At 37.5% G+C, this 65,979-nt stretch overlaps 5 protein-coding genes and 1 pseudogene across 5 annotated transcripts; all 6 read left to right on the top strand.

Annotated features, from left to right (window-relative positions):
- The first annotated feature begins 5,391 nt into the window (after positions 1–5,391).
- Positions 5,392–6,345, top strand: Or52e8b (olfactory receptor family 52 subfamily E member 8B). Its single transcript, NM_001000182.1, is given in 1 exon segment — positions 5,392–6,345. A coding segment is annotated over 1 exon segment (954 nt).
- A 10,075-nt stretch (positions 6,346–16,420) lies between these two features.
- Or52e15c (olfactory receptor family 52 subfamily E member 15C) lies at positions 16,421–17,362 on the top strand. The gene is given in 1 exon segment (NM_001000181.1): positions 16,421–17,362. A coding segment is annotated over 1 exon segment (942 nt).
- On the top strand, positions 21,844–22,268 carry Or52e55-ps1 (olfactory receptor family 52 subfamily E member 55, pseudogene 1; annotated as a pseudogene).
- Or52e15b (olfactory receptor family 52 subfamily E member 15B) lies at positions 26,770–27,708 on the top strand. The gene is given in 1 exon segment (NM_001001030.1): positions 26,770–27,708. A coding segment is annotated over 1 exon segment (939 nt).
- Positions 27,709–50,800: 23,092 nt separating this feature from the next.
- On the top strand, positions 50,801–51,751 carry Or52e8 (olfactory receptor family 52 subfamily E member 8). The gene is given in 1 exon segment (NM_001000180.1): positions 50,801–51,751. A coding segment is annotated over 1 exon segment (951 nt).
- Positions 51,752–62,033: 10,282 nt separating this feature from the next.
- On the top strand, positions 62,034–62,972 carry Or52e15 (olfactory receptor family 52 subfamily E member 15). Its single transcript, NM_001000949.1, is given in 1 exon segment — positions 62,034–62,972. A coding segment is annotated over 1 exon segment (939 nt).
- Positions 62,973–65,979: the final 3,007 nt, after the last annotated feature.

Genomic DNA, 65,979 nt, shown 5'->3' with positions numbered 1-65,979 from the left:
TATAAATTGATGACCTCAAGTTGCGTACACTTTCCAGGAAATACTGTGACTGTATTCTCATGGCCAAATAACACTCCAGTATTCAGAGGATTATGGGCACTTAGTCAACATAGCTTCAGTATTGTGAATAATGTTGTCTTTTGTCCAATGTATGATTGTATTAGTTGACTAGATTAGTAAGATGTGCCTTAGACATATGGTCAGTGTGCTCCTTTTACCATATCATTTTTTACAGCAAATACTCCAGCAGAGCATGGGAATGATGTATGCTGTGGTCCATCATAGCTGAGATGCCCACATTTATTTTATGTTTGTGTTGTTGTAGTAAAGATGCTGTTTGTGAGCATCTTTCTGGCCCTCTCTAAGTTGGCCTACTTGGATCCTTATCTTGGGATTTTTAATAGTACCCATTTTTGTGTTAATGAACTTGCTGAGGATTGTCCAGATATAATTTGTATGTGTGTCAGAGCTTGAGTTAGGGTGGCTGTGAGATGCCATGTAGGTACTTGGAAGCAAACACAAGTACGCTCTAAGAGCTGCAACTGCCCAGCAATCCATCCATCTTAAACAAAGATTATTGGCACTGGTTTTGGCAGTGAGATTTTTGTAATTGTCTCTCCAGAAGCACAGGCAAGAAAGCAAAAAAGAGACAAAAGGCTTTGTGAGAAGAGTAATCTGGGGTACTACCACATAAATCATAAAGGTTAATATCTAAAAATGGTAAGAGAATGCTAAGATATAAGATGAAAATTATGTAAAGGACATTTGGGTATTTCTCAAAGGCAGATATTTTTTATACCAACAAGTATAAAAAATTCCTTTTTTAAATTTTCTATTAGTTCTTTGAGATGTTCAAAAATGCATTTTGATCACATTCACCTCTCCTGACTCCTCCACATCCATCCCCTTCCTTAACCCAAACTCAAGAGCAGTTGATGATAACTACATATTCATGGGCCTATGGCCTTCCATTGGAGCATTGCCAACTCTCCAAGAGCATATTCTGTCACATGTGGGGACATAGATGGACTGAAAGAAGCTATCTTTAGTAGAATGAGCCAAGCACAGACACTCATTAAAAGGATTCAACTATGTGCTTAAAAACTATGTAATTCCTATCTGGAAACAATATAATGCTAATTACAAGAGGCCAGCATGTGAGCAAGGTTTGTGAAATGAAGACAAAGATGTAAAGCTTTGGTCACAGGGAATGGAGATGTTTTGGAGATCATTTGAATAGAGCGATGATTATAAAGAGTGATGCGTTTAACCTGTAGAGAGTAGATCTTACTACTCTCATATTGACAAATCTAAGGTAATTGACTTGTTAAGTACCTTGACTATAATTATTTACTTAAAATATACATAGACATCAAAATATGGTATAATATAAATACATAGAATCATTGGCATTATAATTTATTAAGCCTGACCAAAAAATTTTAGAGCCATCAATCTTTACTATCATTTGCAATATTTGATTATGTTTATTTCTTCCATCATTTTTAAAGGATTTCTCTGGCAAAGAGTTCAATTTTGTTATCTTTCAGAGCCTCCCCTTAATTTGCTATATTGGGCAATCATGTTTGTGTTATAATTCACTAATTTCTACTTTCCTTTACTATGACTTCGCTTTTAATTTGTTGTACTTATTTTTGCTTGTTTACAATCATCTTACATGGCACTTTTACTCACTACAGCTTTTCTTTACATCTGTGTTTATGTCAGGCACACACATAAAGGCATATGTGTATGTTTATGTGTTTCTTGAAACAACTGTTGGTGCATCAGAGCGTTTTCAGAGAACAAACACTTCTTCACTGTCTAGTATGCAGATGTCTGTCATTGGTGCAATATATTGAGATAAGTCAGAAACACAAATTTGGAAAAATAATTAGTCTATCAATAAGCAAAACAAACCATAGAAGGAATAAAAGGGGCTCTGTGAAGGGCAGAAACTGAGGGTGAACGGGAAGATAGCAGCAAGAATCCCAGAAATGTTCTAGGAGTTTAAAAGTTCTGAAATCCTAAGTCAAGCACATTGTATCAGTGCAATAGAGTTACTGATTATTAAAAAGAAGCAGAGAGCAGCAATACGCCTTTGCCTTTGTATACAGTGTGTGCCAAGAGTGACTGAGAGAAAGAACTCTCCTGAGGCCACACACTGTGCTCTATGAAAGTTCCCATGATATTGTGGGTACATTCTTCAGGGAATTGGGTCCAGAGAAACATATAGATTTCTTCCACTCAGCAATCAAATAGTTTGCCACAGGATTATCCTGAATAACATTTCACAGGGATTTAGAAAACAAGGTAAGTCATATTGTGTTTAGACTAAGAAAAAATATTAAGGGAGATGGAGAAAAGGCACCTGCCCAGACAAAATGAGGAAATGGAGGGATTGTGAATGTGTAAGTACCAGATCTAGAAAAAAAATACATACTCATGCAACCTCCAAGGCTATTCCTTTTCTGCATATGCTCTTTGCTATGATCCTATAAATTTTCACATGTAAAACTAAAAGAAACAACTGAAGATGGCTTTGCACCACTGTCTGATTTTTATTTAGCTGTTTTTTTCTGAGCCTGTGTAACCCATCCTTGCAATCTGAACTGCAAGAAGAGACAGATTGCAATTCTCTGTTTTCAAGAGGCATCAAGGGGATCCAAACATGTTTTTGAATTAGTGAATTTATGTCTAAGTGCATCCTGGATAATGGCTGTTTAGAATAGACAGTTATGAAATAGGACCAAGAATACAGAGAGAAAACTGTGAGAGGGCACAGATTCTATAGTACACAGTTGGACATGGGGTCGCAGAATTAGGTGCAGAAAAGTAAGCTCATGTGCTTCTCTGTGCTTCTGACTGGACATTGTTCTGTGAGAACATGATGTTCTCCTGAGAGATCCACAGGCAAAAGTTTCTGTGGTTGGTAGCCTCAATGTTGTTATTAGTTTCTGTTCTATGAAGCACCTGTCATTGCCCTGGACATCAGTCACATAAAATTCATCAGCCTACTGAGTCTTCCTGAGGTCAGTGAAAGAGCAATAGATTGCTTTTTCTTATTGATTAGTGGGTGTGCTTCCATTTTCCCCACTTTGATCTTACTTTTTCTCTAACCCTCTTTATCTGGAGTGCTTTTGGGTGGGGAATACCTCAGAGTAGATAGCTTATTTGGCAGAGCTTACCTTCTAAGTATGAAGAACTGAATTTGATCCTCTCCAGCCAACTTAAATAGCTGGGTGTTTTCTAGGCACACAGCTGTAATAGCAGGGCTGGGGAGGTGGAGAAAGGCAGATCCTGGGGATTTTGTTGGCCAACCAGCTGAGTTTACGAGGTGAGCTCTAGTTTAATTAGAAAATTTGTACTAAAATAAAAAATAAATAAAAGGTAAAATATAGTAAGTGGTTTAGGTGGTACCCATGAAAGCCATCTGAGGCTTCTATATGCATATGCACACACTTTCATGCCTACCTTCATGTACATTTGTATATATTTGTGTATCCATTGGCAATCATTCCCTCCCCCAAAATTCCAGTCTCCTTCTTGCATTTTGTCTTAAGCTCTTCTGTGTGACACTGCATTCTGTGCATAACCTATCATACTATTTTCAGAACAAGTTTAAAATGCCCCATTTGGAGTTTTACTTTTCTTGCCATAAAAATGTATGTCTGGAGGAAGTGTATAGTCAGTATTATCTAAATTTGTCTTCAGATTGTCCTGTTGACACCAGTACTTGTAGAATCCTTGTAAACACGTGGTGGAATGAATTGTCAAAATGTTTCCCCAACTATAATACTGTTCATGCTCTCAGCAAATGAAAAATAGAACTGTAACTGTATATGGCATAGGTTCATGTAATAAATTTAAGAATTTTAGTTTTACTTTCCTTAAAATCAGTATCATAGGAGAAACACACATGTCCACATATACATACACCCATGTACATACTAGTGTTCCTCAAGCAACTTCTAAAATTATCAAATTATTTTTCATATTTGCAGTGTTTTATAACACTTAAATGGATACATCTAGGAATATATGGGCAACATCATATGTTTAAAGTAAGAGACACTGGTATTCTCAAAGATTTTTGTAAGCCCAAAGATAGAACTTTATTTCTTAATTTATTTAAAACTTTTTATATAATATATTTGATCACATTTTTTTCCTTTTTTCCATTCCTCCATGATTTCCCATACCCACCCACATAAAAAGATTCCAAGTCATGTTACATTCATAAACATATCTGGTAGACACCTTGAATTCATTCAAGAGTTAAGCCTTGTTAAATGCAAATATATTCTTTGTGTACAATTATACATAATGGTCAATTATCTCCATATTATTACTACAACAGTTGTTTGTAAATAAGTACAGCAATGAGCTTTATGCTTGTTTTCTTCAGAAATTTAATTTACTACTTGTTCAGAATTTACTATAATAGCAACATTTATTGTAGATGGTACTGAGATAGATTCAGAGAAGGAACTAAACAGAAATAGCTTGAGTATTTATCGTCCATGAACATGAGTTGAAGTATACTGGGAAATTGTATAGCTCTCTCTTCCAATAGCTGGTTCACAGCTGGGGAGATTTGCTTTACAGGATGCATTATTTATTTATTGATGAAATGAAAGTTTGGTCTATATTAAGGCAGTCTTTTGATTCATGTCTGTATCATAGTTAAAAAATGAGCAAAATGATCTTTCTCAAGTAATTTTTCCCTTTCATTGTCTTTACTTTCCAAACCTGGTGAGACTTTTTAGTAGAGTTATAACTCACATGAATGATTTATTTCCCACCATAAAACTAAGAACACCTACAGCTTTATCTCTTCATTTAAATATGAAAATATAGAGAATTTCTACATGACACAACTTTTTTTTTATGAAACAGAAAGGGAAGGTAAGTTTATCCTGATCTCAGAACCAGACTAACTCTGTACATAACACCACGCACAAACAACATTGCATATAGAATATTTGGGGGTATCAGCTTCCCAAATAGGGAAAGGTGCAGGTCAAGGTTCCTGAGTAATTCTTATGCATAGTAAGCAAAAGCATATGTAACACTACCTTGCATACCAACCCTGGAATCTATCCTCTCCATGTATTTCTGGCCACTCTGCAGTCTGCATTTCTTCTTGCCTCTTCGTCGTTCTTACATGTGTTCAGTGCAGTAATGGTGGCGCTATAGCTGATGCCATGTGGAATTCAGAAACGTAAACATAAAATGAAGAGAGTGTTTTACTTATTCTACAAATATGAACAGCAGATTTAAAGGTTATATTTATGTTAACAGTAATGAAGATTAAAGGCTAAGTAGACAAATAAATAAGCATACTATTGATACATTAAAACCTATTTGTATTAAGCACAGCATCTGTCTATGACAGAGAAAATGTCACTGTCTAATGACACACAAGCCCACCCTTCTTCATTCCTCCTGCTGGGCATCCCAGGGTTAGAAGATGCACACATCTGGATTGGATTTCCCTTTTGTTTTCTCTATCTCATTGCAATCCTGGGGAATGCTGCTATTTTATTTGTGATCCAAACTGAACACAGTCTTCATGAGCCCATGTACTACTTCCTCGCCATGTTGGATTCAATTGACCTGGGTCTGACCACAGCCACCATCCCAAAAATGCTGGGCATCTTCTGGTTCGATCTCAGGGAAATATCTTTCGGAGGTTGCCTTTCTCAGATGTTCTTCATCCACTTCTTCACAGTCATGGAAAGCATTACATTGTTGGTCATGGGCTTTGACCGCTACATTGCCATTTGCAAGCCCCTTCAATATACTGTCATCCTCACCACCAAAGTCATTGGGGTCATCGCAGGTATAGCTGTGCTGCGGAGCCTATACATGGTTGTTCCACTGGTGTTTCTCCTCCTGAGACTACCCTACTGTGGGCATCACATCATCCCTCACACTTATTGTGAGCACATGGGCATTGCCCGTCTAGCATGTGCCAGCATCAGAGTCAATATCATGTTTGGACTTAGCAACATTGCTCTCTTGCTCCTGGATGTGGTTCTCATTATTCTCTCCTATGTCAGGATCCTCTATGCAGTGTTTTGCCTGCCTTCCCGGGAGGCCAGACTCAAGGCTCTCAATACCTGTGGCTCTCATATCGGGGTTATCTTAACCTTTTTTACTCCAGCATTTTTCTCCTTCTTGACACATCGTTTTGGCCACAATGTGCCCCAGTATATCCACATTTTCTTGGCCAATCTCTATGTGGTTTTTCCACCAGCCCTTAATCCTCTGATTTATGGGGTAAGGACCAAACAAATTCGAGAGAGAGTAATGAGGTTGTTTTTTCAGAAAGGTAACTAGCCAGAAGCAATTCGGAGAGTTTGTTCCAGAATTTTCTCATATGTTAATGAAAGTAAGTTAATTTGTACCTTGTCCAAAGAAAACTGGAAAAGAGAAAAACTTACTATGACCAAAAATGTCATTTAACTGTGAATCAAACACCTTATTTTTCAAGGTAGTATTGGGAATATTGGAATCCTTTTGACAATCTATTTCAGTAAGCATTTCATTAACATTGCTGGATATTGCAGATGATCCTGTATGGAGGACAATTTCCTCTTTTGCAGAGAATATATTGATGTTAGGGAAAGTTACATGATCTATCTGAATTTCATTGTTAGCAGAAAATACTAATTTAGGCCAAAGAAGATTAGCCCATTTCCTCTTCCTGTACTCTTTTAGAATTTAATACAATGCAGAATATCCCTGCTTACTGCAAAAGCGTTATGGATAGATAAGGGTCTTATAAGATTATGGTAGTTGTGATAATGACATTAACAAATTATTGCAATATAGATGATGTCGCCTTACCTTAAAAACACATACACTCAGAGATATTGATAAGAATACTCATTTACTTATTGCATTTACTAGGAACCTAGTTAACTATTAACGTGATTTTTCTCATGCACATACAGAAGCAATTAGAGAAAGGACGTTAGAAATTGATGTAATGGAGATGACGATATAATTTTGATACAGCATTGAATGCAGAAGCACAAATAAATATTTAGTTCTATTTGTTGAATGAGTAGTATATATGATACGTTTGATACAAATGATATACATGGTAATAACAAATATATTATGTATTATACTTACATGTATACATATACTACATGTAAATCTTTGTATTTAAACAGTTTCCACGCTCCATGTATAAGTTTTTTGAACAGTAGAATGATAGACAATGTGCTGTGTAATCATGTTCATAGGAAATAAAAGGCAAGTATAAAGTGGTATATATAAATATTTCTGAAGATTGAGAATGTCTCAGTATGGATAAGGGAAGGACACATAAAGTCACACCCCAAGCTGTACCTACTGCAAATGACTGCTCCTAGAGGTGAAAGGGTAAGTTTCTTTAGGGATGTGGTCCCCGATATACTACCCATGCTCCAGTAGATGGCCCTACATGCATGCACATTTAGGCAGCATGACATGAACACAGTGGAACACTTAGAAAGATGGGGGAGGGCAGGAGGGAGGAGAAGAGGGTAGGAGAGAGGAAGAGGAAGATGGAGAGACAGGGAGAGGAAAACATGAAGTTTGGAGCAAAAGGTGGTGGGAGGATAAGGGAAGAATTGGGCACGATGGAGTTTGACCAAACCACATTATATGCACTTATAAAATTCTCAAAAGATAAACATAAAATTGTATAAAAATACCAGAAAGGAAAAAATTTAAAAATGACTTCCGTATTTTTGTACTTCTCACACACAAATATTTAAAAAGGTACTATTTAGAAATGAAAATAAGGATTTTAAATTATTTTGGAGAAAGATGATTTTAGGAAAAAGGCATTGTAAAATGCATTGTTATAATCAAGGCAGAATTACTCAGCAGATGTGTTCTTGACCTCACAATAGTTGTGTATATGGACACGGTAACTGCACAAAGTCTAGGACCATTCACATCCTGCCTGCAGAACTAGCATGAGGTTCCACCTTCCTCTGAGAACTTACAGACAGATAAAGGGAGCAGCTAGTAGGGACATTTCGTAGAACCTGATTCCTCCTTTAGTATCAACAAGCATTTAAAGATCACTAGGGGAGGGAGATATATTTTCTACATGATGTAACTACTAGTTCAGGTTCTGGTGAGTTATCCCCCACCCTAGACTTGTGACAAACTCTAATAAAATGTTGTTGGTCACAAAAGAAAATAAAAAGAAAGAACGAAAACCATGAAAACACCAAGAAGAAAAGCTGAGAAGGGCCTCAGTGTGAGTGCAAAGGAAAAAGGAAGGGCACTAGAAGGGGAAGATGATCAGAATTCACTATATGCATAGATGAAAGAATCACGATGAAATCTAGTATTATTCATAATTAACAATGCTGATAAGAGTACAGAACTGTAGAAGTCCTCCCCCCCAGAAAAAGATTCCACAGAGTCACAATTAACATTGTGGGAAAAGTTAAGCAACACTTATAGACAACACTTTGAACTTACTTCTTGTCCTCTCCCAATTTATTTCTTTTCTTATTTTCTTCTTATTTTTATTTAAAAATGATTGGTGCTCATGTATATATGTATGTATATATTGTGTGGGCACTCCAGCAAGTGTGTGTATACATGGGGTGGTATTGTGTGGCATGGAATGTGTATGGAGGTAAGAAGTCAGTTTGTAGAATTTGGTTCTTTATTTTCACCATGTGCATCCCATAGGGTCAGACTCAGTTTTGACAGACTTGGTGACATGAATACCTAGATAAATACATTTAAAAAGGAAAATAACATTAAAGAAACAATAAGTCAGAGAGTAATGGAGGAAGATTAATGACATCAATCCCTGGTCTCTACTTGTATGCTCATTCATGTACACACATACACATGCATGCATATACACACAATTTAACACAATCCTAGATGCAATTACTGTGCTAGATGTGAAATGCACTGCATGAAATTGACAGCAGATTGAAAATTGAGGAACAAAATATTAGTGAACCTGAGTAGAAGCCATTTAAAATGAAACTGAGAGAGAAAGAGGCAGGAAGAACAAAATAAACAGAAAAATGGAAAAGCTGAAATACAACCTTGATGGACCAATGTCTATACAATTAAAGTTACTGCAGAAGGGCATGAAGGAACAAAATAAATACTCAAATAAATAATGCTTTGAAATTTATGAATTCATTGAAAGCTGATAGATCAAAGAAGGTCAATGAATGTCCAGCACAAAAGTCATAAATGAAAGTACACCAAAAAACATGGCGACTAATAGCTTAAATGCAGAGACATGTTAAGCCAATTAATCACACTAATAACAAATTTTGAATCAAACACTGCAGTGATTTGAATATGCTTGTTCCAGGGTTGGCACAATTAGGAGGTTTGGGCTTATTAAAATAAGTGTGAACTTGTTGAAGCAAGTGTGTTACTGTGGGGGTGGATTTTGAAACCCTTTTCCTAACCATGTGAGAGCCAGTCTTCTCCTAGCAGCCTGGATGATAATGGCTTGAGCCTCTGGACCAGTAAGCCAGCACCAATGAAATGTTGGCCTTATTTTAAAAAAGCAGTTAGTGCTCAAACAGAGATTATATACAATAAAAGATTGCAGAGTGAATATTTGGTATATGTGTACATTGCCAAGTCGATTACTCATCAAATTTTATACTGTTCCATGATTTCCACAATGCATTCTTCTCCTAAATAAAAGCTATGTTGTCTGATCATATAATCACAATTTATTTCTTTCTATCTGTGGGTACACAGTTTTATGATTTTTGCTTAGTGAGGCTAAGAGTCTTACCCTCTAAAGGTAAGTGGGATCATAATACAGCACATTTTAAAACACCAAAAGCTGTATCATTATTTGTCATCTAAGCATAATCTAGCCACTTTTGACTGATACCATACACATAAACTCATAGCTGCTCCTGAATCCCCACCTTCTGTTCTTTCTCGTTCTTCTATATGTAGATATATACATCCTCTTGTGTGTGTGTGTGTGTGTGTGTGTGTGTGTGCTCATGCACACGCAAACTATATTACATCTGTAAAGAGGAAACCAAATATTTTGGACATCATTATTGTTTTGTCTTTGTTTATGTTAAATTATGGAAGTGCCTATTGTTTTTATTTTACTTTCTCACTGTGAGATGCCATTGTAGGTCCAATAGCTGACAGCTACTGAAATTGCCTTTTTTCCCTCTATGCAAATCAGGCAAGGGTGCAAGGGAGATAGTTCAGTTTGTGGAGTACTTGCTTTGCAAGCTTGAAGACTTGAGTTAGAGGACCATAGCCCATATAAAAAAGCAGGGATGGTGGTACTCGCTAATCCCACTTTTGTGGGGCTATCAACAGACAGGGTCCTAGAAACCCTTGGTTACTTGGTGAGATCTAGTCTAGTGATAGACTCTGTTTTTTTTTCTTTTTCAAAAAAGGCTAACACACATCATCACACACATACAAATACACACTATGAAAGAAAGCCAGACTCCATGACTGCATATATCTCCAGTTAAGCAATGTATATTATTTCCGTGATGATCTTAAATAGTGAATTTGTATCTGAATTTGTATTTTTGTTGTAAATCTTCTAACTCCCTTCTAAATGCAATTGAAGTTGAATTCTTAGATATTTTACTGATTCTAATAAAAGGCTATCAACTTTAGAGTGGAGGGAGCATGGGGAGGGTTTGAGAAAGGTTAAGTGGGAAAAGGAAAATGAGGAGGGAGTGATGTAATTCTATTTCAATAAAAACATTTTTTAAAGAAAGTTTACTGGTTCTCTGAATTTCTGAAGTGTGAGAGCTATTTTTGAATATTTATGAGTTATTAGTATAATCTAAACAAATCAGACTTGAAGAATACAAACATGAAACATGTCTGAACACACAATCTGAATAAATGGGATGGCTTTCCAGATCCTGAGTAAGCCAAAGTCCTTAGGGCTTCACTTCATCATGACCAAGAAAATGCTTTGCTTTAAAAATGGCCCAACCATGAGAGAATATAATAGCCCTAGATAACAAGATAGGGAATTCACATTGGCTGAGATATTCTTGTGGGATGAGTGGAAACAGAGTAATTAGAAATTAAGAAGTTAAAAGCTATAGAATTATGCAGGTTGGAGAACTGAAGGGAGAAATTCTGAAGTCTCAAGGGGTCCCTTGCAGGTAGACGTTTTATGCCCATATGTCTGTGTGAGAATTACACATTGTCTTTGTGATCTGATACCACAAAGGCCCAGGGGAACAACAGTTCTTGGTCATGGAGGAAGACTGCAAACTCCAGTATAAACTTGAGCCTCAGTTTGATAACCTTGGAGTAGTTATGACTGAAGATTCTGTCACTAGCACTTCTGTCTGAAGTTGGTGAATTTGGTATCAACTTGCCTGTGTATAAATTTGGTCAAAGAGTTGAAAAGTCTTGAAGTAAGATCTATTAATTTAATCCCTTCATTATTTGTATGTAATTCAAATGTTAATTTGGAGAAGATAAAATGTTTATGTGCTTATTTCTAGCTGGGGAAATTTCAGAAGATTTTTCTCAGTTTATTGTTTTGTTTATTTGATTATTTTATAATAAATACAAATGTTTATGAACAATGAAACACCTTAAAAAATCTAGCTAAGCATACTGTTGCTTTGCTGCAGTGCTGTTGCATTTTTCCTTCAACCTCTGTCTTGTTTCATGTGTTTTCTTTCTTTGTCTCTCCTCCTCCCTCTTTGTTACTGCTCCTTTTTCTTAGCTGTTTCTCTTTTAGAACAGTTTTACTAAAACTTATTATGATACTGATGATTTGAACATTATTTAACACCAGAAGTGGTATTCTCAATTTTTCCAAATTATAACTTTTCTTTAACACTTTGTAACTCTTATTGTAGAACAAAAGTAATTCAATCCCGATACCACACACTTGTAGGTAAAGTCTGAAGAGCATTCACTGTATTTGCCATTCTGATTTGTGTCAACATATGTGTTTTGGTCCTTGTATTACATTCTTTCAAATTATTTTGCTATTTCAGCATAGTAGCCAGATAGTGTTAGCACATACTTTTAATCCCAGCACATGGGAGGCAGAGGCAGCCTGTTCTACAGAGGAAGTTTCAAAAGGGCCAAGGCTATTAAATAGAGAGATCTGGTCTTGAAAAATAACCAACCAATCAAATAAACAAACAAAAATAAAACAAAAACAAAATAGTAATAAATATAACAAGTAAATGAAAAGTACAACAATTTAAAGATACAAGTTTTTTAAGGCATAGTAACTTTTCTTCTCATAAATATAGCAATTGACATGACATTAATCCTTTAGTGGTCTAAAGTCTATTCCAGCTATAACAGATAATGAAAGATGAACTTTATAAATTGTTGTTTTTCAAGTGTTTGGTTCCTTGTACTACTAGGTAAGATCTGTACCACTAAGCTACAATACAATCTTTACACTGTAAATTACAGCTGTAATTCTATTGATTTTTTGCATCAGTTGGGTTGAAAAATCTTCCCTGAATTGATATAAATAGCTTTGAGTATCAAGATATCAGATGTTCCTTGAACTCAGTGGCTGCTCCAATTTAGATCTGGTCATTTATTTTGATGGAGGATCAAGTCTGGTCATAGAGAAAATATTTTTTCCAACACTGGAGAATATCTGTTAAACATGTCACAAAGTTTTTTTCCTCTTTGTTGTTTTATTACTCATATGTCTGAAGTCTATATTTAGAAGCTCATGTATCATGCATATGTAATGTATTTACATGATTTTTTCCCACTGTCTCTTCCTTCCAACCCCTATAGAGACCCTGAGATCGCCCTCAGTTCACAGTACTTTTCTTTAGTTACTGTTGTTACATATGTACACTAAACATTATTACATAAAAATAAACCAATATAAGCTGTTGAGTCCACTTAGTGCTGCCATTATGCACATGTTTTAACATAGTCCCATGTTTTAGTCATTAATTTTAAGTATGAATGAAGATCTCCCAGGAAGATGTTCTTAACAGGTGACATAGCAGATGAAGTTATCTGCAGCAATTTTTCCTATTTCTTTTCTGTGTTTGTTTCTCTCCTAACAGATGCCTCCTGATTTTTCTAGAAAGCATGATTCTCTACTAGTAGATTTTGCAAACCTCATACCTTGTTTCTTTTCGTATACAATCTTGTTGGTTTTGACACTGTAATGTGGAGGAAAGAATTATGTATATTAAAAACAAGTCAACATAGTAAAGAACTAATTGTCTCAGATTTTAGTAATTTCACCAGGTCACCTTTTCATTGGTTTTTGAATGGCCTTTCATGTTGGCACAGCTTGTACAATAATACAACACACCTGAGTTTTTATAAGGATAAACTGTGCATAAAATACATGTTATTTTTGACTTTCTAATTCTGATTGTTATGGTCGGCTGCTCCCTAAACTCTATCTAGTTTAATTTCAACAATCTCTCTGGGTTATATCATGCTTGTTGACAGTGCCATTGTCATGAAGACTTCTGGTAAGACTCATCACTTCATATCCCTGCCTGGTCTTCTCATGAGAATTCATTTATTTTCTTTTTTCTACATTCCCAGACACCAGATCGATAAAGTGATTCTGTTCTTATCCTTATAACATACAGAATTTTAATCAAGAATTAAAATTAAGAATTTAATATATATTCAATCTTTAACCAACAAATATATTTTGGGTTGCAGCTATCCTCTAGATATAATAATGGAAATAGTGATCAATAAATTCATACTTTTTCATTTCTGCATGATGCATAATTAGATGGAGATTCTGGACTGATTGAATAGTCACAGAGAACATTCTGTAGCAGAATCATGAAGTTCTGTGGAGAACATTAGAAACAAACACTCTGGGGTCAGAAAAGGCCTTCATGAGAATGAGACACATAGGTCAGGTAAAGGACTGACAGGAACCTCATGCTGATTCCTCTTTCTGTTCCTCAAACCTATATCAGATCCCTCAAACATTTCAGTATTTAGAGATTTTCTTTTTCTATTTTCTCTCACCAAGCATGCTTCTTATTCTTCTCAATTTTGATTTTGATTTCCTATGCTCTCAAGTTTTTAAATACTGTATAACATCCTGATACCCTTGGCTCATACAAATGTGTTCTGTTTCAATTGTTAATACTACTTTTGCTAATTCAAGGGTCTACTGTTCATAGATTATTTTCAGGAAGCCGCTTACCCTTGTTCCTTCTTATTTAAAAATGTGTCATCATGATAAAAGTTCTGGGTTGTAGGATTGGAGGGAATATATCTCAGGTGAATCTAAACTGACTGCAATTGTGAGAGACATCAGAAGTAACATAAAGCATTTCAGAAATAATTTGGGGAAAAGTTGGTGGTGCTGATTAAAATAAGAAATGCAGCCCAAGAAACAAATGAACAATGAAAGCACTTATACTATAGCACAAGTCCAGGGGAAAAACCTTTGAGAAGAACCCTGGTACCATCAAGATGTCATAAAACAGCTTCACGTTAAGGGTAGAGATATTCCTTTGGCTGTAAATGTGAGGGAATTTCATTAATTCAGGAACTACACTATTTCTCACCTTCGTTTTGAGTAGCAAATGATACAATCTTAAACTTCAAATCATTTCATGGAGTCATTATTTTAGCAGTTTTTAAATTCTAATGGTAATTAATATGACAGCAGTAACTATATCATCCACTGTTTCCCACATGGGAACCAAGGTTGATGTGATTTGGATTATTTTAAAAAGAAGTGAGCACTCAGTATTGACTGGAGGAATAGAAGATATAAATGAAAGACTAAAGGTAAGCGCTTTAAGGATGAGACAGTCTCTCGAAAAGTAATAATTTCATTTCCAAGTTCAATTATGTTGCACTAGAAATGGAGAAACCATGGCCTCATAAGGTATGATTCTTTTTCCAAAGATCAAAACAAATATATTCACCCACTGGTTTCAAAACAATCAAAACAAAACAAAATGAAACAAACAAACAAACAAAAAACCCAAGAGAGTTAAAAGAGTTCTACAAATACTAAGAATTTTATACATGGATATAAAATTTATTTTATTCTTCTGTAGTCAGTGTTGACAGATAACCCAATCTATGGAAATAAAAATTAGAATATTACAATATTCATTTAGTGTTAGGTTCTTTTACAAGGGTTATCACTTGGCCAGCCATGAGGTTTTGGCCAATTTATTAACACCACACATGAGTCTTGTTTTATGGAGTGAGCATTATTACAATTATTAGTTGTTATTATTACTATTATTATTACAATTATTTTATATCTTTCATGTGGTGTGTGTGTGTGTGTGTGTGTGTGTGTGTATGTGTGTTTGCATGTCCATAGGAAATCAGTACCTATGGAGACTAGAGGTTTGGAAACATCCCCCTGAAGCTAAAGTAATAGGTGATAGTAAACTGACATATATGACTGGTGGGAAACTAACTTGGGTCCTCTGGAAGAACACTATGCACTCTTAATCATTGAGCCATCTCTCCATGTTCTGGAGGAGGCTTTAAATCCAATGGAAGATATGTGGTCTCTTCCTTACCATTCATGTTACTATTATACTAATGGGCTCATTTTGCCAGGCTGATTGTTACTGGAAGTCATAGATGGTTGATTATTTTTTCTCTTGTAGTGTACATAGCATCTCCCAGTATTATGACAATTATCCTGGAGGGATGAAGCTTCCAGGTCAGTATTGGCTTGATTTCTCCCTGTTATATAACTCAAATGTATGATGTCTTTAGTAATAATATCTTATGTTCTGTGGATAACCAAAAACAATGGAAATAGTTTGTAAGCAACAACTCAAGAACAGATAACCCATACATAGCTCTGGGCCTTCAGTTGGTAGCCTATGTTGTTTGGTTAGCATTGTCCCCTGATTATAGTTATTTACAAGCAAGTTGAGCATCAGGAAAGATTTCCAATGGTTATAAGTGGAATTAGGCCATGGCATAATTTTCACTCATACTTCAAGCTATATGAGTGACATTTGAAGGATATATTTCAAAGCTAAAATAGTATCTTTGGTCTGAAATTGTAATCATTTATCAGTACAAATTATACTTCCCCACAATATATTATTATATATTTCAAAATGTTCTAGCCAATATAGCGGTTGGTATGACCTTGCTAGGTTCATCTCTCAACTAGACTTGGTTTATATGAAGAAAAACTTCATTTATGTTATCTTGAAGAGAGTCTAAATATTCATTCATTTAAAAGAAATATCCACCTTCATAATCCTTTTAAACTGAAAAGAAAAAGAGAGAAAATATTCAAGAAAACACATTTCTATACTCCATGAGAAGAAACACTAATGACATCCTTTCTGTTCTTATTTACTAGTGCTGACAAAGTATTGTCATGTCCTATGTAGACTCCTTCAAATGAGTCTGTCCATCAGAGGCTCCTGACAGCATGTCACCAGGCAACAGCTCATGGATTCACCCTTCATCCTTCCTGCTCTTGGGAATCCCAGGACTGGAAGAGTCACAGTTCTGGCTTGGTTTTCCATTTGGAACAGTCTATCTTACTGCTGTCCTAGGGAATGTCATCCTTCTCTTTGTGGTCCATCTCGAGCACAGTCTTCATCAGCCCATGTTCTACTTATTGGCCATGCTGGCTCTGACTGACTTGGGCCTGTCCACGGCAACTGTTCCCAGAGCACTTGGCATATTCTGGTTTGGCTTCCATAAGATTGCCTTTAGGGACTGTATAGCTCAAATGTTTTTCATCCATCTGTTCACAGGCATTGAAACATTCATGCTTGTAGCTATGGCCTTTGATCGCTACATTGCCATCTGTAACCCTCTCCGATACAACACTATCCTCACCAACAGAGTGATCTGTATTATTGCTGGCATTGGACTATTCAAAAATTTCATTTTGGTTTTTCCTCTTATATTTCTTATTCTAAGGCTTTCATTCTGTGAACACAATGTCATACCACACACATATTGTGAGCACATGGGCATTGCCCGCCTGGCATGTGTCAGCATCAGAGTTAACATATGATTTGGATTATTACTCATATCTATGATACTTCTGGATGTTATTTTGATTGCTCTGTCCTATGTGAAAATTCTTCATGCTGTATTCAAACTTCCATCCTGGGAAGCCAGGCTCAAAGCTCTTAATACCTGTGGTTCCCATGTGTGTGTGATCTTGGCTTTCTTCACTCCAGCCATTTTCTCCTTCTTGACTCATCGATTTGGACACAATATTCCACGGTATATCCATATCCTCCTTGCTAACTTATATGTAATTATCCCCCCGGCTCTTAACCCTATCATTTATGGGGTGAGAACCAAGCAGATTCGAGATCGTGCAGTCATGACATTGTTTTGTAAGGAAGTTTAACTGTAAGCCTCTGATTTTTAGTGTTGCAGTCTTTTCCTTCATATATAGAACTTATGTGTAAATAAACTTAAATAGAAAAATTGCTTTACAGAATACTAGCTAAACACACAATGTTTCTTTATTCATGGGCATCCAAACAAGAAGGAATTCTCCCAGATGACAAAAGAGCACAATGAAGAAATAAGGATACAGTACTAAAGTTCAGAGAAATACAAAGAAGAAAGAAAACTGCTAGGTTAACCATCAGGAAGCCTCTCATGCACAGAATGGATTTAATCTTTATATTGAACCACCAAAATTCTACAAAGATATCTTCTTTCAATTAAGCCAGGGCAAAAAGTTTACCAAAATCCTTTAATTTCACTTGCCACACAGCAAACACCGTGTCTTCCAGAATCTCTCTCTCTCTCTCTCTCTCTCTCTCTCTCTCTCTCTCTCTCTCTCTCTCTCTCTCTCTCTCTGTATGTGTATTCCAATTAGATGAGAACCTATAGATAGACAAGAGTTTAGAGCCCCTTCCAAGCATGAAGAAATTCTTCTAGATGACAAGTATTTCTCTTTCACATGCATTCTAGAAGTGTACAGAAATTAGAGGATGTGTGATGGGTCCACTACATCATACTTTTTATTGGATATTTAATGTCTTTTCATTTCAAATGTTATCTCATTTCGTGGTTTCTCCTCTGGAACCTCCCTCTCCCACCCTGCTTCCCCGGTTTCTATGAGGGTATGCCCCCTCCCACCATCCACTCTCACCTCACAGTCCTGACCATCCCCTACACTGGAAAAAAAAATCTAACCTTCACAGGACCTAGGGCTTCTCCTCTCATTGATGCCAGACAATGCCATCCTCTGCTACATATGCGGCTGGAGCCAAGGGTCTCTCCATGTATACTCTTTGGTTGGTGGTTCAGTCCCAGGGAGCTCTGGGGGATCTGGTTGGTTGATATTGTTGTTCTTCCTATGGGGTTGTAATCCCTTTCAACTCCTTCAGTCCTTTCTCTAACTCCTCCACTGGGGTCCCGCTACTCAGTTTGATGGTTGTTGTAAGCCTTCAACTTTGTATTTTTCAGGCTCTGGGAGAGCTTCCCAGGAGACAGTTATAACAGACTTCTGTTAGCAAACACTTCTTGGCATCCAAAATAGTGTCTGGGTTTGCGTCTGTATATGGGATGGATTCCCAGGTAGGTCAGTCTCTGGATGGCCTTTCCTTCAGTCTCTGCTCCACACTGTGTTTGCGTATTTCCTTTTAGATTGGAGCCATTCTGGGTTAAAAACTTGAAGATGAGTGTGTGGTCCCATCCCCCAACTAGTGACCTTGCCTAACCTCTGGATATTGTCTCTATAGGTTCTCATTCCCTTTGTTGAACATTTCAGCTAATCTCTCCTCTGTTGTGTCCTGGGAACCTCTTGTTTTCCTGGCATCTGGGGCTTGCTGGTGGCTACTCCCAGTTTCCCACCACCCATTGCTACACCCCTCTGTTCAAATTCTCGACCCTCTTTATATTATCCATGTCTCCTTCTATACCTGATCTTGCGCACCCATTCCCCCTCCACTCCTTTCTTCTTCCCAAGTCCCTCCAGCCCTCTACCTTCAGTGAGTATTTTGTTCCCTCTTCTAAGAAGAACTGAAACATCCACATTTTAGTCTTTCTTGCTCTTGAGCTTCACATGGTCTGTGAATTGTATCTTGGGTATTTCGAGTTTTGGGGCTAATATCCACTTATCAGTGAGTGTATACCATGTGTGCTCTTTTGTGACTGGGTTACCTCACTGAGGATGATATTTTCTAGTTCCATTCATTTGCCTAAGAATTTCATGAAGTCATTGTTTTTGATAGCTGAGTAATACTCCATTATGTAGATGTACCATCTTTTCTGTATTCATTCCTCTGTTGAAGGACATCTGGTTTTTTTCTAGCTTCTAGCTATTGAAAATAAGGCTGCTATTAAATAGTGGAGCATGTGTCCTTGTTATATGTTGGTGCATCTTTTGGTTATATGCCAAGGAGTGGAATAGCTGTCTCCTCAGGTAGAACTATGTCCAATTTTCTGAGGAACCTCTAGACTGATTTCCAGAGTGGTTTTTACAAGCTTGCAGTCAAACCAGTAATGAATGTAGGAGTGTTCCTCTTTTTCCACATACACCCCAGCATCTGCTGTCAACTGAGTTCTTTTTTTTCTTTTATTAAATTTTTTTTAACTTACATCCACCTCTGTATTTGTTACACTCTAGCAGAGCCTCTCAGGTGACAGCTATATCAGGCTCCTGTCAGCATGCACTTCTTGGCATCTACAATATTTTCTGGGTTTGGTGTCTGTATATGGGATGGATTCCCCTGGTGGGGCAGTCTCTGGATGGCCTTTTCTTCAGTCTCTTTTTTACATGTTGTCTCCATATTTCCTTCTGTGAGTATCTTTGTTCCCCCTTTGAAGAAGGTCTGAAGCATCCACATTTTGGTCTTCCTTCTTGAGCTTCATGGGGTTTGTGAATTGTATCTTGGATATTCCAAATTTTGGACTAATATCCCCTTATCAGTGAGTGCATACCATGTGTGTTCTTTTGTTATTGGGTTACCTCACTCAGGATATTTTCTAGTTCAATCCATCTGCCTAAGAATTTCATGAAGTCATTGCTTTAATATTTGAGGAGTGTTCTAATTTGTAAATGTACCACATTTTTTTTGTATCCATTCCTCTGTTGAAGGACATCTACATTCTTTCTAGCTTCTGGCTATTATAAGTAAGGACATAGTGGAGCATATGTCCTTGTTGTATGTTGGAGCATCTTTTAGATATATGCCCAGGAGTGGTATAGCTGCATCCTCAGGTAGCATTACGTCTAGTTTTATAAGGAACTGCCGTACTGATTTCCAGAGTGGTTGTACCAGCTTACAATCTCACCAACAGTGGGGGAATGTTCCTCTTTCTCTGCATCCTCTCCAGCATCTGCTGTCACCTGAGTTTTTGATCTTAGTCACTCTGACTGGTGTGAGGTGGAATCTCAGAGTTGTTTTGATTTGCATTTTCTTGATGACTAAGGATGTTGAACATTTTTTTAGGTGCTTCTTGGCCATTTGATATTCCTTGATTGAGAATTCTTTGTTTTGCTCTGTAGCTCTTTTTTTAAAGGCTATTTGATTCTCTGGAGTCTAACTTCTTGAGTTTTTTGTATACAGTGGATATGGGCCCTCTGTTGGATGTAGGATTGGTCCACTAATTTTTTGTGAGAGACAACTGAGCAAAACCTTAATTCATATTCTGACCTTCATAGTTCCTAGTCTGATAGTGATCAGTTAAAAATATTTAAATTTTGCTTTTTTTCTGTGTACTAAGAAAATGAAATCTGCAAATTCAGCACTATAATAAGATGCTTATGACTCATATCAGACAATATATTTGAAATTGCAACTTTATAAAACATTTTTAATACATGAACAATAAAAAGACAATTATCCTGCATTTGAAAACTTAGCCAACTTTCAAATAGATGTTTCATAAAGAGATTAGGGACAAATAAACACATGGAAATTTGCCAGGAAATACAAATGAGGTTATAATGAAATGACATTGCATACCTAAAGGAGCTTTCATGGTCTTTTTGTAACTGTAACTGTGTAACTGATCTTGAAATGTAGAATGGCAATCCCTCCAGCCTTGTTTTTTTTTCTTTGTTTTTCTGTGTGTGTGTGTGTGTGTGTGTGTGTGTGTGTGTGTGTGTGTGTGTGTTTTCATTGTTTTTTTGGCTATAAAGGGTCTTATGTATTTCCATAAGAGTTGTAGGATGTTTTGGTTTCTTTCTTGAAGAATGCCTTGGAAATTTTGAATGAGATTTCACTAAATCTGTCAATTGCATTTAGTAGGATTGGAATAGGCCAGTGCCAAGGACCAGTCTCAGCTTGGAGAGTGGTTTTGAGGAAGTGGTGTTGAGGAACAGTGAAAGAACAACTTAAAGTCAAATTTTGGGTTCAAGATCATAGCTGTCTTCTGCTAGAGACAGCTTTCTGAAGATAACTAAACAGCCCCTTTCTCACAGACCAAAGTACAGTAATTTATTTAAATATCAGTTCAATCACACACACACACACGAGTGGTGGGGGATTATCTCACCACTTGGCATTTTTTTTACCATAACCCCTTGACTCCTATGAAACACAGCAAGCACATTTTTAACATTGTAAATGAATTCAGTGATTTGCCTGCCTTTTAAAAACAGACAGTAAGCTAGCTAGGTGGGATCCAGCTCTGAGATCACCATTCCTGTCATGTATGGGCCGAAATTCTCCTGTTTCCAGCATGAGATTGAACTCTGTATTAGGCCTGCCTTTGTATCCTTCTGAGAAGCTGTCACATCATGCAGTTACCTCTGTTCTTTTATGTTTCACATATAATTATATAATTTATATTGTAATATAATTTATATTGTATCCCTATATTTTGCATAGTCGAGAAATCCAGTTTATATATTTTTGAACTAATGTTTTCATAGTTCTTTCCCACAGTCTAAAGAGCTATGGGCATCATATCATCTTTCATAGTTATTTTGAACACATGCCCTTACCCATCTAGTTTGTGCCAGTATCAGAGTCCCATCATATTTGGTCTTAGCAACGTTGCTCTCTAGATCCTGGATGTAGTTCTCACTATTCTCTCCTATGTCAGGATCCTCTAGGTAGTGTTCTGCTTTTCCTCCTGTGAGGCCAGGCTCAAGGCTCTCAAAAACTGTGGTGCCCATGTAGCTGTTATCCTAAACTTTTTTACTCCAGAATTTTTTTCCTTCTTGACACATCGTTTTTGGCCACCATGTGCCCCAATATATCTACATTTTCTTGACCAATAGCTATGTGGTTGTCCCACCAGCCCTTATTCCTGTGATCTGTGGGGTAAGGACCAAGCAGATTCAGTAACGAGAAATGAGGATTTATTCCAGAAAGGTCACTGAAAGTGACATTAGACTGAAAACTGAGAAATAAAGTATTAGTGAATCTGAATAGAGACCACTTAAAATGAAACTGAGAAAGAGGCAGAAAGATCAAAATAAACAGAACACCAGAAAAGCTGAAATACAACTTCAATTGGCCAATGTTTATACAATTAAACTTACTGGAGGAGGGCATGAAGGGACAAAATAAATATTTGAATAAATAATGCTTGAAAATTTATGAATTCATTGAAAACTGTAAACTTATAGCTCAAAGAAGCTCAATGAAGGCCCAGCATAAAAATCATAAATGAAAATACACCAAAAAAACATGATGACCAATTGCTCAATGGCAGAGACATGTTGAAGATTAAACACATTAATAGTAAATTCTGAATTACCCACTGTGATGATTTGAATATTCTTATCCCAGCAAGTTGCACTATTAGGAGTTGTGACCCTGTGGGAGTAGGTATGGCCTTGTTGGAGGAATGTGTCACTGTGGGGAAGATATTGAGATCCTTCCCCTAACTACATGGGAGCCTGTTTCCTCTAGGCAGCGTTCAAGATAATGGCCTGAACCTCTGAACCTGTAAGCCAGCCTTATTTTGGCCTTATTTTAAAAAAAGTGGTTCATATTCAATTAAAAATTGTATACAACAATGGTTTCTGGATTGAACATTTGGCATTTGTATACATTGTTAAGTCAATGACTCATCAAAATTTATACTATTCATTGATTTCTAGAATACATTCTTCTCACAAATAAAGGCTTTGTTGTAAGATCATATATTCACATTTTATTTCTTTTCTTCTGTGGGTAAACAGTTTTATGATTTTTGCTTAGTGAATTTAATGTTCTTACCCTCTACTGGTAAGTGGGATCATAATACAGCACATTTTAAAGCACTACAAACTGCTTGTCAACTCAGCATAATCTAGCTACTTCTGACTGATCCCCTGAATCCCACCTTCTGTTCTCTCTTGTCCTTCTCTAGGTAGATATATACATCCTCTGTGTGTGTGGGTGTGTGTCTGTGTATGCACACACACATATTCAATAACATCTGTAAAGAGGAAAGTAAATATTTTAGACATCATTATTATTGTCTTTGCTTAGGTTAGATTATGAAAGTGCTTATTGTTTTAATTTTACTTTCTCACTGTGAGATGCCATTGTAGGTCCAATAGCTGACAGCTACTGAAATTGCCTTTTTTTCTCTCATATGCAAATCAGGCAACGGTGCAAGAGAGATAGTCCAGTTTGTGGAGTACTTGCTTTGCAAGCTTGATGACTTTAGTTAGAGGACCATAGCCCATGTAAAAAGGCAGGGATGGTGGTACTTGTTAATCCCATTGTTGTGGGGCTATCAACAGACAGGGTCCTAGAAACCCTTGGCTACTTGGTGAGATCTAGTCTAGTGATAGACTCTGTTTTTTCCTTTTTTAAAAAAGGCTAACACACATACAAATACACACTATGAAAGAAAGCCAGACTCCATAACTACATATATCTCCAGTTAAGCACAGTGTATATTATTTCAGTGATGACCTTAAATAATGAATTTTTATCTGAACTTGAATTTTGTTGCAAATCTTCTAACTTCCTTCCAAAGCAGTTGAGGTGGAATTCTTAGAAATTTTACTGATTCTCGTCAAAGGCTATCACCTCTAGAGTGGAGGGAGCATGGGAAGGGTATGAGCGAGGGTAACTGGGGAAAGGAAAATGAGGAGGGAGTGCTGTAATTCTATTTCAGTAAGAACATTTTTTAAAAAGAAAGTTTACTGGTTCTCTGAATTTCTGAAGTGTGAGAGCTATTTTTGAATATTTATGAGTTATTAGTATAATCTAAACAAATAAGACTTGAAGAATACAAACATGAAACATGTCTGAACACACAATCTGAATAAATGGGATGGCTTTCCAGATCCTGAGTAAGCCAAAGTCCTTAGGGCTTTACTTCATCATGACCAAGAAAATGCTTTGCTTTAAAAATGGCCCAACCATGAGAGAATATAATAGCCCTAGATAACAAGATAGGGAATTCACACTGGCTGAGATATTCTTGTGGGATGAGTGGAAACAGAGTAATTAGAAATTAAGAAGTTAAAAGCTATAGAATTATGCAGGTTGGAGAACTGAAGGGAGAAATTCTGAAGTCTCAAGGGGTCCCTTGCAGGTAGACTTTTTGTGCCCATATGTCTGTGTGAGAATCACACATTGTCTTTGTGATCTGATACCACAAAGACCCGGGAGAACAACAGTTCTTGGTCATGGAGGAAGACTGTAAACTCCAGTATAAACTTGAGCCTCAGTTTAACAACCTTGGAACAGTTATGACTGAAGATTCTGTCAACAGCATTTCTGTCTGAAGTTGGTGAATTTGGTATCAACTTGACTGCATGTGATTTTGGTCACAAAGTTCATACATACATCTTGAAGTAAGATCTATTAATTTAATCCCTTCATTATTTGTATATAATTCAAATGTTAGTTTGGAGGAGATAAAATGTTTATGTACTTATTTCTAGCTTGTAGATTTTCAGTAGATTCTGCTCAATTTATCATTTTGTTTGTTTGAACTTTTATAATAAATATAACTAATTATGAATGATGAAGGCTTTTAAAAAATTTAGCTAAGCATACTGCTGCCTTTGTTGCAGTGTTATTGTATTTCTCCTTCAACCTTTTGTCTTCTTCTGTTTTCTTTCTTTGTCTCTCCTCTCTCTTTTAGAGCAGTTTTACTAAAAGTTATTATGATACTTGTGATTTGAAAAGTATTTAACACTGGAAGTGGTATTCTTAATTTTTCCAAATTACAACTTTTTCTTTAACTCTTTGTAACTCATGTTGAAAACAAAAGTAATCCAATCTTGTCCAATCTCACATGATTGCAGTTAATGTCTAAAGAACATACATTGTATTTGCCTTTCTGATTTCTGTCAAGTTCAGTTATGTTTCATTGTATATTAGGAACCTGAGGCCTTATAGGCTAGGGTCTTTGTTCCAAAGATCAAAACAAATATATTCACCCACTGGTGACAAAATAAAAGACAAAAAAAATCTAGAAAAGGCAAAAGAGTTAACAAGGTTCTAAAGAAAACTACAAATTTCATATATGCATATACAATTTATTTTATTCTTCTCTGGTGAGTATTAGGATAAAAAGATAATGGATAAAAAGATAAGAATATTACTATGTTCATTTAGTATTAGGTTCCTCTATAGGAGTTGACATATGACCAGACATGGATTTTGAGCACATTTAAAAGCACTAGGCCAGAGTTCCATTTTGTGGAGTTGGCATCGTTATTGTTATATTTTCATTACTATAATTATCTCTGTCATTTATCTGTGTGTGTGTGTGTGTGTGTGTGTGTGTGTGTGTGTGTGTATGCATGCATATGAATGCCATGCCCATGCCCATGGATACTAGAGGCTTGGGCACAGCCACCTGAAGCTGGAATATTAGGTAATAGTAAGCAGACTTATATGATTGGTGGGGAACTAACGGGTTCTCTGGAAGAACTGGATATACTCTTAATTCCTGAGCTATCTCTTCATTTACTGGAGCAGGCTTTAAGTCCAATGGAAAAATGTGTGGTTTCTTCCGTACCATTCACGTTACTATTACACTAGTGGGTTCATCTTACAGGCTGATTGTTACTAGAAGTCAAAGATGGTTCTTATTATTTTCTATTGTAGTGTACATAGCATCTACATTTTATGAAAATTGTCCAGGAAGAATGAAGCTCCCAGGTCAGTACTGGCTCGATTTCTATATGTTATGTAACTCAAATGAATGATGTCTTCAGCAATAGTATCTTATTTTCATGTTCTAGAGGGTAACCAAAAATAATGGCAGTAGTCTATAGACAATCATTCACAAAAGAGGTAACCCATAGGGTACTGGGCCTTTATTGGTAGCCTAGGTTATTTGGTAAGCATTGTTCCCTGATTAGAGTAACTTACAGGAAAGTTAACAGTTCCATGGATTATACATGGAAGTAAGCCATGGCATATTAGTTTTTAGTCACATTTCTAGTTAAATAAACGCCATTTGAAGGATATTTTTGAAAGTTACAATATTATCTGTGGTCTGAGCTTGTATCATTTATCAGTCAGATAATTCCCCACAGTTCATAAGTATATATTTCAAAATGTTGTAGCTAATACAGAAGGCTGTACGACCTGGCTAGGTTCTTCTCCTCACTCGACTTGACACATACAAAGACAAAACTTCATTTCAGTTATCTGGAACAGAATCTAAATATAATTTATTTCTTAAGAAACATCCACCTTCATATTCCATTTACACCAGTGAAAAGAAAAGAAGAGGAAATATGAAGGAAAGCACATTTCTACACTCCATGAGAACGAACACTAATGACATCCTTCTGTTCTTATTTACTAGTGCTGACAAAGTATTGTCATGTCCTATGTAGACTCCTTCAAATGAGTCTGTCCATCAGAGGCTCCTGACAGCATGTCACCAGGCAACAGCTCATGGATTCACCCTTCATCCTTCCTGCTCTTGGGAATCCCAGGACTGGAAGAGTCACAGTTCTGGCTTGGTTTTCCATTTGGAACAGTCTATCTTACTGCTGTCCTAGGGAATGTCATCCTTCTCTTTGTGGTCCATCTCGAGCACAGTCTTCATCAGCCCATGTTCTACTTATTGGCCATGCTGGCTCTGACTGACTTGGGCCTGTCCACGGCAACTGTTCCCAGAGCACTTGGCATATTCTGGTTTGGCTTCCATAAGATTGCCTTTAGGGACTGTATAGCTCAAATGTTTTTCATCCATCTGTTCACAGGCATTGAAACATTCATGCTTGTAGCTATGGCCTTTGATCGCTACATTGCCATCTGTAACCCTCTCCGATACAACACTATCCTCACCAACAGAGTGATCTGTATTATTGCTGGCATTGGACTATTCAAAAATTTCATTTTGATTTTTCCACTTATATTTCTTATTCTAAGGCTTTCATTCTGTGGACACAATGTCATACCACACACATATTGTGAGCACATGGGCATTGCCCGACTGGCATGTGTCAGCATCAAGGTTAATGTACTATTTGGATTAATACTCATATCTATGATACTTCTGGATGTTATTTTGATTGCTCTGTCCTATGTGAAAATTCTTCATGCTGTATTCAAACTTCCATCCTGGGAAGCCAGGCTCAAAGCTCTAAATACCTGTGGTTCCCATGTGTGTGTGATCTTGGCTTTCTTCACTCCAGCCTTTTTTTCCTTCTTGACTCATCGATTTGGACACAACATTCCACAGTATATCCATATCCTCCTTGCTAACTTGTATGTGATGATTCCACCTGCTCTTAACCCTCTTATTTATGGGGTGAGAACCAAACAGATTCGAGATCGTGTAGTGATATTTTTTTGTAAGGGAGTTTGATAGTGAGGCTTTACCTTGTACTATTACAGCTTTTGTCCCCTTGGTTAAGAGAAGAACTTATGTGTAAGTAAGCTTAACTAGAATAACTGCTTTACAGAATATATTGCTAAACATACTGTGTTGCAGTATTCATGGGCAGTAATCAAGATAAATATTACAGCAAATATTTGTTCTAGATGAATAAAATACTATTGATTGACAAATGGGTATATTTTATTAGATATTTTATGAATTTACATTTCAAATGTTATCTACCTTCATCTCATTTCCCCTTCCCCTGTTTATATGAAGATGCTCCCACTCCCATACAACATCTCCTTCCTTGACACCCTGGCATTAACCTAAACTGGAGAATTAAGCCTTCACAGGACTGAGGCCTTTTCCTCCTATTGGTTTCAGCCAATGCCATCCTCTTCTACATATGGGGCTGAAGCCAAGTGTCTCTCCATGTGTACTCTTTGGTTGGCTACTGAGGCATCTGGTTGGTTGATATCATTGTTCTTCCTATGGTGTTGCAAACCTACTCGGCTCCTTCAGTCCTTTTTCTAACTTTTCCATTGGGGTCCCCTTTGCTCAGTCTGATGATTAGCTGCAAGCATCCCCATCTGTATCAGTAAGGCTCTGGCAGAGCTTCTCAAGAAGCACCTGTCAGTACTTCTGGGCATTAGCAATAGTGACTAGGTATGGTGGCTGTATATGGGATGGATCCCCAGGTGTGGCAGTCTCTGGATAATCTTTCTGTCAGTCTCTGCTCTACTCTTTGTTCCTATATTTCCTTCTGTGAATATTTTGTTCATCCTTCTAAGAAGTACTGAAGCATCCACATTGTGGTTCTCCTTCTTCTTGAGCTTCATAGTGTCTGTGAATTATATCTTGTGTATTCTGAGCTTTTGGACTAATATGCACTTATGTATTACATGGTATGTATCACTGAGTACATACAATGTGTGTTCTTTTGTGACTGCATTACCTCACTCAGGATTTTTCTAGATCCATCCATTTGCCTAAGAATTTCATGAAGTCATTGTTTTAATAGTTGAGTAGTAATTCATTGTGTTAATGTACCATATTTTCTATATCCATTCCTCTGTTGAAGGACATATGTGTTTTTTCCAACTTCTGGTTATTATAAATAAGGCTGCTATGAACACAGTGGAGCATGTGTCCTTGTTATATGTTGGTGCATCTTTTGGGTATATGCCCAGAAGTGGTATAGCTGGGTCCTCTGGTAATACTATGTCTAATTTTCTGAAAAACCAGCACACCTATTTCCAGAGTGGTTGTACCAGGTTGCAGTCCCACCAACAATAAATGGAGGAGTGTTCCTCTTTTCCACCTCCTCCGCACATCTGCTGTCACCTGAGTTTTGTTATTGGCCATTCTGACTGGTGTGACATGGAATTTCCCAGTTGTTTTGATTTGTATTTCCCTGATAACTAAGTATGTTGAATATTTCTTTAGGTGCTTCTCAGTCATTTGATATTCCTCAGTTGAGAATTCTTTTTTTTAGCTCTGTACCCCATTTTTAATAGTATTATTTGGTTCTCTGGAGTCTAACTTCTTGATTTCTTTGTATAATTTAGATATTAGCTCTCTGTTAGATGAAGGATTGGTATAGATATTTTCCCAATCTGTTGGTTGCTGTTTTGTCCTATTGACAATGTCCTTTGCCTTACAGAAGCTTTTATGAGGTCCCATTTGTTGATTGTTGATCTTTCAGCAGAAGCTATTAGTGTTTTGTTCAGGTAATTTTCCCCTGTGCCTATGTGTTCAAGGCTCTTCCACAATTTCTCTTTATGAACTTCAGTGTCTCTGGTTTTATGTGAAGGTCTTTAAAGACTTAGTCTTGGGTTTTGTATATGAAGATAACAACGGGTCACTTTGCATTCTTCTACATGCTGACCTCGAGGTTGAAACAGCACCATTTGTTAAGAGAGCATCTTACCATTGGATGGTTCTAGCTCCTTATCAAAGATCAAGTGACCATAGGTGTGTGGGTTAATTTCTTAGTCTCAATTCTATTCTGTTGATCACCCTACCAACCTCTGTACCAATACCATGTAGTTCTTATCAGGATTGCTCTGTAATACAGCTTGAGGTCAGGGCTGGTAATTCCCCCAAGAAGTTCTTTTATTGTTGAGAGCAGTTTTTGCTAAGTGTTTACTACTTATTCCAAATGAATTTAAATTGTTCTTTCTAACTCTGAGAAGAATTAAGAGGGAATTTTCATGGAGGGTTGCATTGAATCTGTAGATTGTTTTCAGCATGATGGCCATTTTTTACTATATTAACCCTGCCAATTCATGAGCTTTGGAGATTTTTCCACCTTCTCAGATTTTCTTCAGAGACTTGAACTTCTTATTATACAGATCTTAAACGTGCTTGGTTAGAGTCACAGCAAGTTATTTTATATTATTTGTGACTATTGTGAAGGATGTCATTTCTCCAATTTCTTTCTCAGCCTGTTTATCCTTTGAGTAGAGGAAGGCTACTGATTTGTTTAAGTTAATTTTATACTTAGCCACTTTGCTGAAGTTGTTTATCCAGCTTAGTAGTCCTCTGGTGGAACTTTTGGGGTCACTTAATTATACTATCATATCATCTGAAAATAGTGATACTTTGACTTCTTCCTTTCCAATTTGTATTCCTTTAACCTCCTTTTGTTGTCTGATTGCTCTGGCTAGGACTTCGAGAACTATATTGGATAAGTAGGGAGAGAGTAGGCAGACTTGTCTAGTCTTCGATTTCAGTGGGTTTGCTTCAAGTTTCTCTCCATTTAGTTTGATGTTGGCTACTGGTTTGCTGTTTATTGCTTTTGCTATTCTTATGTATGGGCCTTGAATTCCTGATCTTTCCAGGACTTTTATCATGAAGGCGTGTTGAATTTTGTCAAATGCTTTCTCAGCATCTAATGAGATGGTCATGTGGTTTCTTTTTCTTTGAGTTTGTTCATATAATGGATTAAGTCAATGGATTTCCATATACTGAACCATCCTTGTATCCCTTTGGATGAAGCCTACTTGATCATAATGATTGATCATTTTAATGTGTTCTTGGATTTGGTTCTGTTACTTTCACTGTGTCTCTTTTTAGTTTCTGTTTCCACGATCTGTCCATTGATGAGAGTGGGGTGTTGAAATATCCCACTATTATTCTGTGAGGTGCAATGTTTGTTTTGAACTTTAGTAAGGTTTCTTTTATGAATGTAGGTGCCCTTGTATTTGGAGCATAGATATTCGAGATTAAGAGTTCAACTTGGTGGATTTTTCCTTTGATGAATATGAAGTGTCCTTCCTTTTCTTTCTTTCTTTTTTTTTTTTTTGATAGCATTTGGTTGAAAGACCAATATTCGATATTAGAATGGCTATTCCAGCTTTTTTCTTGGGACCATTTGCTTGGAAAATTGTTTTCCAGCTTTCTACTTTAAGGTAGTGTCTGTCTTTGTCACTGAGGTGCACTTCTCATATGCACCAAAATGCTAGGCTCTTTTTCCTTATCCAGGTTTTAGTCTATGTCTTTTTATTGGGGAATTGATTCCATTGATGTTGAGAGATAGTAAGGAAAAGTGATTGCTGTTTCCTGTTATTTTTGTTGTTAGAGGTGGGATTATGCTTATATGGGTATCTCCTTTTGGGTTTGTTGAAAGATTATTTTCTTGCTTTTTTTATGGTGCAGTTTCCCTCCTTGTGCTGGAGTTTTCCATCTAATATTCTTTGTAGGGCTGGATTTGTGGAGAGAAATTGTGTCAATTTGTTTTTGTCATGGAATGTATCTTGGTTTCTCCATCTATGTTAATTGAGTTTTTTTCTGCATTTATTACCCTGGGCTGGCATAGTGTTCTCTTAGAGTCTGTATGACATTTGTCCCACATATTCTGGCTTTCCTAGTCTCTGGTGAGAAGTCTGGTGTAATTCTGATAGGTCTGCCTTTCTATGTTACTTGACCTTTTTCCCCTTCTTTTAATATTCCTTTTTGTTTTGTTCATTTAGTATTTGACTATTATGTGATGGTAGGAATTTCTTTTCTTCTCCAATGTATTTGAAGTTCTGTAGGGTTCTTTTTTTTTTTTTTTTGGTTCTTTTTTTCGGAGCTGGGGACCGAACCCAGGGCCTTGCGCTTCCTAGGTAAGCGCTCTACCACTGAGCTAAATCCCCAGCCCCTCTGTAGGGTTCTTGCATATGTGTGGGCATCTCTTTCTTTAGGTTGAGGAAGTTTTCTTCTATAATTTTGCTGAAGATATTTACTGGCCCTTTGAGTTGGGAATCTTCTCCCTCTTCTACACCTATTATGCTTATGTTTGGTCTTCTCATTTTGCGTGGATTTCCTGGATGTTTTTGGCTAGGAGCTTTTTGAATTTTGCATTTTCTTTGATTATTGTGTCAATGTTTTCTAAAGTATCTTCTGCCCCAGGGGTTCTCTCTTCTATCTCTTGTATTCTCTTTATGGTGCTTGAGTCTATGACTGCTGATCTTTTTTTCTTTAGGTTTGTCTCTCTTTGTGATTTCTTTATTGTTTCTATTCCCATTTTTAGATCCTGGATGGTTTTGTTCATTTACTTCACCTGTTTGGTTGTGTTTTCCTGTAACTCTTTAAGGAATGTTTATGTTTCCTCTTTAAAGTTTTCTACTTGTTTACCTGTGTTGTCCTGTATTTCTTTAAGGGAGTTATTTATGTTCTTCTCAATGTTTTCTATCATCATCATGAGATGTGATTTTTAAATCCAAATTTGCTTTTCTGGCGTGTTTCAGTATTCAGGACTTGCTGTGTGAGAGAACTGTCTTATAATGATGCCAAGTAGCCTTGGTTTCAGTTGCTTTGGTTCTCGTGCTTGCGTCTTGCAATCTGATCATCTCTGATGTTAGTTGGCCTTGCTCTCTGACTAGAGTTTGTCCTTCCTGTGGGCACGTGAGCCAGTGATCTTAGGAGTGGGAGCACTCCTGAGAGAGAAGCTTTCTCCGGGGGAATCTCTAGGGCTATGGGACAGTCTTAAGTCTGGGTGCAGATGGAGACAGGAAGGATCCTGTCCCAGACTGCCCTGTGATTCCTGTGCCCTGTGTCCTCCTGGTGGGTCACTTTTTGGACAATTATTGGAGCAAAAGTGGGGTTTCACCTGTGGGCTTAGTAGTGAAAGCACTCCTGGCATACCAGCTTTCCCCAAGCAGGTTTTGGGTCTAGAGTGCTGTGGCACAGCCTTAGCTCTGAGCAAGGATGGAGATAGGAAGGTGTTTTTTTTTTGTTTGTTTGTTTTTGTTTTTATTTTTTAATTAGGTATTTCTTATTTACATTTCAAATATTATTCCCTTTCCCAGTTTCCCGTCCATAAGTTCCCTAACCCCTCCCTTTCCCCTTCTATCCTTCTATAAGGGTGTTCTCCTCCCCATCAACCCCCCCTTACCCCTTCTCCCAACAATCCCCTACACTGGGGTCCAACCTTGGCAGGACAAAGGGCTTCTCCTTACATTGGTGCCCAGCAAGATCATCCTTTGCTACATATGCAGTTGGTGCCATGGGTCAGTCCATGTATAGCTTTGGGTACAATCTTGTTTGAAGGATAAAGAAGCTACAATACTATTTCACAATACTTTAATACAGAATCCATTGATTATGGTAGAAAGGTTTGAAGATATTGTCTATCATCATTATACTAGGCATTGACAAAACATTGTTTAATGTGTGGTTTCCAGGATTCCTGCTCAAAGAAATCAACCATAATTCCAATTTCTTTCATGTTGACAGTAGCTCCCATTATTATGTAATGATGGGAAAGAAAAATATCACAACATCACATTACAATCTCTTCTCACTTTTGAAAAAACAACTAAAGCAATTACATAGGGTCAAATATAGAAAGAATCTTCACTTTGCATCCAAGCAAGAAACAATTCTTCTAGATGACAAAAAGACACAATGAAGAAATAAGGGTATAGTACGAAAGTAAAGAGACATAAAAAGAGGAAAGAAAACTCCTAGGTTTGCCATCATGAAGTCTCTTGTGCCTCCTGAATGAATATCATCTTTATATTGAACCATCCCAATTGTCCAAAGATACCAGCTAAGACAGGGAAAAATTTCCCAAAATATTTTAATTTCGCTTGCCACATAACAAACACCATGTCTCCCAGAATATGTGCGCGCGTGTGTGTGTGTGTGTGTGTGTGTGTGTGTGTGTGTGTGTGTGTATGTGTGTGTGTTCCAATTAGATTATACTCTATAGATAGAGAAGAGTTTAAAGCCTGAAGGAATTCTAGATGGCAAGTATGTCTCTTTCACATGTATTTTAGAAATGCACAGTAATCAGAAGATGGGTAAATGATCCACAAAATCTTGGTGAGAGACAACTGAGCACACTCTTAACTCATCCTCTGACCATCATCGTCCCTATTCTGACAGTGATCAGTTAAAAATATTTAAATTTTGCTTTTTTCTGTGAACTAAGAAAATGACATCTGCAAATCCAGTACTGTAATACGATGCTTGTGACTCATAGCAGACAATATATTTGAAATTGCAACTTTACAAAATATTTTTATTCATGAACAATAAAAAGACAACCATCTAACATTTGAAAGCTTAGCCAACTTTCAAATAGATATTTCAAAAGGAGACAAATGAAAAATAAACACATGAAAACTCACCAGGAAATACAAATTAGGTTATAATGAAACAATATTGCACATCTAAAGGAGCTTTCATGCTTTTTGTTACTATAGCTCAATTACACATCTTGTAACATAGAATGGTAATCATTCCAGCATTTTTGTTTGTTTGTTTATTTTGTTTTGTGTGTGTGTGTGTGTGTGTGTGTGTGTGTGTGTGTGTCCATTGTTTCTTTGGCTATCAAGAATGCTCTATAAGAATTTTAGGATGCTTCTTCTTGAGTTTCCTGTGGTCTGTGAATTGCATTTTGGATAATTCGAGCTTTTGCGCTAATAACCACTTATCAATGAGTGCATACCAAGTGTGTTTTACTATGGTTGGGTTACCTCACTCAGGATGATACTTTCTAGTTCATTCCATTTGAGTCATTGTTTTTTTTTTAACTCTCAATTCTCAATATATATGTTTTAAATGAAAGGGGATCTACATTCATAAAAGAAACCTTATTTTTTTATCCCCCTCCCCCTCCCCTTCTTTATGGGTGTTCCCCTCCCAACCCTCCCCCCATTGCCGCCCTCCTACCATAGTCTAGTTCACTGGGGGTTCAGTCTTAGCAGGACCCAGGGCTTCCCCTTCCACTGGTGCTCTTACTAGGATATTCATTGCTACCTATGGGGTCAGAGTCCAGGGTCAGTCCATGTATAGTCTTTAGGTAGTGGCTTAGTCCATGGAAGCTCTGGTTGCTTGACATTGTTGTACTTTTGGGGTCTCGAGCACCTTCAAGCTCTTCCAGTTCTTTCTCTGATTCCTTCAACGGGGGACCTATTCTCAGTTCAGTGGTTTGCTGCTGGCATTCGCCTCTGTATTTGCTGTATTCTGGCTGTGTCTCTCAGGAGGGATCTACATCCGGCTCCTGTCGGTCTGCACTTCTTTGCTTCATCCATCTTGTCTAATTGGGTGGCTGTACATGTATGGGCCACATGTGGGGCAGGCTCTGAATGGGTGATCCTTCAGTCTCTGTTTTAATCTTTGCCTCTCTCTTCCCTGCCAAGGGTATTCTTGTTCCCCTTTTAAAGAAGGAGTGAAGCATTCACATTTTGATCATCCGTCTTGAGTTTCATTTGTTCTAGGCATCTAGGGTAATTCAAGCATTTGGGCTAATAGCCACTTATCAATGAGTGCATACCATGTATGTCTTTCTGTGAATGGGTTAGCTCACTCAGGATGATATTTTCCAGTTCCAACCATTTGCCTACGAATTTCATAAACTCGTTGTTTTTGATAGCTGAGTAATATTCCATTGTGTAGATGTACCACATTTTCTGTATCCATTCCTCTGTTGAAGGGCATCTGGGTTCTTTCCAGTTTCTGGCTATTATGAATAAGGCTGCGATGAACATAGTGGAGCACGTGTCTCTTTTGTATGTTGAGGAATCTTTTGGGTATATGCCCAAGAGAGGTATAGCTGGATCCTCAGGCAGTTCAATGTCCAATTTTCTGAGGAACCTCAAGACTGATTTCCAGAATGGTTTTACCAGTCTGCAATCCCACCAACAATGGAGGAGTGTTCCTCTTTCTCCACATCCTCGCCAGCATCTGCTGTCACCTGAGTTTTTGATCTTAGCCATTCTCACTGGTGTGAGGTGAAATCTCAGGGTTGTTTTGATTTGCATTTCCCTTATGACTAAAGATGTTGAACATTTCTTTAGGTGTTTCTCAGCCATTCGGCATTCCTCAGCTGTGAATTCTTTGTTTAGCTCTGAACCCCATTTTTTAATAGGGTTATTTGTTTCCCTGCGGTCTAACTTCTTGAGTTCTTTGTATATTTTGGATATAAGGCCTCTATCTGTTGTAGGATTGGTAAAGATCTTTTCTCAATCTGTTGGTTGCCGTTTTGTCCTAACCACAGTGTCCTTTGCCTTACAGAAGCTTTGCAGTTTTATGAGATCCCATTTGTCGATTCTTGATCTTAGAGCATAAGCCCTTGGTGTTTTGTTCAGGAAATTTTTTCCAGTGCCCATGTGTTTGAGATGCTGCCTTAGTTTTTCTTCTATTAGTTTGAGTGTATCTGGTTTGCTGTGGAGGTCCTTGATCCACATGGACTTAAGCTTTGTACAGGGTGATAAGCATGGATCGATCTGCATTCTTCTACATGTTGACCTCCAGTTGAACCAGCACCATTTGCTGAAAATGCTATCTTTTTTCCATTGGATGGTTTTGGCTCCTTTGTCAAAAATCAAGTGACCATAGGTGTGTGGGTTCATTTCTGGGTCTTCAATTCTATTCCATTGGTCTATCTGTCTGTCTCTGTACCAATACCATGCAGTTTTTATCACTATTGCTCTGTAATACTGCTTGAGTTCAGGGATAGTGATTCCCCCTGAAGTCCTTTTATTGTTGAGGATAGCTTTAGCTATCCTGGGTTTTTTGTTATTCCAGATGAATTTGCAAATTGTTCTGTCTAACTCTTTGAAGAATTGGATTGGTATTTTGATGGGGATTGCATTGAATCTGTAGATTGCTTTTGGTAAAATGGCCATTTTTACTATATTAATCCTGCCAATCCATGAGCATGGGAGATCTTTCCATCTTCTGAGGTCTTCTTCAATTTCTTTCCTCAGTGTCTTGAAGTTCTTATTGTACAGATCTTTTACTTGCTTGGTTAAAGTCACACCGAGGTACTTTATATTATTTGGGTCTATTGTGAAGGGTGTCTTTTCCCTAATTTCTTTCTAGGCTTGTTTCTCTTTCGTATAGAGGAAGGCAACTGATTTATTTGAGTTAATTTTATACCCAGCCACTTTGCTGAAGTTGTTTATCAGCTTTAGTAGTTCTCTGGTGGAACTTTTGGGATCACTTAAATATACTATCATGTCATCTGCAAATAGTGATATTTTGACCTCTTCTTTTCCAATCTGTATCCCCTTGATCTCCTTTTGTTGTCTGATTGCTCTGGCTAGAACTTCAAGAACTATATTGAATAAGTAGGGAGAGAGTGGGCAGCCTTGTCTAGTCCCTGATTTTAGTGGGATTGCTTCAAGTTTCTCTCCATTTAGTTTAATGTTAGCAACTGGTTTGCTGTATATGGCTTTTACTATGTTTAGGTATAAGCCTTGAATTCCTATTCTTTCCAGGACTTTTATCATGAAGGGGTGTTGAATTTTGTCAAATGCTTTCTCAGCATCTAATGAAATGATCATGTGGTTCTGTTCTTTCAGTTTGTTTATATAATGGATCACGTTGATGGTTTTCCGTATATTAAACCATCCCTGCATGCCTGGGATGAAGCCTACTTGATCATGGTGGATGATTGTTTTGATGTGCTCTTGAGTTCGGTTTGCCAGAATTTTACTGAGTATTTTTGCGTCGATATTCATAAGGGAAATTGGTCTGAAGTTCTCTTTCTTTGTTGTGTCTTTGTGTGGTTTAGGTATAAGAGTAATTGTGGCTTCATAGAAGGAATTCGGTAGTGCTCCATCTGTTTCAATTTTGTGGAATAGTTTGGATAATATTGGTATGAGGTCTTCTATTAAGGTCTGATAGAATTCTGCACTAAACCCGTCTGGACCTGGGCTCTTTTTGGTTGGGAGACCTTTAATGACTGCTTCTATTTCCTTAGGAGTTATGGGGTTGTTTAACTGGTTTATCTGTTCCTGATTTAACTTCGATACCTGGTATCTGTCTAGGAAATTGTCCATTTCCTGAAGATTTCAAGTTTTGTTGAATATAGGTTTTTATAGTAAGATCTGATGATTTTTTGAATTTCCTCTGAATCTGTAGTTATGTCTCCCTTTTCATTTCTGATTTTGTTAATTTGGACGCACTCTCTGTGTCCTCTCATTAGTCTGGCTAAGGGTTTATCTATCTTGTTGATTTTCTCAAAGAACCAACTTTTGGTTCTGTTGATTCTTTCTATGGTCCTTTTTGTTTCTACTTGGTTAATTTCAGCTCTGAGTTTGATTATTTCCTGCCTTCTACTCCTCCTGGGTGTATTTGCTTCTTTTTGTTCTAGAGGTTTTAGGTGTGCTGTGAAGCTGCTGACATATGCTCTTTCCTGTTTCTTTCTGCAGGCACTCAGCGCTATGAGTTTTCCTCTTAGCACAGCTTTCATTGTGTCCCATAAGTTTGGGTATGTTGGACCTTCATTTTCATTAAATTCTAAAAAGTTTTTAATTTCTTTCTTTATTTCTTCCTTGACCAGGTTATCATTGAATAGAGCATTATTCAATTTCCACGTATATGTTGGCATTCTTCCCTTATTGTTATTGAAGACCAGTTTTAGGCCATGGTGGTCCGATAGCACGCATGGGGTTATTTCTATCTTTCTGTACCTGTTGAGGCCCGTTTTTCGACCAATTATATGGTCAATTTTGGAGAAAGTACCATGAGGAGCTGAGAAGAAGGTATATCCTTTTGCTTTAGGATAGAATGTTCTATAAATATCCGTTAAGTCCATTTGGCTCATGACTTCTCTTAGTCTGTCGACATCACTGTTTAATTTCTGTTTCCATGATCTGTCCATTGATTAGAGTGGGGTGTTGAAATCTCCCACTATTATTGTGTGAGGTGCAATGTGTGTTTTGAGCTTTAGTAAGGTTTCTTTTACGTATGTAGGTGCCCTTGTATTTGTGGCATAGATATTTAGGATTGAGAATTCATCTTGGTGGATTTTTCCTTTGATGAATATGAAGTGTCCTTCCTTATCTTTTTTGATGACTTTTAGTTGGAAATTGATTTTATTTGATATTAGAATGGCTACTCCAGCTTGCTTCTTCTGACCATTTGCTTGGAAAGTTGTTTTCTAGCATTTCACTCTGAGGTAGTGTCTGTCTTTGTCTCTGAGGTGTGTTTCCTGTAGGCAGCAGAATGCAGGGTCCTCGTTGCATATCCAGTTTGTTAATCTATGTCTTTTTATTGGGGAGTTGAGGCCATTGATATTGAGAGATATTAAGGAATAGTGATTATTGCTTCCCGTCATATTCATATTTGGATGTGAGGTTATGTTTGTGTGCTTTCATTCTCTGTTTTGTTGCCAAGACGATTAGTTTCTTGCTTCTTCTAGGGTATAGCTTGCCTCCTTATGTTGGGCTTTACCATTTATTATTCTTTGTAGTGCTGGATTTGTAGAAAGATATTGTGTAAATTTGGTTTTGTCATGGAATATCTTGGTTTCTCCATCTATGTTAACTGAGAGTTTTGCTGGATACAGTAACCTGGGCTGGCATTTGTGTTCTCTTAGGGTCTGTATGACATCAGTCCAGGATCTTCTGGCCTTCATAGTTTCTGGCGAGAAATCTGGTGTGATTCTGATAGGTCTGCCTTTATATGTTACTTGACCTTTTTCCCTTACTGCTTTTAATATTCTTTCTTTATTTTGTGCGTTTGGTGTTTTGACTATTATGTGACAGGAGGTCTTTCTTTTCTGGTCCAATCTATTTGGAGTTCTGTAGGCTTCTTGTATGCCTATGGGTATCTCTTTTTTTAGGTTAGGGAAGTTTTCTTCTATGATTTTGTTGAAGATATTTCCTGGTCCTTTGAGCTGGGAGTCTTCACTCTCTTCTATACCTATTATCCTTAGGTTTGATCTTCTCATTGAGTCCTGGATTTCCTGTATGTTTTGGACCAGTAGCTTTTTCCGCTTTACATTATCTTTGACAGTTGAGTCAATGATTTCTATGGAATCTTTTGCTCCTGGGATTCTCTCTTCCATCTCTTGTATTCTGTTGGTGAAGCTAGTATCTACAGCTCCTTGTCTCTTCTTTTGGTTTTCTATATACAGGGTTGTTTCCATGTGTTCTTTCTTGATTGCTTCTATTTCCATTTTTAATTCCTTCAACTGTTTGATTGTGTTTTCCTGGAATTCTTTCAGGGATTTTTGCGATTCCTCTCTGTAGGCTTCTACTTGTTCTCTAAGGGAGTTCTTCACGTCTTTTTTGAAGTCCTCCAGGATCATGATCAGATATGATTTTGAAACTAGATCTTGTTTTTCTGGTGTGTTTGGAGATTCCGTGTTTGCTTTGGTGGGAGAATTGGGCTCCGATGATGCCATGTCGTCTTCGTTTCTGTTGCTTGGGTTCCTGCGCTTGCCTCTGGCCATCAGATTATCTCTATTGTTACTTTGTTCTATTTCTGACAGTGGCTAGACTGTCCTATAAGCCTCTCTGCAGGAGTGCTGTAGACCTGTTTTCCTGTTTTCTTTCAGCCAGTTATGGGGACAGAGTGTTCTGCTTTTGGGCGTAGTTTTTCCTCTCTACAGGTCTTCAGCTGTTCCTGTGGGCCTGTGTCTTGAGTTCACCAGGCAGGTCACTTCCAGCAGAAAAGTTGGTCTTTCCTGTGGTTCCGAGGCTCAAGTTTGCTCGTGGGGTGTTGGATATGAGCTCTCTGCGGCGGCAGCAACCAGGAAGATCTGCGCTGCCCTTTCAGGGAGCTTCCGTGCACCAGGGTTCCAGATGGCATTTGGTGTTTTCCTCTGGCGTCAGAGATGTGTGCAGAGTGCAGTCTCTTCTGGTTTCCCAGGCGTGTCTGCCTCTCTGAAGGTTTAGCTCTCCCTCCCACGGGATTTGGGTGCAGAGAACTGTTTATCCGGAAGGTCCCTTCAGGTTCTGGCTGTGTCTTGGACACAGTGGTCCTGCTGCTCCTGGGCCCTCCTCTACGGGAACCCAGAGCCATATACAGTTTCCTCTTGGGCCAGGGATGTGAGCAGGCGTGGGCAGTGTTGGTGGTCTCTTCTGCTTTGCAGCCTCAGGAGTGCCCACTTGACCAGGTGGTGAGGTCTCTCTCCCACAGGGTTTGGGAGTAGAGAGCTGCTGCGGGCAGGGATCCGCAGGTTTGGGACTTCCGGTAACCACTGGAAGTGTCCGGTCCTAGAGGAATTTTGCCTCTGTGTGTCCTGAGTTCACCATTCAGGTCACTTGCAGCAGAAAAGTTGGTCTTACCTGTGGTACTGAGGCTCAATTTTGCTCGTGGGGTGCTGCCTAAGAGCTCTCCGCTGCAGCAGCAACCAGGAAGATGTGTGCCACCCTTTCCCGGAATATTTCTTTAGGTACTTCTCATCCATTTGATATTCCTCAGCTGGAATTCTTTGTATAGCTCTGTACCCCATTTTTAAATAGGATTATTTGGTTCTCTAGAGTCCAACTTCTTGAGTTCTTTGTATATTTGGATCTTTTGGTAAAGATCTTTTCCCAACCTTTTGGTTGCCATTTTTTCCTAGTGATAGACAGTGTCCTTTGCCTTACAGAAGCTTTGCAGTTTTATGAGGTCCCATTTTTCAATTGTTGATCTTAGAGCATAAGCCATTGGTGTTTTGTTCAGGAAATTTTCTCTAGTGCCCTTGTGTTGCAGACTCTTCCCCACATTTTTTTTCTGGATGGGGAAGCCCTTGGTCCTGCCTAGGTTGGACCCCCAGTGCAGTGTAATGTTGGGGGTGGTGGCAAGGGGGAGTGGATGGAGGAGGGGGAGGGGGAGGGAGAGGGGATGAGGGTTTATGGACAGGAAACCGGGAAAGGGAATAACATTTGAAATGTAAAGAAAGAAATATATCTAACAACAACAACAACAACAACAACAACAACAACAACAACAAAAGAATTGTAGGATGCTTTGGTTTCTGTTTCTTGAAGAATGTCTTGGGAATTTTGAAGGAGATTCCACTAATCCGTCAATTGCATTTAGTAGGATTGGAACAGGCCTGTTCAAAGTGCTAGCCTGGAGGGGGTTTTGAGGAAGTAGTGTTCAGGAACAGCAAAAAGAACAACTTGAAGTCAAATTGTGTGCACAAGCTGTCTTCTGATAAGAGACCCCTTTCTGAAGACCACTAAACAGCTCATCTCTGGCCAACCAAAGTTCCGGTGTGTTATTTACATATCAATTCAATCACCCACCTCAGGTTCCCTCTTGATTATCCCAACACTCAACCTTTAACTCCTTGACTCCTGAACACCTAGGAAAAGACAGCAAGCACATTTTTAACATTGTAAATGAATTCTGCCTGCCTTTGTAAGAACAGACAGTAAGCTAGCTATACCTATTATCCTAAGGTTTGAACTTCTCATTGTGTCCTGGATTTCCTGGATATTTTGGGTCAGGATTCTTCTTTGCATTTTCTTTGACTGTTCTGTCAATGCTTTCTTTCCTTTTACTTTTTTGTTTATTGGATATTTTATGTATTTACACTTCAAAAGTTATCCCTTTCCCCAGTTTCCTCCTCTCTCATCCCCATTCCACCTGCTTTTATAAGGATGCTCTCCCTCCCACCCACCCACTTTCATCTCACTACCCTGGCATTCCTCTACCCTGGAGAATCAAGCCTTCACAGGACCAAGGGCTTCTTTGCTATATATGTGGCTGGAGCCATGGGTCCCCAATGTGTACTCTTTGGTTGGTGGTTTAGTCCCTGGGAAGTCTGAAGGGTATGTTTGGTTGATATTATTGTTCTTCCTATGGCATTGCAAACACCTTCAGTTTCTTCAGTCCTTCCTCTAATTCCCCCATTGGGGTCCTTGTGCTAAGTCTGATGTATGTCTAATGTCTAATGTATGTCTGATGCCTCATATGAAAGGCTCTGGCAGAGCTTCTGAAGAGACATCCATATCAGCTTCCTATCAGCAAGCACTTCTTGGCATCAACAATAGTGACTGGGTTTTTTGTTTGTATAGGGGATGTATCCCCAGGTGGGGCAGTCTTTGGATGGTCTTTCCTTTAGTCTCTGCTCCACTCTTTGTCCCTTTACAGGAGCAATTCTGGGTGAAATTTGGAGAAGGGTTGGTGGTCACATCCTGCAACCCAGATCCTTGGTTAACATTTGGATATGGTCTCTATAGGTTCTCCCTCTGCTTTTTGGGCATTTCAGCTACTCTCATCCCTGTTGGGTCCTGGAAGCCTCTTGCTTTCCTGGCATCTGGGACTTGCTGGTGGCTAGCCTCAGTTTTCCATCCCACATTGCTACACATCTCTGTTCAAATTTATGACCCTCTGCACCTGAGAATCTGTCTTCTATCTCTTGTATTCTGTTGGGGATTCTATGACTTCTGATCTTTTTTTTCATGTTTCCTATCTTCAGGATTGTCTCCCTTTTGATTTCTTTATTGTTTCTATTTTCAATTTTAGATCCTGGATGGTTTTATTCAATTCCTTCACCTGTTTGGTTGTGTTTTCCTGTAATTCTTTAAGAGATTTTTGTGTTTCCTCTTTAAGTGCTTCTACACGTTTACTAGTGTTCTGTATTTCTTTAAAGGAGTTATTTATGTCCCTCTTAAAATCCTCTATCATCATCATGAGATGTGATTTTAAATCCAAATCTTGCTTTTCCAGTGTGGTGGGGTATGAAAGACTTGCTCTGGTCGGAGAACTGGGTTCTGATAATGCCAAGTAGCATTAGTTTCTGTTGCTTAGCTTTTTGCACTTGCCTCTTGCCCTCTGGTTTTATCTGGTGTTAGTTGATCTTGCTGTCTTTGACTAGAGCTTGCCCCTCCTATGGGTGTGTGAGCCTGTGATACTAGGTGTGTCAGTACTCTTGTGAGACCAATTCTCTCTGAGCAGGATTTGGATGTGGAGTGCTGTGTCATAGGGTTAGCTCCAGGGTGCAGATGAAGACTGGAAATCTCCTGTGCCCTGTTGCTCTGTGGTTCCTGTGTCCTGTGTGCTCCTGATGGGTGCATCTTTGACCAGTTATTGGAGCAAAAGTGGTGGTCTCACTTGTGATCTTAGGAGTGACAGCACTCCTTGGAGACTAGCTCTCTTTGGGGTGGGGTTTGGGTACAGAGGCTTTACCTCTGGGGCGGTGCAGATGAAGACCTGGTATATCTTAAATTTTAACTCAATTCTAAATTCTAATCATATGTTGCAAAGACTTATCAAGATTCATCTTTCTCAGTGATTCATGTAACAATGGTGTATTTAGTTTTAAAATACATATACATGGCTTAAAAGAAGCCTTTAATTATACCTTGGGAGATATTAACAATGTGTGTGTGTGTGTGCGTGCGTGTGTGTGCGCGCGTGTGTGTGTGTGTGTGTGTGTGTGTGTGTGTGTACTCAAATTCTAGGTCAGGTGGTTAGTAATAAAGTCTCTAGATGCCAGTGTCTTTCACTTTTAAAGTGAACAGTAATTCCATTTTTTCATTCCACCAGGTGAAGAGCCATTCTGTGATCACTCAGTGAACAGCTTTACTGTATTTGATTAATTTCTATTTTTTGTTATTTCATACATCATTTAGGGAAGTCCCATTTTGTCTTTTGTTTTCTCTCTTCTTTTCCAGTCCCCTCTTCTCCAGCCTGTGTAGTGAGTGTGTGCTTTATCCACTTTGAACTCTATTGAGAATTTATACACACAGTAGCATTTTTCATCCCTATTAAACAAATAAATCATAAATGTAGCATTTTAAAGTTTGCAGTTCAGTGGCTCATTGCAGTGGTTACAAGGTTATCACTTCTATCTTGCTCCAACTTGTTTTCACCTTTCCAAAAGCAGACACTGATTCATTAAGTATCATCTCTCCTTCCATCCAGTTCCTAGGAAACATTATTTTGTTTTCTGTGTTTATGAATTTTATTAATGAATTCTATCAATTAGTTCATTCCAGATAGCTCATATAATGGAGCCATGTTACTTGCCTGCCCAACTGTTCTGTGTACTGTGTTTTTTTTTTTACATCATCATTGCACTCTGTGGAGTACTATAATTTTTGTTTTTATTTGATCTTGCTTGATGTATCTTTATTTTCAATATTTATTGGGTTTCATAAATATCTCCTTAAAGTTTGTCATGTATTTGACCCAAACTAATCTTTCATAGCTTCTTTATTCTTTCTTCCTCGTTGCCAATTCCTATTAATTTGTTTCCTATATTCTTACTTACATTGTGATGATTCTTATTCTCTCTCTCTCTCTCTCTCTCTCTCTCTCTCTCACACACACACACACACACACATACACACACACACACACACCACATACACAATATAAAAATCTTAAATTCACAACTCAGAGGAAAAACCCTATTTTTGTCTTTCTGGGTCTGATTTGTTTCATGTAATATGTGGATCTCAGTTTGCATACACTTTCCAGGAATTAATGTAACTGTACTCTCATCAATGAATAATACTCCAAGGTACACATGTACCACCTTTTCATTATCTATTCAGTGGATTTTAGGTACAAGTCAGCATAGTTTATGTATTGTGAATAGTTTTGTCTTTTCTCCAATTTATGATTGTAATAGTTGACTAAATTAGTAATATGTGCCATAGACACATGGCCAGTATGTTTCTTGTACCCTATCTTTTTACAACCAATAGTCCAGCAGGGCATGGGAGTGATATGTGCTGAGGTCCATCATAGCTGAGATGTCCACATTTTTTTTATGGTTTACTTTGTTGTAGTAAAGATGCTGTCTATGAGCATCTTTCTGGCTCTCTCTAATTTGGCCTATTTGGATCCTTATAACTATCTCAAAGTGTTTAATAGTTCCCCTTTTTCTGTTAATGAACTTGTTGAGGATTGTCCAGATATAATTTGTATGTATGTCAGAGCTGGGGTTATGGTGGCTGTGAGATGCCATGTAGGTACTTGGAAGCAAACTCAAGTATGCTGTAAGAGCTGTAACTGCCCAGCAATTTATCCACGTTAAACAAAGATTATTGGCACTGGTTTTGGCAGTGAGATTTTTGTAAGTCTCTCCAGAAGCATGGGCAAGAAAGCAAAAAGAGATAAAAGGTTTTGTGAGAGCAGTAATCTGGGGCACTACCACATAAATCATAAATGTTAATATCTAAAAGAGGTAAGAGAATGCTAAGATATAAGATGAAAATATATAAAGGACATTTGGGTATTTCTCAAAGGCAGATATTTATTATACCAATGAGTATATTAACTTCCCCTTTTTCATGATCTATTAGTTCTTTGAGATGCTCAAAAAATGCATTTTGATCACATTCACCTCTCCTGACTCCTCCATATCCATCCCTTTCCTTACCCCAAACTCAAGAACAGTTGATGATAACTACATATTCATGGGCTTATGGCCTTCCATTGGAGCATTGCCAACTCTCCAAGAGCATACTCTGTCATATGTGGGGACATAGATGGACTGAAAGAAGCTATCTTCAGTAGAATGAGCCAAGCACAGACACTCATTAAAAGGACTCAACTGTGCGCTTAAAAACTATGTAATCCCTATATGGAAACAATATAATGCTAATTACAAGAGGCCAGGGTATGAGTGAGGTTTGGGAAATGAAGACAAAGATGTAAAGCTTTGGTCACAGGGAATGGTTATGTTTTGGAGAACATTTGAATACAGCTATGATTGTTGTAAACAGTGATGTATTTTACTGGCAAAGAGTCTATCTTACAACTCTCATATTACCAAATCTAAGTTAACTGACTGAAGTATCTTGACTATAATCATTTACTTATTATATACATGGACATCAAAATATGGTACAATATACATACATAGAATCTTTAATTGTTATTATACTTTATTAAACCTGGTCAAACCATTTTAGAGCCATAAATCTTTATTATCATTTGTAATATTTGATACTGCTAATTTCTTCCACCATTTTTAAAGGATTTCTCTGGCAAAGAGTTCAATTTTGTTACCATTCAGAGCCTCCATTTAGTGTGCTATGTTGGGAAATCATGCTTGTGTTATAATTTGCTAATTTCTACTTACCTTTGCTATGACTTCGCTTTTAATTTGTTGTACTTATTTTTGCTTGTTTACAATCATCTTACATGGCACTTTAACTCACTATCAGCTTTTCTTTTTGCATCTGTTTATGTCAGGCACATACATACAGCCATATATGTATGTTTATGAGTCTCTTGACACAACTGTGGGTGCATCAGAGCAGTTTTCACAGAACAAACACTTCTTCAACGCCTAGTATGTAGCTGGTTAGCATTGGTGAGATACATTGAGATAAATCAGGTTCTATCACAGAAACCCAATGTTGGAAAATTCATTAATTCTAACATAAGCAAAGTAAAGCAAAGAATGATGTGAAAGGGGCTATGTGAAGGACAGAAACTGAGGATGAGGAGGAAGATAGCAGCCAAAATCCCAGAAATGTTCTGGGAATTTAAAAGTTTATTTTGAAATCAATATGAAGCACATTCTATCAGTGCAAGCAGACCCATAGGTAATTAAGAAGCAAAGGCCCTTGCCCTTGTATCTTGTATCCACAAAGAGTGACTGAGAGGAAAAACTCTCCAGAGGTCAAACACTGTGCTCTATCAAGGTTCCCATGATACTGTGGTCACATTCTTCAGGGAATTGGGCCCATGAAAAAAAATAAAGATTTCTTCTGTTCAGCAAGCAAATAATTTGCCCCAGGATTATCCTGACAGACATTTCACAGTGATTTAGAAAACAAGGTAAGTTGTATTGTGTTTAGAGTAATAAAAATAGTAAGGGAGATAGAGAAAAGGTACCTGCCCAGATAGATTGTCAATGTATAAGTGCAGAAAAATGTGTATAAATGCAGAAAAATTACACCCTCTTGTAACCTCCAAGGCTCTTCCTTTCCTGAATATACTTTTTGTTATGGCCATACAAGTGTTCACATGTAAAACTAAGAGGAAAGTCTGAGTATGGCTTTGCAACAATATCTGATTTTTATTCACCTGCTGTTTCTGATCCTATGTAACTGGTCCTTGCAGTGTGAATTCCAAGAATAGACAGAGTGTATTTTTCTGTTTTCAAGAGGCATGCATCAAGTGGATCCAAGTTCAGGATTTTCAATTAGTGAATTTACGTCTGAGTGAATCGTAAATAATGGCTGTTTAGAATAGACGTTTATTAAATAGAACCCAGAAAACAGAGAGGAAACTCTGAGAGAGGGCACAGATTCCTTAATACACAGTTGGACATACAATTGTAGAATTAGGTGCAGAAAAGAAAGTCCATGTGCTTATCTTCTCTGTACTACTGAGTGGACACAAGTTTGTGAGAACATGATGTTCTCCTGAGAGGTCCATGGGCAAGAGTTTCTATGGTTTGTAGCCTCAATGTTGTTATTAGTTTCTGATCTATGAAGCACCTGCCATTGCCCTGGACATCAGTTGCATAAAACTCATCAGCCTACTGAGTCTTCCTGAGGTCAGTGAAATGGCAATAGATTGCATTTTTACTTATCAATTAGTCAGTGTGCTCCCATTTCCCCCACTTTGATTTTACTCTTTTTCTAGAACAAACTGCCTTTTCTCTTTTACCTCGAGTGATTTTTTTTTGTGGGGAATACCTCAGAGGAGATAGCTTACTTGACACAGAGCTCACCTTCTAAGCTGAAACTGAATTTTACCCTCCCCAGCCTGCATAAAAAGCCAGGTGTTTTTTGGGTTCACAATTATAATAGTAGGACTGTGGAGGAGGAGAAAGGTAAATCCTTAGGGCTCAGCTGGCCAACCAACTGAGCTTACTAGGTGAGCTCTAGGCCAATTAGAGAATGTGTACTAAAATAAAAAAAAAGTAAATAAATACAAGATAAAAGACAATAAATAGTGTAGGTGGTATCTGAGGAAAAGCATCTGAGATTTCTCTATGCATAGTTCATGTCTTCCCTCATGCATGTTTGTGTGTCTTGATTGTATCCATAGGTATGCAATCCCACCCCCAAAGTTGCAATCTCCTCCGGAAACTTAGTCATAAGCCCTTCTGTGAGTCACTGTGTTGTGTGCAACCTATCCTACCATTTTCAGTACAATTTAAAAATGCTCCGTTTGGAGATTTATTTTTCTTGCCACAAAATATTTCTGGAGGGAGTGTTTTATCAGTTTTATCTAAATTTGTCTTCAGATTGCCTGGTTGACACCAATGCTTGTAGGATCCCTGTAGACATGTGATGGAATAAATTTTCAAAATATTTCCCCAAGTATATACTGTGCATGTTCTCAGCAAATGAAAATTAGAACTACAGCTGTATGTCAATAGGTTCATGTAAAAATTTTTAAGAATTTGTTTTATTTTTCTTAACTTCAGCAGCGTAAGAGATACACACACATCCCCACATACATATACCCATGCACATAAACATGAACACAGTAATCCTCAAGGAATTTCTAAAAATTATCAAGTTATTTTTCATTTCTGCAGTGTTTATAGTTCTTAAATGGGCACTTCTAGGAATACATGTGGTCATCATATGTTTAAAGTAAGGGACACTGGTATACTAAAAATATTTTGTAAGTCCAAAGATAGAACTCTATTTCTTAATTTATTTTAAGAATTTTCTGATAATATATTTGGTCACATTTTTCCTTTTTCCCACCCCGCCATGACTTCCCATAGCCACCCACATAAAAACATCTCTAGGCATGTTACATTCATAAACGTATCTGGTAGACACCTTGAATTCTTTCAAGAGTTAAGCCTTGTAAATATGAATATAATTTTTGTGTAAAATTATACATAGTAGTCAATTACTTCCATATTATTAATATAATAATTGTTTGTAAATAAGTACAGCAATGAGCTTCATGCTTCTTTTCTTCAGAAATTTAATTTACCACTTGTTCAGAATTTACTATAATAGCAACATCTACTGAACATGGTACTGGGATAGAATCAGAGAAGGAGCTAAACAGAAATATCTTGAGTACTTCTGTCTCGTCCATGTATGTAAGTTGAAGTTATTGGGAAATTGTGTAGTTCTCTCTTCCATTAGCTGATCCATACCTTGAGAGTTTATCTTTTAAATGATGCATTATTTATTCATTGACCAAATGAAAATTTTGCCTATTTTAAGACAACCATTCGATTTACATTTTTATCATAGCTAAACATGATCAAAATGACCTTTGTCACATATTTTTCCCTCTCATTGTCTTTATTCTACAATTGGTGAGACTTTGTAATAGAGTTATAACACACATGAATGATTTATTTCCTACTATAAAAATAAGAACACCTACAGCTTTATCTCTTCATTTATATACAAAAATATAGAGAACTTCTACATGACACAATTTTTTTTATGAAACGGAAAGGGAAGGTAAGTTTATCCTGATCTCAGAACCAGACCAACTCTGTACATAACACCACGCACAAATAACGTTGTATACAGAACATTTGGGGGTATCAGCTTCCCAAATAGGGAAAGGTGCAGGTCAAGGTTCCTGAGTAATTCTTATGCATAGTAAGCAAAAGCATATGTAACACTACTTTGCATACCAACCCTGGAATCTATCCTCTCCATGTATTTCTGGCCACTCTGCAGTTTGCATTTCTTCTTGCCTCTCTTCGTCGTATCAGTCATTGTTCTTACATGAGTTCAGTGCAGTAATGGTGGTGCTATAGCTGATGCCATGTGGAATTCAGAAACTTAAACATAAAATGAAGAGAGTGTTTTACTTATTCTACAAATATGAACAGCAGATTTAAAGGTTATATTTATGTTAACAGTAATGAAGACTAAAGGCTAAGTAGACAAATAAATAAGCATACTATCGATACATTAAAACCTATTTGTATTAAGCACAGCATCTGTCTATGACAGAGAGAATGTCCCTGTCTAATGACACACAAGCCCACCCTTCTTCATTCCTCCTGCTGGGCATCCCAGGGTTAGAAGATGCACACATCTGGATTGGATTTCCCTTTTGTTTTCTCTATCTCATTGCAATCCTGGGGAATGTTGCTATTTTATTTGTGATCCAAACTGAACACGGTCTTCATGAGCCCATGTACTACTTCCTCGCCATGTTGGATTCAATTGACCTGGGTCTGACCACAGCCACCATCCCGAAAATGCTGGGCATCTTCTGGTTCAATCTCAGGGAAATATCTTTCGGAGGTTGCCTTTCTCAGATGTTCTTCATCCACTTCTTCACAGTCATGGAAAGCATTACATTGTTGGTCATGGGCTTTGACCGCTACATTGGCATTTGCAAGCCCCTTCAATATACTGTCATCCTCACCACCAAAATCATTGGGGTCATCGCAGGTATAGCTGTGCTGCGGAGCCTATACATTGTTGTTCCACTGGTGTTTCTCCTCCTGAGACTACCCTACTGTGGGCATCACATCATCCCTCATACTTATTGTGAGCACATGGGCATTGCCCGTCTAGCATGTGCCAGCATCAGAGTCAATATCATGTTTGGACTTAGCAACATTGCTCTCTTGCTCCTGGATGTGGTTCTCATTATTCTCTCCTATGTCAGGATCCTCTATGCAGTGTTTTGCCTGCCTTCCCGGGAGGCCAGACTCAAGGCTCTCAATACCTGTGGCTCTCATATCGCGGTTTTAACCTTTTTTACTCCAGCATTTTTCTCCTTCTTGACACATGGTTTTGGCTACAATGTGCCCCAATATATCCACATTTTCTTGGCCAATCTCTATGTGGTTTTTCCACCAGCCCTTAATTCTCTGATTTATGGGGTAAGGACCAAGCAGATTCGGGCACGAGTAATGAGGATTTTTTTCCAGAAAGATGACTAGTGAAAAGCAATTCGGAGAGTTTGTTCCAAAATTTTTCTCATATGTTATTGAAAGTAGCTATTTTGTACTTAGTCCATAGAAAACTGGAAAAGAGACAAATTTACTATGACCAAAAGTGTCATTTAACTGTGAATCAAACACCTTATTTTTCAAGGTAGTATGGATAATATTGGAATCCTTTTGCAAATCTATTTCAGTAAGCATTTCATTAATATTGCTGGATATTGCAGATGATCCTGTATGGAGGACAATTTCCTCTTTTGCTGAGAATATATTGATGTTTGGGAAATTTACATGATCTATCTGAATTTCATTGTTAGCAGACAGTACTTATTTAGGTCAAAGAAGATTAACCCAAATTGAGACCATTTCCTTTTTCTGCAGGCTTTTTTTTTGGAATTTAATACAATGCAGAATATTCCTGCCTACTGCAAAATCATTATGGACAGATTAAGTGGCTTGTAGGATGACAGTAGTGGTGATAACTACATTAACAAATTATTGCAGTATAGCATGAAGTCAGCTTATTATAAAACACTATATATTCGGAGATATTGATAAGAATACTCATTCATTTATTGCATTTACTAGGAACCTACTTAATTATTAATGTGATTTTCTCATGTACTTAGAGAATCAGAAAAAGAAGATTATAAATTAATGTAATGGAAAGTGCGGATGATATAGGTTTGATACAGCATTGAATGTAGAAGCACAAATAAATATTTAGTTTTAGTTGTTGAACAAGTATTATTTATGATAAATTTGATTCAAATGATATGATACATAATAATAACACATATTATGTAGTATACTTACATGTACACATATACTACATGTAAATATATGTATTTAAACCATTTCAATGTTCCATGTATAATTTTATGAACGCTAGAATGATAAAGAGATATGTTGTGCAATGACTTTCATAGGAAATAAAACGTAGGTTTAAAAGTGGTGAATACAAATATTTCTGAAGATTTCCAATGTCTCAATATAGATAGGAGAAGGGCACATAAAGTCCCACCCAAACTGAACCTACTGGAAAATGATTGTGCCTAGAGGAGAAACAGTAAGTTTCTTTCAGGATGTGGTCCCTGAAATACTACCAATGCTTCAGTAAATGGCCCTACATGCATACACATTTACACAGCATGAAATGAACAAAATGGAGCACTTAGAGAGAGGGGGATGGAGGTAGGGAGGGAGTAGGGGGATGGGAGAGAGTGAGAGGAAGAGGGAAGGGAGAGAACATGAAGTTTGGAGCAAAAAGTGGTGGGAGGATAATGGAGGAATTGGGCACAATGGAGTTTGACCAAGACACGCTATATGTGCTTATAAAATCTCAAAGACACAAATAAAATTGTATAAAATCACCAGGAAGGAAATAATTTTAAGATGACTTCTGTGTTTCTGTACTTCATACACACAAATCTTTAAGAAAGTAATATTTAAAATTATTTTGGATGAAGATGATTTTAGGAAAAAGGCATTGAAAAAAATGCATCGTTATAGTCAAGGCAGAATTACTCAGCAGATGTGTTCTTGATCTCACAATAGTTGGTTTTAAGGACACAGTATCTCCACAAAGACTAGGCCCATTTACATCCTGCCATGCAGAACTAGCATGAGGTCCCACCTTCCTCTCAGAACTTACAAACAGATAATGGTAGCAGCTAGTAGGGACTGGGTAGCTACATTTCATGGGACCTGATTCCTCCTTTAGTATCAACAAGCATTTAAAGATCACTAGGGGAGGGAGATATATTTTCTACATGATGTAACTACTAGTAAGTAGTCCAGGCTCTAGTGAGTTTCCCCCACCCTAGATCTTGTGGCAAACTCTAATAAAATGTTGTTGGTCACAAAAGAAAATGAAAAGAAAGAAAGAAAAGCATGAAAATGCCAAGAAGAAAAGCTGAGATGGGACTCTGTGTGAATGCAAAGGGAAAAAGCAGGGCACTAGAAGGGGAAGATGATCAGAATTCACTGTGTCCATAGATGAAAGCATCATGATGAAATCTAGTGTTATTCATAATTACGAAATGTTGATAAGAGTACAGAACTGTAGAAGCCCCACCCACCCAAAAGATTCCAGATTTCACAATGGACCTTGTGGGAAAAGTTAAGCAACACTTATAGACACCACATTGCACTGACCTCTTTGTCCTCTCCCAATTTATTTGTTCACTAATTTTCTTCCTACTTTTATTTAAAAGTGATTAGTGCACATTCTTCTCTCTTTCCACCATGTGCATCCCAGATGGTCAGATTCAGTTTTGGTGGGCTTGGCGGCATAAATATATAGATAGATACATTTTAAAAGGTAAATGACACTAAAGAGACAAAAAGGCAGAGTGCAATGGAGGAAGACTCATGACATCAATCCCTGGTCTCTACTTGTATGCTCATTCATGTATACACATACATGTGCATACATATACATACAATATAATACAATCCTAGAGGCAATTACTGTGCTAGATATGGAATGCACTGCATGAAACTGATAGCAGATTAAAAACTGAGGCAAAAAATATTATTGAACCTGAACAGAGGCAATTTAAAATGAAGCTTAGAGGCAGAAACAACAAAATAAACAGAACACCAGAAAAGCTCCAACACAACCTCAATAGACCATTGTCTATACAATTAAAGTTACTGGAGGAGGGTATGAAAGGACAAAATAAATACTTGAATAAATAATACTTGAAAATTTATGAATTCATTGAAACCTGTAAACTTTTACATCAAGGAAGCTCAAAGAAAGTCCTAACCAAAAGTCATAAATGAGAGTACACCAAAAAACATGGTTACCAATTGCTTAATGGCAGTGACTGGTTGAGAAGATTAAACACATTAATAATAATTTCTGAATCATCCACTATTATGATTTGATCATGCTTGTCCCAGAAAGTGGCAGTATTAGGAGTTGTGGCCTTGTTGGAATAGGTATGGGCTTGTTGGAGGAAGTGTGTGTATGTGGGAGTCAGCTATGGAACCCTTCGTCTAACCATGTGGGAAGTAGTCTTCTAGCAGTCTTCAGAAAAAGTTCTAGAACTCTCAACTCCTCCTTCACTGTGCCCGTGTGGATGCTGCCGTGCTCCCACCTTGATGATAATGACCTGAACCTCTGAACCTGTAAGCCAGCCCTAAATAAATGTTGTCCTTATTTTAAAAGGGGGATTAGTGTTCAATCAAAATTATATACAGTAAAGGTATGCACAGTGATCAGTTGGTATATATGTAAATTGTTAAGTCAATGAGCATACTTATCAAAATTTTTACTTTTCATTGATTTCTAGAATACACTCCTCTCATAAATGAAGACTTTTTTGTCTGATCATGTGTTCACATTTAATTTCTTCTCAGCTGTGAATAAACACTGCTCTGAATTTTGGTTAGTGAGGTAAATAGCCTTACCCAGCACAGGTAAATTAGATCATAATACAGTGCAACTTAACATACTAAAATCTGTATCCATGTTTGTCATATCAGCATAGTCTAACCAGTTCTCAAAGATTCCATTTGTATAGACTGATACCCTTCACATTGACTCATAGCTGATCCTGAATCTCTCCCATCTGTTCTCTCTCACCACTCTGTATGCACATATATATGGGGTGTGTGTGTGTGTGTGTGTGTGTGTGTGTGTGTGTGTGTGTGTGGTGCATGTGCGTGTGTGTGTGCATGGACGCATGCGCGCTATAGTCAATAATACCTGTAAAGAAGAAGAAACCAGTTATTGTGCAGCATTATTGTTTTGTCTTTGCTTAGGTTAGATTATGGAAGTGCCTATTGTTTTTATTTTACTTTGTCACTGTTGAGATGCCACGGTAGGTCCAATAGATGATAGCTCGTGAAATTGACTTTTTTCTCATGTGCAAATTATGCCCAGGTGCAAGAGTGATAGGTCAGTTTGTGGAGTACTTGCCATGAAAGCTTGAAGACATGAGGTAAAGAACCAGAGCACATGTAAAAATGCAAGGATGGTGGTACTTGTTTGTAATCCCCATGTTGTGGGAGTATCAACAGACAAGGTCCTAGAAACCCTTTGGCTACTTAGCTCTTGTCTAGTGAGAGACTCTGTTCTTGTTTTTTTAGTGAAAAGAATTATACACACCTTGACACACATATAAATACACACTAGGGAAGAAAGCCAGACCCCACGACTACATATATCTCCAATTAAGCACAGTATATATTAGTCCCATGATGACCTTAAATAATGAAATTTTATCTGAATTTTATATTTTTATTTTAAATCTTCTAACTCCTTTCTAAAAGCAGTTGAAGTTTAATTCTTTGAAAATGTACTGGTTCTAATAAAAGGCTATCAACTTTAGAGTGAGGGAAGCATGGAAGGGTATGAGCGCGGGTAACTGGAGAAAGAAAAAGGAGGGAGTGACGTGATTCTATTTCAATGAAACTATTTTTTAAGAAAATTTACTGGTTCTTTGAATTTCTGTAGCTTGAGAGATAATTATTTGCATATTTATAAGTGATTAGTATAATCCAAAAAAAATCAGACTTGGTTTCATAGGGAAAGAAATACAAATATGAAACATGTCTGAGCACATGATCTGAATAAATGGGATGGCTTTCCAGATCCCAAGTAAGCCAAAGTCCTTAGGGCTTCACTTCATCATGACCAAGAAAATGCTTTGCTTTAAAAATGGCCCAACCATGAGAGAATATAGCAACCCTAGATAACAAGATAGGGAATTCATATTGGCTGAGATATTCTTGTGGGATGAGTGGAAACAGAGTAATTAGAAAATAAAAAGTGAATAATTATAGAATTATGCAGGTTGGGGAACTGAAGGGAGAAACTCTGAAGTCTCAAGGGGTCCCTTGCCAGTGTACATTTTATGCCCATATGTCTGTGTGAGAATCACATATTGTCTTTGTGATCTGATACCACAAAGGCCCAGGGGAACAACAGTTCTTGGTCATGGAGGAAGACTGTAAACTACAGTATTAGCTTGACCTCAGTTTGACAATCTTGGATCAGTTATGACTGCAGGTTCTGTCAAGTCTGTCTGAAGTTGATGAATTTGGTATCAACTTGGCTACACTGTCAATTTGGTCACAAAGTTGATAAATCTTGAGGTAAGATCTATTGATTTAATCCCTTCATTATTTGTTTATAATTCAAATATTTATTTGGAAGAGATAAAATGCATATGTGCTTATTTCTAGCTTATAGAATTTCAGTAGAATCTGCTCAGCTTATTGGTTTATTTGATTTCTTACAATGTATATATATGTATATATATATATACATATATGTAGCTAATTTTGAATGATGAAAGTCTTTAAAAAAAATACTAGTTAAGCATACTGTTGCCTTTGCTGTAGTGCTGTTGCATTTCTCCTGAACCTCTCTCTTGTTTCTTCTGTTTTCTTTCTTTGTCACTCCTACTCTTTCTTTGTTACTGCTACTTTTTCTTAGCTGTCTCTCTTTTAGATTAGTTTTACTGCAACTAATTATAATACTGGTGATTTGAAAATTATTTAACACTCTTAATATTTTCCAAATTATACCTTATTCTGTAACTCTTTGTAACTCATGTTGAAGAGCAAAAGCAATTAAATCCTGCTCAATACCGCACACTTGTAGGTAATGTCTGAAGAGCACTCACTGCATTTATCATTCTGAAATGTGTCTACAAACTTGTGTGTTGGTCCTTGTTTTACATTCTGTCATGTTATTCTTGTATTTTGGCATAGTAGCCAGACAGTGTTGGCCTATCCTTTAATCCCAGTCATGTGAGGCAGATGGAGGAAAACTTCTAAGTTCAATGTCAGTTTGATCTAGAAAGCAAATTCCAGAATGGCCAGGGCTGTTACACACAGAGATCCTGTTCCCCCCACCAAGAAAAACCAAAACCATCCCCCCCAAAAAAACAAAAACAAAATAGTAAAAATTATAGCAAGTAAATAAAAGGTACAGCAATTTAAACATATGAGTTTTTTTTAAAAGCATAGCTCCTTCCCTTCATGTAAATATAGCAATTGATAGGACATTAATCCTTTCCTGGTTTAAAGTCTACTTACCCTATACCATATAATGAAAAGTGCACTTTTAAAATTGTTGTTGTTAAAATATTGAATTCTAGCATATACTGGGTAAGATATTGTACCACTGAGGTACAATACAACCTCTATCCCTAAAAGATGTATTTATAGCTACTGTTCTATCAATTTTTGTAGGAGTTGGGTAGGGAAAGCTTCTCTGAGTTGACATAAATAGACTTGAGTATGAAGATATCAGATTTCCCTTAGACACTGACAGTATGAGACATCAGTGGCTACTTCAATTTAGGTCTGTTCATTTATTTTCGTGGAGGAAGAACTCTGGTCTTAGAAAAAACATTTTCCCCAAACACTGGCGAATACTTGATAAACTATGTCTTTACATTTTTGTTGTTTACATCTTTGTTGTTTTAGTACTCATATTTCTGAAATCTATATTTTAGAATTTCAAGTATCATGCATGTGTAATATATTGACATAATTTTCCTCCTCTGTCCTCCTTCCAACTGCTCCAGAGACCCCTAGATCTCCCTCAGTTCACAGCATTTTCTTGAATTATTGTTGTTACATATGTATGCTAAACATTATTAGATACAAATAAATATAAATATACAAATACAAGCTGATGAATCCACTTAGTATTTTCTTTATGCACATGATTTAACACAGTCCCATATTTCTGTCATTAAAGTATGAATGAAGATCTCCCAGAAAGAAGTTCTCAACAAGTGACTTGAAGAATGAGGCTATCTGCACCAATCTTTTTCTATTTCTTTTCTAATTCTGTTTCTCACCTAAAAGATAATGTCCTGAATTTTCTAGCAAGCATGATTCTCTACTCATAGATTTTGCAAGTCTCATTCTTCATTTCTTTTCTCCTTGTACAATCTTGTTGGTTTTGACACGGTAATATGGATGAAAGGATCTTGTATGTTAAAAATAAGTGCACACAATAAAGAATTGTCTTAGTTTTAGAAGTTGCACCAAGTAATGTTTTCAATGATTTTCAAAAGGCTTTTCACATTGATACAGTTTGAATAGTAGTACAACATACCTGACTCTTTATGAAGATGAACTACGCATAAATTCCATCAGTTATTTTTGACTTTCTAATTCTGTTGGTTATGGTCAGCTGCTCCATAAACTCTATTTAGTTTAATTTCAACAATCTCTCTGTGTTATATCATGCTTGGTGACAGCCCCATTTTCATGAAGAGTTCTGATAAGACTCATCTCTTCATATCTCTACTGAAACTTCTCATGAGAATTCATCTACCTTCTTGTTTCTACATTCCCAGACATCAGATAGATAAAGTGACTATGTTCTTATTCTTTTAACATATAGGCTTTTAATCAAGAATTAAAATTAAGGGGGCTGGGGATTTAGCTCAGTGGTAGAGCGCTTACCTAGGAAGCGCAAGGCCCTGGGTTCGGTCCCCAGCTCCAAAAAAAAAAAAAGGAACCAAAAAAAAAAGAATTAAAATTAAGAGTTTTCTATATATTCAATCTTTAATAAACAAATGCGTTTTGGTGGTAGCTATGTTCCAGATGTGATAACAGAGATAGTGATCAATACAACCACCCTTTTTCATTTCTGCGTGAAACAAAATTAGATGGAGATTCTGAACTGATTGAATAGTCACAGAGAACATTCTGTAGCAGAATCATAAAGTTCTGCAGAGGACATTAAAAACTAGTACTCTGAGGTCAGAAAATAGCTTTGTGAGAATGAGTCACTCAGGGCAGGAAAAGGACTGAGAGGAGGCTCATGCTATTTCTTCTTTCTGTTTCTCATGCCTATGTTTGATCCCTCTAACAGTCACTTTTTTGTATTTGGAGATTTTCTTTTTCTGTTTTTTCACCAAACATGCTTATTATTCTTCTCGTTTAGATTTTGATTTCCTATGCTCTCAATTTTGTACATATCATACAACATCATGATATCATTGGCTAATAGAAATATGTTGGATTTTCTATTATTAATACTACTTTAGATAATTCAAGGATCTACTGTTCATTGATTATTTTCAGGAAGTCACTCACCCTTGGTCCTTTTTATTTAAAAATGTATCACTATGATAAAAGTCCTGGGTTGTAGGGAATATACCTCAGGTGTATATAAACTGGTTGTAGGGAGGGAATATACCTCAGGTGAATATAAACTTCCTACAATTGTAAGAAACATCAGAGGTAATGCAAAGCATTTCAGGAATAATTTGGCAGAAAATCTGGTGGTGCTGATTATAATGAGAAATGCAACCCAAGAAACAAATGAGCAATGAAGCACTTGTACTGTAGCACAAGTCCAGGGGAAAAACACTTTGAGAAGAACCCTGGTACCAGCAAGATGTCATAAACCAGCGTCATGTTAAGGGTAGAGATATTCCTTTGGCTGCAAATGTGAGGAAATTTCATTAATTCAGGAACTACACTGATTCTCATCTTCCTTTTGAGAAGCAAATGTTATTACCTTAAACTTCAAATCATTTCATGGAATCATTATTTTAACAATTGTTAAGTTCTAGTTGTAATAATAATGATAGCAATAGTATATCATCCACTGTTTTCCTTATGGGAACAAAGTTTGATGTGATTTGGATTATTTTAAAAAGAAGTGAGCACATAATATTGCTTTGAGGAATAGAAGACATAAATGAAAGACCAAGGTTAGTGCTTTAAGGCTGAGGCATTCTCTGAAAAAGAAATAATTTCATATCCAAGTTCAATTATGTTACATTGAATATTGAGACACCATGGCCTCATAGGAGAGGGTCCTTGATTCATAGATCAAAACAAATATCTTCGCACATTGGTGACAAAATAGAAAGCAACACAAATCTAGAAAAAGAAGAGAAGTTAATATGGTTCTAAGAAAAAGAACTAAGAATTTCATACAAGCATATACAATTTATTTTATTCTTTTGTGATAAGTTTGGGAGATAACCTGATCTATGAAGATAAGAATATTACTATGTTCGTTTAGTATTAGGTTCTTTTAGGGGTTATAGCTTGACCAGCCAGGAATTTGGGGCCCATTTTATAGCACCAGGCCTGAGTTTCATTTTGTGAAGTGAGATGTTGTTGTTGTTGTTGATGATGATCATGATGATGATGATGATGATGATGATGATGATTAATCTCCCGTGTGTGTGTGTACATGCATGTGAATGCAGTGTTCACGGAGACAAGAAATTTGGGACATTCTCCTGATGCTGGAGTATTAGGTTTTAGTAAGCAGCCTTATATGAGTGGAGTGAAACAACCTTGGGTCCTCTGAAAGATCTTATGTATTATTAGTTACTGAGCCATCTCTTCAGCTTCTGATGGAGTATTTAAATCACATAAAAATGTTTGGCTATTTTCATACTATTTATTTTACTACAACACTAGTGGGTTTATCTTGCCAGGCTAATTGTTACTAGAAGTAAAAGATGGCTAATCATTTTTTCTCTTGTACTGTACATAGCATCTCCCAGTTTTATGAAAATTATCCAAGAGGGATGAAGCTTCCAGGTCAGTAATAGCTCAATTTCTTCATGTTATATAATTCAAATTAGTGATGTCTTCAGCAATAGTATCTTACCATCATGTTCTGGAGGGTAACCAAAATAATGGCAGTAGTCTATAGACAACCACTCACAAAAGAGGTAACCCATACATGGTACTAGGCCTAGGTTATTTGGTTAGCATTGTTCCCTGATTATAGTAATTTACAGGAAAGTTAAGGAGCAGGAAACAGTTCCATGGATTATATGTGGAAGTAAGCCATGGCATATTAGTTTTTAGTCACATTTCTAGTTAAATAAATGTCATTTGAAGGATATTTTTGAAAGTTACAATATTATCTGTGGTCTGAGCTTGGAATCACTTATCAATCAGATAACACTTCCCCACAGTTCGTAAGTATATGTTTCAAAATGTTGTAGCCTATACAGAAGGCTGTATGACCTGGCTAGGTTCTTCTCCCCACTAGACTTGGTACATACACAGACAAAACTTCATTTCAGTTATCTGGAACAGAGTCTAAATATCATCTATTTCTTAAGAAACATCTACCTTCACATTCCATTTACATGAGAGAAAAGAAAAGGAGAGGAAATATGAAGGAAAGCACATTTCTACACTCCATAAGAATGAGCACTAATGACATCCTTCTGTTCTTATTTACTAGTGCTGACAAAGTACTGTCAAGTCCTATGTAGATTCCTTCAAATGAGTCTGTCCATCAGAGGCTCCTGACAGCATGTCACCAGGCAACAGCTCATGGATTCACCCTTCATCCTTCCTGCTCTTGGGAATTCCAGGACTGGAAGAGTCACAGTTCTGGCTTGGTTTTCCATTTGGAACAGTCTATCTTATTGCTGTCCTAGGGAATGTCATCATTCTTTTTGTTATTTATCTCGAGCACAGTCTTCATCAGCCTATGTTCTACTTATTGGCCATGCTGGCTCTGACTGACTTGGGCCTGTCCACGGCAATTGTTCCCAGAGCACTTGGCATATTCTGGTTTGGCTTCCATAAGATTGCCTTTAGAGACTGTATAGCTCAAATGTTTTTCATCCATCTGTTTACAGGCATTGAAACATTCATGCTTGTAGCTATGGCCTTTGATCGCTACATTGCTATCTGTAACCCTCTCCAATATAACACAATTCTCACCAGCTTAATGATCTGTGTTATTGCTGGTGTTGGATTACTTATAAATTTCATTTTGGTTTTTCCTCTTATATTTCTTATTCTAAGGCTTTCATTCTGTGGACACAATATCATACCACATACATATTGTGAGCACATGGGCATTGCCCGGCTGGCGTGTGTCAGCATCAAAGTTAATGTATTATTTGGATTAATACTTATATGTATGATACTTATGGGTGTTATTTTGATTGCTATATCCTATGTGAAAATTCTTCACGCTGTATTCAGACTCCCATCTTGGGAAGCCAGGCTCAAAGCTCTTAATACTTGTGGTTCCCATGTGTGTGTGATCTTGGCTTTCTACACTCCAGCCTTCTTCTCCTTCTTGACCCATCGTTTTGGACACAATATCCCACGGTATATCCATATCCTCCTTGCTAACTTGTATGTGATGATTCCACCTGCTCTTAACCCTCTTATTTACGGGGTGAGAACCAAACAGATTCGAGATCGTGTGGTGATATTTTTTTGTAAGGGATTTTGACGGTGAGGCTCTGACTTGTACTATTATAGGTTTTGTCCCCTTGGTTAAGAGAAGAACTTATTTGTAAATACGATTAAATAGAATAGCTTCTTTACAGAATATTATGCTAAACACACAGTATTTCTGTATTCATGGGCAGTAAACAAAATAAATATTATAGCAAATATTTGTTCCAGGTCTGAATTAAATACTATTGGTTGAAAAATGTATTTCTTTTCTATAATGGGAATTAAAATCTTGTTTCAAGGATAAAGAAGCTACAATACTATTTTTCAATAGTTTTTATACACAATCCATTGCTTATTAAGGAGGTGTTTGATGGTGTCATTGTCTAGCATGGTTGCACTGGGGGTTGACAAAATATTGTTTCAGATGTGGGTTCCAGGAATCATGACCAACAAAATCAATCATAATTCCAATTTCTTTGATGATGAAATAGACTTCCATCATTATGTAATGATGGGAAAGTTAATATTGAATAAATTCTCACAGTATCACTTTATAACCCCTTCTCACTTTAAAAAAAACAACTGCAGCAATTTCATAGGGTCAAATATAAAGAGAATCTTCACTTTGCATCTGAATAATAAGAACTTCTTCTAGATGACAAAAAATATTCAATGCAGAAATAAGGCTACATGACTAAAGTACAGAGAAGTAAAAGAGGAAATAAATAACCTCCCAGGTATCACCATTAGGAACTCCCTCATGCACAGAATGAATATCATCTGTGTATTGATCCATCAAAATTGTAGAAAGATATCTTTGTCTCAGCCAAGACATGGCAGAAAGTTTGCCAACATCTTTTTTTTTGCAAAATTGATTTTATTTTTATTTATGTACACACGTGAGTGTAGGCGTCCACAGATCCAGGGATCCCCTAAGAGCTAGAGTTAAATGCTAGTGTGAACTGCCTGATGTGGGTGCTGGGAACTGAACTCAGGTCCTCTTCAGGAAGAGGAAACACTACTAGATGCTAAGTAAGCTCTCCACCCTCAATAAATACAATTCTTAATATTTTCATCACTTATGGAGTGCTTTACTAAAGCCCTTAGCTATAAAAAAGAAGTGTGTGTGTGTGTGTGTGTGTGTGTGTGTGTGTGTGTATGTACACATGTGACTGGGTGCCTGTGTACATATGCATAAATGTATACATAAATATGTACATGTACATGTGTGTGTGTGAATACAAGCATGTGTGTGGAGTCAGAGAACAGCTTCTGTGGTGATTTGAATTAGAATGGACTCTATGGACTTGCTTGTTTGGATGCTTGGTCATCAGCTGATTAAACTGTTTGGGAATAATTGACATCTGTAGCCTTGTTGGAGAAGGGGTGTCACTGGGAATGGGCTCTGAGGTTTCAAAAGCCCAAGCTGGGCCCAGAGTGTGTGTCTCTGTCTGTTCCTATCTCTGTGTGCATCTCTTTCTCGCCTGTAGCTTGCATTGTGGATCAGATGTGAGCTGCTCTCTCTCTCTCTCTCTCTCTCTCTCTCTCTCTCTCTCTCTCTCTCTCTCTCTCTCTCCATCTTTATTAACTTGAGTATTTCTTTTTACATTTTGATTGTTATTCCCCTTTCCGGTTTCCAGGCCAACATCCCCCCTAACCCTTACCCCTTCCCTTCTATATAGGTGTTCCCCTCCCCATCCTCCCCCCATTACCGTTCTCCCCCCCTACAATCACGTTCACTGGGGGTTCAGTCTTGGCAGGACCAAGGGCTTCCCCTTCCACTGGTGCTCTTAATAGGCTCTTCATTGCTACCTATGAGGTTGGAGCCCAGAGTCAATCCATGTAAAGTCTTTGGGTAGGGGCTTTGTCCTGGAAGCTCTGGTTGGTTGGCATTGTTGTTCATATGGGGTCTCGAGCCCCTTCAAGCTCTTCCAGTCCTTCCTCTGATTCCTTCAACGGGGGTCCCATTCTCAGTTCAGTGGTTTGCTGCTGGCATTCGCCTCTGTATTTGCGGTATTCTAGCTGTGTCTCTCAGGAGAGATCAACATATGGTTCCTGTCGGCCTGCACTTCTTTGTTTCATCAGTCTTATCTAATTGGGTGGCTGTATTTGAATGGGCCACATGTGGGGCAGGCTCTGAATGGGTGTTCCTTCAGTCTCTGTTTTAACCATTGCCTGTCTCTTCCCTGCCAAGGGTATTCTTGTTCCCCTTTTAAAGAAGGAGTGAAGCATTCACATTTTGATCATCTGTCTTGAGTTTCATTTGTTCTAGGCATCTAGGGTAATTCAAGCATTTGGGCTAATAGCCACTTATCAATGAGTGCATACCATGTGTGTTTTTCTGTGATTGGGTTACCTCACTCAGGATGATATTTTCCAGTTCCATCCATTTGCCTATGAATTTCATAAAGTCATTGTTTTTGATAGCTGAGTAATATTCTATTGTGTAGATGTACCACAGGTTCTGTATCCATTCCTCTGTTGAAGGGCTTCTGGGTTCTTCCCAGCTTCTGGCTATTATAAATAAGGCTGCTATGAACATAGTGGAGCATGTGTCTTTGTTGTATGTTGGGGCATCTTTTGGGTATATGCCCAAGAGAGGTATAGCTAGGTCCTCCGGTAGTGCAATGTCCAATTTTCTGAGGAACCTCCAGACTGATTTCCAGAATAGTTGTACCAGTCTGCAACCCCACCAACAATGGAGGAGTGTTCCTCTTTCTCCACATCCTCACCAGCATTTGCTGTCACCCGAGTTTTTGATCGTAGCCATTCTCACTGGTGTGAGATGAAATCTCAGGGTTGTTTTGATTTGCATTTACCTTATGACTAAAGATGTTGAACATTTCTTTTCTTTTTTATCTTTATTAACTTGAGTATTTCTGATTTACATTTTGATTGTTATTCCCCTTCCCGGTTTCTAGGCCAACATCCCCTTAACACCTGACCCTCCCCTTCTATGTTCCATTCCCCTCCTCATCCTCCCCCCATTACCTCCCTCCCCCCAACAATCACGTTCACTGGGGGTTCAGTCTTGGCAGGACCAAGGGCTTCCCCTTCCA

Source organism: Rattus norvegicus, chromosome 1 (genome assembly GCF_021556685.1).
Source record: "Rattus norvegicus strain SHRSP/BbbUtx chromosome 1, alternate assembly SHRSP_T2T, whole genome shotgun sequence".
Lineage (NCBI taxonomy): Eukaryota > Metazoa > Chordata > Mammalia > Rodentia > Muridae > Rattus > Rattus norvegicus.
This window is presented reverse-complemented; position numbering and strand designations above follow the sequence as displayed.